The 59906-nt window shown below is 29.6% G+C and overlaps 5 protein-coding genes across 8 annotated transcripts; 2 read left to right on the top strand and 3 right to left on the bottom strand.

Annotated features, from left to right (window-relative positions):
- The first annotated feature begins 5840 nt into the window (after window positions 1-5840).
- Window positions 5841-10933, top strand: LOC100265066 (serine carboxypeptidase-like 13). The gene is made up of 14 exons (XM_010658543.3): window positions 5841-6046; window positions 6131-6276; window positions 7471-7544; window positions 7645-7767; window positions 8646-8748; window positions 8852-8895; window positions 8981-9082; window positions 9222-9308; window positions 9387-9545; window positions 9621-9692; window positions 9776-9897; window positions 10035-10148; window positions 10513-10567; window positions 10678-10933. The coding sequence occupies exons 1-14, from the start codon at window positions 5889-5891 to the stop codon at window positions 10759-10761; spliced, it is 1443 nt and encodes a 480-aa protein (XP_010656845.1). The 5' UTR covers window positions 5841-5888; the 3' UTR covers window positions 10762-10933.
- Window positions 10934-17870: 6937 nt separating this feature from the next.
- LOC100266827 (probable receptor-like serine/threonine-protein kinase At5g57670) lies at window positions 17871-21422 on the bottom strand. The gene is made up of 7 exons (XM_002269908.4): window positions 20831-21422; window positions 20475-20729; window positions 20217-20374; window positions 19884-19963; window positions 19653-19788; window positions 19346-19495; window positions 17871-18250 (listed from the first exon to the last, which is right to left on the bottom strand). The coding sequence occupies exons 1-7, from the start codon at window positions 21042-21044 to the stop codon at window positions 18083-18085; spliced, it is 1161 nt and encodes a 386-aa protein (XP_002269944.1). The 5' UTR covers window positions 21045-21422; the 3' UTR covers window positions 17871-18082.
- Window positions 21423-28684: 7262 nt separating this feature from the next.
- On the top strand, window positions 28685-33883 carry LOC100261636 (uncharacterized). The gene is made up of 2 exons (XM_002270016.4): window positions 28685-29363; window positions 33645-33883. The coding sequence occupies exon 1, from the start codon at window positions 28738-28740 to the stop codon at window positions 29344-29346; it is 609 nt and encodes a 202-aa protein (XP_002270052.1). The 5' UTR covers window positions 28685-28737; the 3' UTR covers window positions 29347-29363; window positions 33645-33883.
- Window positions 33884-33981: 98 nt separating this feature from the next.
- Window positions 33982-34981, bottom strand: LOC100256536 (ribulose bisphosphate carboxylase small subunit, chloroplastic 3). Its single transcript, XM_002270081.4, has 3 exons — window positions 34614-34981; window positions 34399-34530; window positions 33982-34312 (listed from the first exon to the last, which is right to left on the bottom strand). The coding sequence occupies exons 1-3, from the start codon at window positions 34758-34760 to the stop codon at window positions 34082-34084; spliced, it is 510 nt and encodes a 169-aa protein (XP_002270117.1). The 5' UTR covers window positions 34761-34981; the 3' UTR covers window positions 33982-34081.
- A 1806-nt stretch (window positions 34982-36787) lies between these two features.
- On the bottom strand, window positions 36788-44291 carry LOC100251391 (VIN3-like protein 2). 4 transcript variants are annotated; one of them, XM_010658541.3, is made up of 5 exons: window positions 44251-44291; window positions 43865-43946; window positions 41937-42627; window positions 38490-38809; window positions 36788-38229 (listed from the first exon to the last, which is right to left on the bottom strand). In XM_010658541.3, exons 2-5 carry the CDS (start codon window positions 43881-43883, stop codon window positions 37043-37045), a joined length of 2217 nt encoding a protein of 738 aa, XP_010656843.1. In that variant the 5' UTR covers window positions 43884-43946; window positions 44251-44291; the 3' UTR covers window positions 36788-37042. The 4 variants fall into 4 exon arrangements, with proteins under 4 accessions (XP_010656843.1, XP_002270335.1, XP_010656842.1 ...); XM_002270299.5 differs by having other exon boundaries at window positions 44108-44280; XM_010658540.3 differs by having other exon boundaries at window positions 44102-44280.
- Window positions 44292-59906: the final 15615 nt, after the last annotated feature.

The following is a 59906-nucleotide window of genomic DNA, read 5'->3' on the forward strand; positions in this document are numbered from 1 at the left end:
CCGGACTGCCTCAAGGAAGGGCAAACGACACTTATAAGCATAAACATCCGGACGGCTTTCACAATACATCCGGATGACCAACATAGGTCATCCAGATATGATTGTCCGGGTCATTGACTGAAGTAAAGCAAGTCTTACACGTTATCACAAACAGCCTGTCATGGCCCACGTTCCGCCACCTGCAGAGTGAAGGGACAAGATGAAGTGACAACAAGTCACTTCCCACGATCATTTCACATGATCACCTACCACGATCTCTAACAGCCGCATCACCTACCACGATCTCTGTCAACCGCCCGTAGGGTGATGATAACCCTGCCACCACCTAGTGTCATCATGACAACACAAAATATCTCCCCACCATTGAAGAGGGGAACAAAGCTTCTGATACTATATATACAAACTTTCACACAAAGGGGAAGGTAAGCTTACTATACCTAGAAAAAGGCCAACTGATTTATCTCTCTCTATCCATGGCTGACAAAACCATCGGAGGGTGCGTCCGGACACCCCGTCCGGACTCCTTTTGCAGGAGGAACGACTGAATCAAGAACCTATATCGATTGAGATCGTGCGTCCATCCATTTGGCAACTACGTGGATCACCAGGGACGCGAAGCCTCAACAATCGGGATCATCTAGAAGTACGTACTTATATTAAAATGGTATTATTCCTAAAGACTGACATAGTTTGTGAACTCTGGTACCCTAAAAATGATTTTAAAAAGAGGTTGATCGGAGATTGAAAATGTGAGCGCCATGTGATAAGGTAGGAGATGTGGGGCTGATGGATGGCTTTTTTTTAACTTGTACGATTATTTTAAAAAATAATTCTTATAAAATGGTAGTTTGAAAAAAAAATCTTAAAATATGGTAGTTACAAAACTATTGATAAATATACGACACTTTTTACCACTTTAGAAAGTGTTTATTGAAAAAACATCTTCCATATTTTTCATATCAATAATACATGTTAAAAAAAATTGAATTTACACTACACCTTCCATAATTCCATAAAATTGAATTTATACTAAAGAAATATCATTTCCACAATACCATAAAATCAAATTTATACTAAAGCTTTCACAATTTTCATATCAATCACACAATGAAAAAAAATTAAATTTACATTGATGGCATCTCTACAATTCCACAAAATTGAATTTATACTAAATATGTCTTTTGAAGAAATATTTTTGACAATTTTTATATTAGTCATCTATCAAAAAAATTAAATTTATACTAAAAGTGTCTATTGAAGGAAAACATCTCAATATAAATTTAATTTTATAGAATTGTGGAAGATATCTTTTGAAAAGAAACTTTTAATATAAATTCAATTATTTCAATGGATGACTGATACAAGAATTGTTGAAGGTGTCTCTTCAAGATACACCTTTAATATAAATTTAATTTTATGAAATTGTAGAAAGTGTCGACATCTTTAGTATAAATTCAATTTTTTACTATGCAGATGATATGAAAATTGTGAAAAGTGTTTCATTAAAAGACAATTCTAATATAAATTCGATTTTGTAAAATTGTAAAAAGTGTCTCGTGAAGAGACATTTTTAACGTAAATTCAAATTTGTTTAACGTGTATTATTATTATAAAATTTGTGGAAGGTGTCTCTTCAAGAGATATCTTCGATGTAAATTCAATTTTTTTAAATGTGTATCATTGATATAAAAATGATGAAATGTATGTTTTCAAGAGTTACCTTTTAAAGTGGTAAAAAGTCTTATAGATTTGGAAATATTTTTCAATGTGATGTATTTTAAAAAATTAATTTTAAATTCACCATTCAATTATATATCCAAAATAGGCTGATGGATAGTGGAGTGGAGGTGGTTGAGACCAAATAGCAAGGAAGGGATTAGCTGGAGCAGAATGTGGAGTCAACAGTTGGCTGAAATGAAGGAGAGGGGATATTTTCCAAGTAAGAAAGACAAGTAGGAAGGAAAATTGATAAAGCACCTATAGAATTAATCATGCTCAACTTGTATTATATATTCTTATTTAATGTAATACTATATATATATATGGGTACTTCAATTTTACGAATATATTATAAATATATCAGTGGATATTTTGACATAAAATATGGATGATATAAAAATTCTAAAAATATTTTTAAAAAAACTTTTAAAAAATTATATAAAAAGTAAAAATATACATTTTAAAATTATTTTTTTAAAAAATATAAATTTTATAAGTGTAAGTTTATTATTAATTACACAATATTATTTTACGATAATATGTTTAATTTTAAAATATATTTAATATTAAAATTAAGATCCATTTTAATTTAAATGTATTCAATTATATCAAATAAATAATAATATATGATTATTTTTTATATTTAATAAATATATAGATTATATAAAATAAATAAATAAAAGACATAAAATTATATTTTTATATTTATGGTAATAAATTAAATCAAATGTAAAAATAAAATAATTTGAATTAATTTATTTAATAAAATACTTTTGATTATTTTTCTATATATATTTTGATGCATATTATTTATCAAGGAGCAACTTGCACCCATGGTTGTTGCATATTTTAGAGGGTTTGACGTTGATCGAGGCAATCCACGCTGGCCAAGCGAAAAATCGACAAAAAATCCAGATACACGATGTATCGAAGATATTCCATCCATATAAATGGAAATTTACTACTATCAATCAAGCCAATACTTGAATTGAATGAGTTAGGAATCGCAAGGCATTCATATAATATTAATACTATCATTTTTTTTATTTTTTTATTTTGCTTGTTATAGTGGTGATCATGACATGTCTATTCCACATATTGGCACACAAGAATGAACAAATTCACTCAATTTGACAGTAGAAGACCCTTGGCAAGCATGGTATACCAATGGTCAAATTTTTACCTATAGCTCAAAGCTAATGCTACTATCTTATGGTCACACTGTTATTGTTTCATGAAGATAAACAGAAAGCTTTACAAAGGATGACTTTGATCTAACATTTGCAACTCTGAAGGCAAGACCAATTCTCACTTCATTCTTCTCTTCATGTTTTAATTATAGAATTTCTCAAGAGAAAAAACAAAAAGCATAGTTTTAATTGTCTAATTTCTTTGGATACATTTACAGGGTCATGTAGCTATTGAGTACAACCCCAAGGAGTCTTATGCCTTGATTGATAGGTGTTTTGCTCATTTTCCACTCTAGTTAACAGTAGTTGAGGTGAGCATCATGACAGGCCCATTTGAGGAAGAGAACAAAAAGAAAAAAAAAAGGGGGCCTCAGTTTTCTAGGTCCTATTTGAGACCAATCATTTTTAAGTAACCGAAAAGGATAAGTCAGCTTTAATATCTCGATGCTTATATTTAATTCATAAAAAAAATAAAAAAATAAAATAAATTATATGTTATTTTTTAATATTTAATATTTATTTAAAATAAAAATTATATTACATTCTAATATTTGTTATTAAAAAGGTACAAAAATTCTCTTACATCTAGTGTTGTTTAGAAGTTGTTCAACAATTTAAAATTTCTTAAATAATTTTTTATTTGTTAACAATATTTATAATTGAAATATTTAAATATCATGGTAATTTCTTTTCATTTGAAAGAAAGCACTTTGGAAGCTACAAAGTGTTTTCAACCGTCCTTCCAAAGGTGATATTGAAATATTCAAGATCAGGTTAATTAAAAAATGTTCGAAAATGAAAGAATAGATTAAGAAAGTATTTTCTCATGTTTTTAAGAAATATTCACTTAGAATAGTCATATCGTAAGGAACTCGCAATGACCCAAGAGCAACACCAAGTAAATATTAAAATTAATCATCTTTCTTAAGCATTGAATTGCATAAAGATACCACTATATATATATATATATATATATATGGATCCACCTAAATACCTTAACAGGTTCATGATGGATATTTACAACAATATCTTAAGGTCTATGAGATTGTAATAGCTTGATTTCATAAATGCTTAACCTAAAATCTTAGACTTTTAAGTGTAATAGTGAGTCAACAGTATATATCAAGTTAATATTAGCTACAATTCTTATCTCCTGGAAAAACAAGTTTTGACACCATGTCATGATGTCTTAAAAGGCTTATACTTTTAAATGGGTTAGGTAGTTTTGATAAAAGGTGAATTTAAGGTTCTATTTTATAATCATTTTCGAAAACAATTTTAAAAAATAGTTTTAAAAAACAGATTTTGAAAACTATTTTCTAATGTTTTGTAAAACAAAAATATGTTTGAAACCTAAACTATTTTCAACCTATTTTTAAATATGTTTTAAAAATAATTTTTATTTCTAATATTTTATTTTTAATCATTTTACATGTTTATATAATTATTTTTTAAAGCAATCATCAATAAACAATTAAACATAATTTAATTAAAGATGTTCTCTAAAAATACCATATTTTCTATTTTTAAAAATAAAAAACATAAATCAATTTTCTAATTGTCAAACGTGTTTTTCCTGTTTTTTTCAAGTTTCGAAAAACAAAAAACTGTTTTTAAAAACAATTGTTAAACAAACCTTAATGTATGGATCAATGAACATATTTTAAGGTCATTGCGAGAAAAATGTGCATCATATTAATTATTATATATAAGTGGATAATGCATTGCTTGCTATATATAGCATCGACATGGAATAATAATTCGTGAAAACAATTACTATTTAAAATTTTTTATTTATATGACAAATCTTAGTGAAACATTTTTTGTAATTGGCATTAAGATTTATCAAGATAAATCACAGGAATTATCGGGATTATCTAGAAGTTACTACTTCTATTAAAATGGTATTGTATCGAAACAATATAGATTTGGAACAGAGGAAAATAGTAAAAATTAAAAATTAAAAATGCTGCATGATAACTATTAGTTAATTTAATTCTAATTATATTGGTTGTAAAGATACTAAAAAGTCTACATCCTTGCACGCTAATTATTGGAGCTATTTCTTAGAAGAATAATAAGTAAATTATCAACCACCTAGAACATGTTATTATGAAGTTGTGTATAATTAATGTAATTTCTTAACACTTTCTGCATAATTAGTGTAATTTTTTTAAATTTTAAATTTTTTTTCTCGAAAACTATAACACCAAAAATAATGAGTTCAATGTAGAAATGAATTCACTTTTTCAAAAAACAATTTCAACATAAAAAATACCAACTGTATTTTGAAAATATGAGTTCAAAATAAAAGCTTTGAAGGTAACATAAAAAATTTTAAATAAATAAATAAATATAGACTTATTTTTTCAAATAACGAATTCAAGATAAAAAAATTTATACGAGTTAAGAATATTGCATTTGAGAGAGAGATTTAAGTTTCAGATCTCAATCCACATTAATCACGAGCAATTCTTTTAAAAATAATAATAATAATAATAATAATAATAAAAAGGTTGTCATATGCTGATGTGAACCTTTTCTCAAGGTCGCACAACACCCAGAGGCGGGCGGAAGGGTTCCACCGACAAACTTGGAAAAAAAAAATGTATAGGTATGTACAGGTAATATTAAAAAAATTAACATCTCGTGGCCGTCCGAAAGTCTCATGCACTTGCCAATTGCCCCCGACAACTTTAAATCCTGCTTCGGCGACCCACACCTTCCTTTTTTTTTGACAGGAAGGTATGTAGCTTGGCATAGATTTGAGACCCTCCCACAAGCCCAAGAACGGTCGCTTTCAGTATTCCATTTACTCGTTCAATCTCCAACCAACTTTCTCCATTTCCAAACCATAGAAGATCACCATGTTGACAGTGAGTTACGTTCCACACCCATCTCTTATTTATTTAACAACTTCAAAGTGCTTATTCTGCAAATTCATTAACCCCATCGTTTTTTTGTTTTTTCTTCATCGGCATGGCAGAAGCAGCAGCAGCCCAACACCAGCTTTTGTTGGCGTGCACAGGGCTGCTTCTTCTTCTTCTGGTTTCCTCATCAAGCGTCGCTACAGCACGCTCAATCATCAAAACCCTACCTGGGTTCCCCGGGGAGCTTCCTTTCTACCTAGAAACTGGGTAAATTCTTTCGTTTCCATTTTGATTTTGGGAAGAATGTTAGACAAAAAAACTGGTCTCAGAGCCAACTGTTTTTCTCTGCAGATATGTGGGTGTAGGTGAGAATGAATCAGTGCAGCTGTTCTACTACTTTGTCAAGTCCCAGAGGAACCCAGTATTGGACCCCCTTGTTCTTTGGCTCACTGGAGGCCCTGGTTGCTCCACACTCTCTGCATTCTTCTATGAAAGTGGTAGGCTTAATCTTTAATGTTCCTTACTTGATTCAATTTCTGAATCTATATGAAAATTTATACTTGAGAAGATTAGAGAATTATTTATATAGATAGTGACATGTCTCAAAATTTTGAGAAATCTATATGAATCCTATTGGGCTATGTAGTCATAAATTAAATAAAACTCATCTCTTTGCAAAAAATAATAATAATTTAAATATTAGGTTACAAAAAATGAATTTATTCAATTTTTTTAATTGATTTATTGGCTTCACATTTTTACTAGTGATAAGTTAATGTTACTTCCAAAAAAAAAAAGTAGATAATGCTAAATGCGAAGCCATTTTTATAGTAAAAGCATGATTAAAAAAATTAAATTAAAAATAAATAAATTTAAATTAAAAATAAACTTTTGATCATATAAAGTTATTATTATGGTAATTATCCACTTATTTACAAATTTTCATATTGTCTTATAGCATAATTTAACTTAAATCTATAATAATTTATAACTTTAAGTAGATAGGGATAAGAATGGGGCGGGTTCAGGATGAGTCGTTCGCATTCCAATCCCACCTCATTTATTTAAAATAATTTTTATCCTTATTCCATTTAAAAAATTAAACGAGATTGGATGGAGCGAGGCGGATGAAACAAGGCAATACGCAAACCCACTTCCAACCCGTCCTTGGTTTTAAAAAAAAAATCCATAACCCACCTCTAAACTGTTATTGAAATTTTAAACCCAATCCATCAGGAGCAGGATGGGGTGGGTTGAAAAAACCCGCCCCATTGCCATGCTTATGTATGGAAATGTAAACTTGGCTTGAAGGCACAAAACCCATCACAAGCCCACTTGAATACTATGTTCAAAACCCAACCCAACCGGGCATGTAGGTCCAGCCCAATTTCTCTAGGGCCGGACTGGGGAGAAGAATGTTTGTTGGGGCCACATGTATGTATTTTCACCTAGTTGATTACAAAGGCATACGTTTCGAGGGATAAAATGAAACTCAAAAATTATATTTATTTTATTTAATAAAAAAATAGATATTTTGTAGATAAATTTCCACCAAACAAATTCAAAAATTGAGAGAAACATAATTTTTTTTCTTTTTTAATGTGTACTAAATTACCTGTGTGAATATTCATAAAACTAATAAAAAAAAAGTAATATAATTGAAATTTTCTTACATAAAAATCTCTCCACAGGTCCAGTTTCTTTCAATTTAACTTACAATGGAGGCCTACCAACACTTGAATTGAAGGAATATACATGGACTGAGGTATAAAGTTTCTCGCCATTGTACTAATCTTTATGCATTCATTATATTCTTCTACTTCTTTAGCTTTGATATTGGAAGGTGGCTATATTGCTTTGAACAGACACTCAACATAATATATTTAGATGCACCTGTTGGAACTGGATTCTCTTACTCAACAACCCAAGAAGGTTACACTACGGACGACTACAAATCAGCAGCCCAGATCTATGAATTTCTAAAGAAGGTAAGCAAAAATATCATTAATTTGCAACATCCTATAATGGGCTGATAATATATATAGAGTTGATTTGCACCATTCAATATAAAGGTTTAACTTATTAGATAATTGCTTAAAAATGTATATTATGCCAACTTATCTCAATATAGAGCTAGCCTAAATTCATTAGTTATGAGTAGTCTTTGTTTGATAGAATAGGTAGGATGGGAATGCTAATTCATATTGGTGAGTCGCATTTATGTCGTATCAAAACTTTAGGACTCGATAATATAGGTCAACTCAAATATAATACAAATAATAACAGGGTTAAAAAATATAAATTTAAACATGTGTTAATTATTAAACAAGCAACCCGTTATGTGATTCAATAATCAAGTCGAATCAGGTGGTCTTGTTTGAATCAATAAAATTAATCTCTTAACGTGATATGTTTGTGACTTGGTTGATCTATCATTTAAAATCAGAAATTGAATAAGTTATGTATGGATTAAATAGATAATAGTTATCATCAAGTTAATTCTACACAATTATTAAATTGTTCAATTTGAATCACGTGTATGTTATACATATTGATAAAAAAAATAACTTGTTTATTAAATGAATTATACATATTAATAAAAATTGAATTTAAATACGATCGGTCTGAATCATATTTTTAATTCTTATTGAAGTTTGTCACCCATTTAATATATGGGCAATAAAGAAACTCTAAGGTTGAATCTCATGACCTTCTCCCTCCCAAAATACAGGTTTTGATATCCTACAACTACCAATTTGATTGAAAAGCTAAACTTGTTAGATTCATCAATTAATATATATATGAAATTGTGATATCAACCACCAATGTAATAAAAGAGTTGCTCATTACCCAAATATTTGTGCAGTGGCTGATACAACACCCTGAATTCCTGAAAAACAACCTCTATATCGGTGGAGATTCATACTCAGGCATACCTGTTCCAATGATAGTTCAAGACATATACTATGGTGAGTGACATCTTTCCATGGAAACCAACAGAAACCTCTCTTAATCAATCTCTTCAACTTCATCTCATTTACTTGCTTTTTTTGCTTCACTGAGGAGTTGCAGATAGTGAAAGAGGAGGATCTCCACGATTGAACTTGAACCTCCAAGTATATGATCTTTCTACTGAACTAAGTATTCAGATGATTCGATCCCTTGCGATTTTTGCTCATTTCTTTATGTACTTGTGATCAGGGCTATGTGCTTGGGAACCCAGTGACTGATGCATATATTGATAAGAATTCAAGAGTACCATTTGCACACAGGCTCACACTCATTTCAGATGGACTCTATGAGGTGACTCTACTCCTTTCCTTCCAATTTTTTCTTGTGAATTCTACCTTACGGCCTGAAAAATTAACCAATCAGACATGTAAACATGGCATTTTTGGGCATCCCCATTTGATTATTTCCCCTTCTTTTCATGATTTTCAAGTCTGCTAAAGCAAACTGCAATGGGGATTATGTTAATGCAAATGCCAGCAGCGAACAATGTGAATCAGACGTCCAAGAAATCGAAGAGGTTAGAGGCATCATTATCATTACGTCTTAAATACAAAGGAGATGTGCTAATGTGCTAATAACTAATTGGCTTCCGCAGTTGCTTAGAGACATAAACATTCAACAAATTTTGGACCCAGATTGCACCTTTTCCTCCCCGATACCAAACGAAGAAAAATCGAATCTTCAAAGGTCTCTTGCCGAGAATCCTACAGATTTTCTCTCACAACTTGGTGAAGAAACTATGTATTTTTGCCATGTAAATGCCTCTCTCCCTGCTTAGACTGAATTAATTAGTTGAATATTTTCTCATCAATTTTTGGTCTTGTTTTAGGACTATATGTATATACTCTCTGAAACATGGGCGAATAATAGAGACGTGCGAGAAGCTCTTCATGTTCGGGAGGTATGTACGATAGATTCTACAAATCAGCAATGAAATTCGAACAAATATAGAAAATGTTTCCAAATTTTATCAATGTGAATCAGGGAACAAAAGGATACTGGAAGAGGTGCAATATCAGTGGCCTGGCTTACACGGAAGATGTAATTAGTAGCGTTGCTTATCATCGAAATCTCTCCAAGACAGGCCTTCGAGCTTTAATATACAGGTGATGAAACTTTGAAACCATTACTTTTGATCCTTACTTGTATGTACACGCCTTTGTGATCTACTGGTTTAAGGAAACAAGTTCCGAAAAAAATCACATAACAGCACCGTAGTTTTTGTTTTCTTGGCGTGTTACAGCGGTGATCATGACATGTCTGTTCCGCATATTGGCACACAACAATGGATAGACTCGCTGAATTTGACGCTGGCCGATACCTGGCGGGCATGGTACACTGAAGGACAAGTTGCAGGGTAGGTTTTAGGAATCATGTTAATCACACTAAATCATTTCAGGAAGGAAGAAGACAATTGGAAAACAAAATTGTCTTTGTTAATCTTGACTGAGTTAAGAAGCATGATATGCATACAGAATCCAAATCCTACAAGCTTATGCTTTTAGGAGAATTAGTAGTTTAACATGGTTTCAGAACTTGGTTTGACAGAAAGTCTCATGTTCGAGTTTCTCTTCAATTTACATTTGTGTTAGATATGAATTCAAATTTTATCATGAGAAAATGTGCATGATGGACATCTTCCATCACCATTATTTGAGACTTATTATTATTCATTGATGACTATTTTCAGTCACCGTCCTTTTTTTTTTCTTTTTTTGCAGATATACGAAAAGGTATACTAATGATGATTTCGCTCTCACATATGCGACTGTGAAGGTAAGAGAAACCCTAGTTCACTCAACTCTTTCCCTGAGATGTTTCTAGAAACCCAAAAAAAAAAGAAAGTTTAGGGTCTTAAGTACATATTTCTTATGCTGTGTGGGCAGGGTGCTGGTCATGTAGCTCCGGAATACAAGCCTCAGCAGTGCTATGCCATGCTTAAAAGATGGTTTGCTTATTACCAGCTCTAGTACTGATAGCCAAAGCTTGAAATTTAGGAGATGAGCATTCAATCTTGTAATAATAAGCCATAGTGCTCCCTGAGATTGTTGATCAGGCATTTTAATTAAAGTTAAATGTATCATTGTGAGAAACCATGAGTTTAATTTTCCTAGTTAATTCCATGATATATTAGATTTGCCATTTCTATACGACAATATGAAGATTAAAGTCACTGCATAAAGTGACAAGACATCAAACAAGGGTTAGAATTTCATTATTCATAGAAGATAATCTAGAAATTTTTTTAAATATTGTGGGCTTCAACATGTGGTTGGTTAGGGGAGAGAGATAAAAATGGTAAAGGATTTTACCCGAAGATATACATAATCCGGATGCCTTTAAAAGTTAACAAAATTGAAAATGTAAAAAGGTTTAGTTTGAATAACTTTTCAAGAAAAATTTGGTCCAACGATTTATATATATTTAAATCAAACTAAGTTTTTAGTGGCCAAAAAGTTAAACCAAATTAAATTTATTTAAAATCAATTTAGTTCAATTTAAATAATTGTTTATACCTAAATAAATTTTGACATTAATCATAACTCAGATTTAACTTAAATGTTTATAATTCAAGTCAGTGTAAACTAACCCATGCAAGTGGAGCTATGTATTGGACTAAAATCCCTAAAATGGATAAGAGGTTAAGAGTACATTTGGTAGTAATTTTAAGAAGTGTTTTTAGTCTTTTTAACATTTATAAAAAAAAAAAAATCAAGTGTCAAAAAGACCAAAAACACTTTTTAGAATTAATAGCAAACGCACTATAAATCTAATTTTTACTTATCCTCTATTTGACCTTAACCACCTTAGATGTATAAAGACATTCAAATAAATACCTCATCTTTCTTTAGCTTCAATTAGAATATGTATAAAAACCTTTTCCAATGAAAAACTTTAATAAATTTGCAATTGAATTGGGAATCTGAAGCATTTTTTCAATCATTTTGATCAAGTTAAATTGTATTACTATTGAATTAAATTCTTTACTTAATTTTTCCATTTTATAATGTGGATAAATCTAAAATTATGTCTTTAGGTTTTTATAAGCCAATCAACAACTTCCTTTTTCTTTTGAACATAATAGCATATGACATGTTAACTATAGAAAAAATCGATAGTACCGAATTGGTACTACACTAAAGTTTAATTTTGGGTTGTTCAAAATTAGCCTAATAAGGGTACAAATGAAATAATTCAAGGTAGAAAACAGTGATATACCAAGTATAAAGTAGTAGGATTTGTGAGGACCTACAAACAATTATGTAAATATTGTCTGTTCCACACTCAAAGAAGCTCTTACATCCACCTGCATCATCATAAGATAGGATTTTAAAACATAGTATGTTAATTTCTTTTATTACAAATAATACAAAATTTTAAAGGTAATGAAAAATCAATTTATATTATCATTTTTATTATAATTAATTTCATTCATCTCCCTTAAAGTTTTGACTAAATACATTTAGCTCCCTTAGGTTTAAAATAAGTAAAATAAAAGGTGGGTGAAAATAAGAAATGAAAAGGATAAGAAAAGTATTTGATGAAATTTCAAATATATGGGAGTAGATATATTTAGCCGAAACCTTAAAGGAGGTTAATGAAATTAACCTTTCTTATTAACTAGAGATTTGATATTAAACAAAATTATAATCATTTTCCATCCATAAATTAAGTTTTTATATTGTCCTTGCAACATAATCACCTTATATTAAAAACATGATGTGAAGTTGCATTGATATTTGAAATTAGCCACCAACCTGCCCTCAAAACTATATGCAAGAAATTTCATTTTTGTTGGTAGCCCCACCAACAATCTAGCCCATAAAGCACCCCAACCCACAGCCCAAAACTCCCTTCCCCACAAACAAACGAAAACAAAAGGCCCCTCATATATATATATAATCCACATTGGAAGTGAGAAAAGAGGTATGAACTCCAATTACTTTTATAATATTCAAAGAGATTGTATATAATCCACATTGGAAGTCGGGAAAAGAGGTATGAACTCTAATTACTTCTATTTCAAGTCAAGGATATTGATTTATGAAAATAAGTGCATATATAAATATATCCTAAATAAATAAAGCACATTGGAAGTGGGTAAAGAGCTAAGAACTGATCTTATGACTTTTAAAATATTCTCAAAGAAATTGTTTATGGGTAAAATGCTAAAGAACTCTTATTATTTTTACAATATTCAAAGAGATTGTTTAAAGTCAAAGGCATTGATTTATGAAAGTAAGTAAATAAAATTTTAAAAAACTATATATACTATTAATTTAATTGTTATTGACTTAATATGAGTGAATATGTGGTTTTGCGTAAGATTTCTTTAAAAGATTATTTGATACTTCAAATTTGTTTAGGATTAAGAGTGGTCTCAAATGCAACCCCTCCAAGTGTTTATTTTTTTAATTAATTCTAAATATAACTTAAAAATTAAATGGTAATTAATAGTATTAAGAATTAAATTATTTTTTTTATATTTTATTTTTTTAAATAATAAAAAACAAAAAAAAACCAACAAGTTATTTTTATACTATATTTGATTCCCAAAAAATAATAAGAAAAGAAAAAAAATATTTAAAAAAATGATTTTCTTGAAAATAGAGAAGAAAATAAAATATAATTAAAATTAGATAAAAATTTATATATTTTTAAATTATTTAATATTAACATAAAAAAGAAAAAATAAGTGAAATGAATTTGAAGTAACATATAAAATAATTTATTAATTTTAAATCTATTTTTTATTTTTCTTTACCCTTTTTTCTTTTTCTTTTTCTTTTCTTTTTTTATTTTGTTTTGTTCGCATTTTCTATCATATTTTCCTGGAACCAAACATAGCCTTAGTATTAAAAAAAATTAAATATTTTAGTTTTTCCTATTTGATCAAAAATTTTAAAAATAAGTAATAAGTTAATAAAAAAACTATCTAAAATATGAAAATAAGTTAATTTCAGTAAAAAAAATTAAAAAAAAAAAAAAACAAATTCATTTGATCCCCAAAAAAACAATTAAATTATTAAATAATGGAGCAACCAAAATAGGGTAAAGCCCTAACCCTAGAATCAAGCTTATTTCTATAATTAATCAATTCATTATAGTAAATATGGGTGCACTACCCACCTTCAAAGTCTTGAGCCTCTAACAACTTTCCACCCAATAATCAAAACCCAATTAAGATGTCAAACAACTTTCCACCCAAGAATCAAAACCCAAGTAAGATGTCACATTAACCATCCATATATATATATATATATATATATATATAAAGCATAGATTCTCTCCTGAAAGTTGGATTTCAGGACAAGCTCAACTAACACACAATACATGGCCTCATAATATATCCTCACAATGTATATATATGTATTATAAAATTAATGTGACCAACCCCATTGTCAGAAGAAGAGCCTACCTGTTCATCGATTGCCAATTTTTCATGCTTTCATGCATAAAATTTAATGGGGTTTCAGAATATTAAACCTACATATTGAATAAATCTAACTATGGAATCCTTGTCCCCATAGAAAAAGCTATGCATATGGGCCATCTTTGTAGTGCGTTGGATGCATTAACTGTTAACATGTGTATGATAACTTCTACTTTTTTGGTTGGTTGAGAGAGTCCTGTCATCTCTCCTGAGGAGCCAGCTGTGGTTTGTCCTCAGTCTCCCACCTCCATATGAATTTGATTCTGATGAAATATTTAATGGCAACCATAGCCATAGGTTATAAAGCACTTGCTCTTATTTATGATGGGCTTTTGTTTATGGTCAATAATATTAACTTTAAAAAAAATTAAATTGAATTAATTGCTTACTCCTTTAAAGGGTTTGAATCCATGTCTTCATTTTTGTGTATAAATGATCTCCAAAGTTTTAATTGGATTTTTTTTTTTTTTTTATCATCATGATGTTTGTTGTTTTCTATTTAAAAAAAAAAATCTAAATAAGTTTAAATTTTCTGAAATTTTGAAAAAAAAAATTATTTAATATACAAGTTAAAAAATTTTACTTTTTATATTTAGATATTTTATCTAAATATAATTTTTTTTAACTTAAAAAATAAATAAATAAATAAAGGAATTTGAAAACAAAATTTAAAAAAAAAAAATCCTTAAAGATATGTTTGGTTTTTGAAAGTATTAGGAAAATAAACAAAACACTATAAAAAAAACTTATTTTTTCATATTTGGTTTTACCATGGAAAATAAAAAATAAAAATTATTAAAATTATTAAGAAATTTGTATATTTTTAGATTATTTAATCTTTATATAAAAGAGTTAAATAAATAGAAAAAAGTCTTAAGTAATATATAAAAATAATTTATTGATTTTAAATCTAATTTTTATTTTCTTTCTTTTTGTATATTTTTCTACTTTTCCTCTTGATTTTCTTTCTTTCGTATTTTCCTTCAAACTTTCCAGAAACCAAATATTGTCTAAAAGTTTCATCAATCGTATACTACTTAGAAAAAGTTTTACTTAGAACATGATTATTATCACATACTTCCACATGATTCTTGTTCTTAAATATTCTATGCCAACCACATATTCTAGAAGGCACTAGCCCTTATTTAAATGGTCTTTTATTTATAGTTAGTAATATTAGCATTAAAGAAAATCCAATTGAAGAAATTATATTGATATTTATAATAATATTCACTCACTTTGATGAATATTTTATTGTTGATTCAACTTATTATGCTTAATTATGTATGATTAAGAGAGTTTTATAGTAAAATATAGCCTTAAAAAAGAGACAAAAAAATGGACCCACTTTATAGTTAAGAAACACAAAAATCTAAAGGAGGATTATTTTAAATTTTTATTAATATTTCTAATAATATTTACTCAATGCTATAACTATTTTAACATTAATTTTAATTATTAAGAATATGTTTAATAATATTTTTAGTATTTTTAATAGAAGTGTTTTCTTTATAATTATTTAAAAAAATCATCTATTAAATGTATTTTCAATAAATAATATAAGTGATTTTTAATTTTTTTTTTTTTTATAAGTGTTCTCTAAATTTTGTCAAATATCATTTTTTTTTAAAAAAACCTAAGTCGGATTTAAAGCAAGTTCGGGTATTATCTTATTCATGTCATCCCATTACAATAATATATATAATTAAATAAAAATAATTCAATTTAATTTAATTTTTTCTTTCTTTTTTTAACCATATAAAATTAGAAAAAAAAATAATTATTTCTTATATTAATAGATTATAAAAATTTATATTATTTATTTATTTTACTTTTGATATAATTAGAAAAATAAATAAATAAGACAAGAGTGACTTAGCTTTAATTATCACTAAATGCAAATAATCAACCATTTTGATAATCTTAATGACTTGCCCCACAATTTGGTTGGACATCACTTTCTAATTAATTCCTTTTGGAGAATAATAGAAGGTTTCATGCACCTGAGGAAGGTTTTGAATAAATGTCTCCTCACCTTACATTCCTGTAATTATACTCTATCCCAAAAAAAAAAAAAAATAAATAACAACAAGAAAAAACCAAATTAATAAATCTAGAAAATAAATTAATAATTAAGTCTAAAGGCTCTAATATCATATTTAATTAATAATTTCATCAAAAAACTTAGAGTAGGTTTAACAGTAATTTTATAAAATGTTTTTAATATTTTTAATAATTGAAAAATAAAAAATTTTAAATGTTAAAAAAATTAAAAACACTTCTTAAAATCATTGTCAAACGCAATCTTAAATTACTTACACTTCCTAATATCATATTAAATTAATAATTTCATAAAAAAAAAAAAACTTAGAGTAGGTTTGACTGTGATTTTAGAAAATGTTTCTAACATTTTTAATACTTGAAAGATAAAAAAATTTAAATATTAAAAAAATTAAAAACACTTCCTAAAATCATTATCAAACACAATCTTAAATTACTTATATGATATTAATAATTTTTGTTATTTATCTAGACTTATAATTAAAAATATTAAAAATATTTTCTAAAATCATGTATTAAAATAACTAGCAAATGAAATCTAAATGTCTACGTTTCAAAAATTGTTTTTGAAAAACGTTTTCTAAACTCAAGTTTACCTTTAAGAACCCTAAAGGACCCACAAGCCTCATAACCACGTATATACTTGTGGCACGGGTGACTCCAAATAATAATTTTCCCCACCATCTCACTTGGCTTATTCATGCAATCATATGTAGCTTGCAAAACCAACCCATCAAAAAGAAGAAAAAAAATAGAAAAATAAATAAATAAAAGTTGTGATGTTATGTGGTGGTCGACATCAACAAAGTCTACTCACACATTCATAACACACTTTTTCCAATTTTGAGAACATTTAAAAGAAACCACGAACTTGGAATAAAAAATTATAACATCAAACTATATATATATATATATCTAAAAATAATTAAAATTTTATATATTTTTCGATGATAAGTACTTGATCATTTAGATAATTCATTTTAATAATATAGATACTAAATATAATCATCCCAAGTATAACCTCTATATATATCTAAAAATAATTAAAATTTTATATATTTTTTTATGATAAGTACTTGATCATTTAGATAATTCATTTTAATAATATAGATACTAAATATAATCATCCCAAGTATAACCTTTAATTGGTAATAGCATAAAATTTAAATTATTTTCAACGGTTTCTATTTTATGATTTTGTTTTCTTTTAATAAATGTGTGTAAAATTATATTTTCTTAATTTTTCCTTAGGAAGATATTGGTTAGAAATTACAATGGAGTTCTTATAACTATCGCTTTTACCCTAAAAATTAAAAAGTGTCTGATCTCTACAATAATGGCTTATAGAATTTAGGGTATAGAATTTATGATTTAGGGTTTAAGGTTTTAAATTTTGCTTTTTTTCAAAATTTTCCAACATCTCTAACTTTGCTTCACATTTTTCTAAAATGGAATTCCATTCAGTCACCTGGTCTAACCAGCAAAACCAAATCCATTAAAAAAATAAAAATAAATAAAAGTAAAAATTAAATTTAGAAAAAAAAAAAAAAAAAAGAGGTGGTATTGTGTGGTGGCCAACAGCAATGAAGTCTAATCACATCCACAAAATTTTCTCTTATAGAGACACTGATTGGAAGCCAGTGGGGTTGCTACAACAGCTGTTTCTATATTCGTTTATATGTATGCCTGCCAAGTTTACATATATATATATATATACATACGTACATACATATATATTTCAATAAAAAAACGGAGATTATCAGGCAGTCTCAAGCGCCTAATTCACCAAATGATCTTTAAGAAATACTTCGGGTTGAGATTGAGTCATGTGGGGATGTTGAGAAGGAAGAGTCACTTTCACATTCAAGATCATCAAAACCCCAGAACTCTTCCTGCTCTTCTTCTTCCTCGGGCATCTTCCACCTCTCTTCGTCAATCTCCCCTCCCAGCATCGCCTCCAATACCTGAGAATTTATCGCGAATGTATTAGAAATTACAAGAGCTTCAATGTCAGAAGGGAACATTAACATTATTGTTGTACAGAGAACCAAACAAGACAATGAGGCTAACAAGCTCAATAATTTAGATGCTTTTATGGATAACTTTTCTGGTGAGAAAATGTGGGAAAATCACAATTTTCTTGGCATATGATCATCAAAGACAACAGACATGAAGAGCCATTTCAATCATCATGGTTTAATTAATAGTGTAACAAGTCAAGAAAGGACCACTTTTCACTATTATTTTGGTGATCATGTCATAATCTTGTGATCACATGGGTGTTAGGTAGCATAGAAACATCAGATGACTCTATCTACAATTGCATGAAAAAGCCAAATTACCCCGCCACCATAGCCAGAATAGTGTAAGCCTACGTTTGCAGTCAGGACAGATGAAAGAGATGTATCAAGCCATTACAAGCAAATCCCCCCAAGTTGAGAAGAAAACAGCTAACCCAAGAGTATTATATTAAGGCATTTGAAGATTAAAATACCCGAATCCTATCCTAATACGAATACTATAATAGTCACTTAGTTGGTAAACTAAAAAGGTTTTGTTGGATTCATGAACACGGCATGCTACAAAAGTTAAATAGGGACAAAAGCATATATTTGAAACTGTGGTCCTCAACTAGCCTAAACCAAAAGACAATAGCTCAAATGGCTTGTGTCATGTGAACTAGCATGAAAGGTCTTGGATTTTAATGCTTGTGACCAATTTTTTATGGTACATTACCCGAAAAAAGGGCGAAAACAGAAGAAAAATGAGACCCCATTTGAGTGTAAACTAGTAACAGAGAAAGACAGTGGACCCTCTCAACCATATCATAATTTATCAAAGGAATTATCTCATTTGAGCCCTTTTAGAAACATATGAAAGTAGGTATATCAAGCAGATATCACAGGGTTTAAACATTCCATAATGCATTCCCCCCTTTAGTTAGTCACTTACTCCAATATGCTATGAGCAAGAAGATAGATTAATTGTCAGTTTCTTCATGGAATACTATCAGCAACAACTGGTGATATCTAGTTGAAGTATGCATAGCAGTTATCTACCTCACTCATGGTCGGGCGCCAGATGGATGATGACCTAATGCAAAGAGACGACGCAAAGGTGAGTCGCTTCAGCTGGGCAACATCATAGATCCCTCCAAGCCTTGGGTCCACAACCTTCTCAATTTCCCCTTGGTTTAGGATAGGTCTGGCCTGTTGAAAAGAAAATCCACCATTAAAGAAAGATAACTTTCACCATAAACTACCAAGTCTTAGTCGCCTAAATCTTGAAGAAATCCAAATGGGGATTCCCAAATGAAGAAGGATTGCAATTAATTACTAGAATCAAAGTCAAGGGCTGTCTCATTACCCAGCTATGCAAGCTTTGGTGAGACCCATCAACCGGTTTTCGGCCAGAAATGATCTCCAGGAGGAAGACTCCAAAGGCAAAGACATCGGTCTTCTCATCAACAATCCCATGCATGAAGTATTCGGGTGCTAAATGGCTACAAAAGAACACAGAGTCATTTTTTCGATCATGTAAAGTGCCAAAAACACAATTCATTTCTTTTGGATTGAAGGAGTATGAAGAGTTGAATACCCAAATGTTCCTTCTATTGGAACAATTGAATGATGAGTCCATTGCGATGGAAGCCATTTCGCTAACCCGAAATCTGATATCTGCAAACAGTGAAAGCGAACAAATACCAATAAAAAAGGGGAAAAGAGATCATATTTCCACAAGCTTTGTTTGGTTGCTGAGAAAGTTGTGGGGGAAGAAAATTAAAGATCAAACACTGGGTTTTACATATTTTCATTGTTTGCTCCACCCCATTGATCAAGAAATCCTAAAGATCATCTCAACTGAGCCTTATGTTCTTGGGAATCCAAACAAAACACAAAATAGGATTCAAAATTCTGTTTTCCCTGTTACCTGTGGCTCATAATCTGCAGTCAATAGAACGTTGGAGGCCTTGATGTCTCGGTGAATTATCCTCCTCTGGCAGCCTTTATGCAGATAATGGAGGCCCCGGGCTGTCCCAACTGCAATCTTATACCTTATTTTCCAATCCAATGACAGAGAATTCTCATCTACAGGAAGAAACCCAGATAGAAAACAATGATTATGGCCTAATTGATCAAAGTAATCAGAAAAATATACTTCCATTTGATAAAATTCTGAGTGATTTACCATGAAGAACAGAAGAAACAGAGCCTCTTGAAAAGAACTGGAAGATGAGATAGAGCCCATTGTCTATACAACAGCCCAAGAGTGAGGAGACATTCGGATGGCATACATGACCAATTGTTCCAATCTCTGTGAGAAACTCCTTCTCTTTTCTCTCATCAGTGGAAGCTTTTGTCAGCCTTTTCACAGCAACAGCCTCACCATCTTCCAGGGTTCCTCTGTACACCTCTGCATACCCTCCTTTTCCAACCAAATTATCTGACACCCAAATGAGAAAACAGAAGAATCCACACCAAAATCAGACAAAAATAACTGAAAAAAACAAACAAACCAAATCTTCTATGAAATGGGATCAAAACCTGAGCTGAACCCACTGGTGGCATGAAAAATCTCCTCATAGGAGAAGCATTTCCAGGTGGGTTTCTGCGGGTGCTTTGTTTCATTCCCACCAACCCCGAAGGCCTCATTGCCGTCATCATGAGCACAGCCACCTGGGGTCTGGCTTTCCTCCTCAAAACTGCGCCTCTTAGCCGAGAAGAGCCTCTTGAAGCTGCCAGACCTTATGTATCTCATTGCAGGGACTTCCAAATCATGAAAGACCACACAAAAACGGTACCCAGAAAGTGAAGAAAAGGTGGGAAAATTGGAAGAAGAAGAAGAGAAACAAGGAAAAGGGTGTGTCCAAATTAATGGGGTTATAGGTGCATGTGAATATAGACAGCTGAGGCGGAGGGAGGAGTAGGAGTAGGAGTAGGAGGATGTGTGAGTCGGTCTTAAATGAGTTGTCTGATATATTTCTAGGAGAAGCTGTCTCTGTTACAATTTATGGGTTTTCACTCAATAAACAAACACCCTGGGACTGGAAGTTGAGCCTTAAAGAACCAGGATGATTATTTTTGGATGATAAGTTATTGGGTTGGAGTTGGTTTGAATTCTGGCCGTCCTCCCACCTTGCCAATATGTTTTCTTTTCCAAAAGAGAAAATACTAAAATGATTTGATTTCGCCAAATCATCCAGGCATTCTAGATGAGTATCACTTACAAGAGTCAAAAATTTATATCTTATCATCTTTAAAACCGTCATCATAGAGTTCATTACGATGCATTATTCTATTTAAATATTGTCTATTTTGAGTTTATTAATCCTCACAATTTTAAAACACATCTTTCCTACAAAATCAACAACATCCACACTTAAAATAATATGAGATTTCGTATTTATAAATATTTTCACAAATATTTTTAGGCCGAAAATATACGCTTTTTTACTATAGTAATATTGTTAAGTTATACTTTGCATCTTGTCTCGATGATAAGTTTCAATAATGAACAAAGATTTCAAGTCTTTTGTCTAATAAAGACATAAGACCATCATGGATATAAAGATAACCCGTGACGAATAAAGTGTCATCTCTTTGATATATGACCTAATTGATTCCAAAATTTGCTCTCTCAATCAAAACATGTACAAGTATGTATCCCAACAATAATTTTTTTTTCTTACTAATTGTAAGTCGACCTAGTATTATACAAAGCAAAGAAGAAAAAAATACCAAAAAAATAAAAATAAAATTCATCAAGGAGCATGGTAGTTGAACAACTAAATTAATGTAGTTGAATTAGGTTTGGGATTTAAATTCAATTATGTTTAACTCAAGTACACATACATGATACATACATGATTGTGTGAGTCTCTACAACACTCCCTGTGGTCACCTATTAGGTTAGCAATCAAGCTTTTCTTTAGTTGAAACTCAACCTCATTGTTGGCTCCTTATCCTTTCAAGTCTAGGGCCCCAATGTTCACTTTTTGTCTCTGCAACACCTCCATGTTCAAGGGTTGAGCTCCTCTCCACTACTTTCATTTAAATTTTCTCATTTCCTACCACATGTTTCTCTTACAATTTTTGCGTAATATACAAGGAAAAGGGTATTGAAAATAACCCTTTTTTTCAACAAAAAAAAAAAAAAGAAAAATATTTGAGAATAACTTTATGTTAGAGTTGATTAATTTATATAAGTTCAATCATTGAGCAAGCTTTGTTGGGCTTGTTCAAAATTTTGGCCTTTGCTCTTCACTTCTTTGTCTTTCTTTTGGCTTCTCTTTTATCTCTTTTCCTTCTTTTAGCATGTGTTTTGTTTTGTTCAAAACTTCATGGGAAGAGTACTATTTGGCTTTTCTATATAAAGTAAATCTTTCAATCTTTTTCTACTCATATCTTTGATCCCAAAAATTTGAGGCCAAAAAAATAAATTATTAATATGTCGTTTGGATTCACTTATTGTTTTTTATTTTTTAAATTGAAAATTATAAATTTTACCTTAAAAAGATAATAATTTTTAAAAATTGGTTAAAACTTTTTGATAACTCATATATTTTATTTTTTATTTTTTATTTTTTTAGAATTAATTGGTTAAAGGGGATGAAATAATCCTCACATTTACGAAATTTATCCCTTTCAGGTTTTTTTTTAAAGAGTAACTCATTTTTAATATAAATGTTTTTAATTATTTTAAGTATTTATATATATGTTTTTTTTAAAAATGGTTATTTTCATAAGAAAAAATAAGGGTATTTTTATCAAAATAAGATCAAAAATAGATTGAGGGGTAGATTTTCAAATTTTGGTTTTCAATAACTCTTTTAATCAAATAACATTTTTTTTTACCATCCAAGACCTATGAAAATCCCTTGTCCAACGAAACTCTAACTAATATCTTAATCTTTGGACCTCAATCTTTGAAGAATGGCTCCCATTTTTGGTTATGATCTAATTATTGCAATTTAAAACTAATTTCAATGCCTTTCCAATTTGTTTTTTAATAGCAAAAGCGTAGTCCATGTCTCACTAACATCTTTATTTTAGTATTTATGGTAGCAACTTCTAACTCTACATCTTTCATTCAAATAATAATAATAATCATTTTCAAATTTGAGCTAAAATGTATGGAAATAATTTGGGAATCACTTAAAATTAATATTTATTAAAATAAATAAATAAAAACCTACAATTACTATCTCTATTAGTGCTAAAAATGCACCCAAAAAAAGGAAAATTTTAAAATTAAATAAAAAGAATTGGGTTTGGTACTTGGTAAGACAGATGCTTTGTCCAATCCATTTGTCATTTTATTGGCCAGCATGCCACATGTTATGGGACATTGATACCCTTGGTGGACATCCCATTTATTTAAATTTTGAATAAATAAATAAATAAATAAATAAATATAAATTTTCTATCAAAATATTCAACTTAAGAAAAACAAAAAGGTAAATTACTAAACCAACCTTATGCTTCAATTCATGGCAAAGACATGGACACTACATATGGTCTAAGTTCCATATACCATAATGTAATCTTTCTGGGTTTTTTTATAAAAAAAAATATCTATTTATGATGAAAATTCTAAAAAATAAAAGAGTTGTTACATTTGAGCATAATTTAGGATTACGTTACTTTAAAATAAATAAATAAATAAAATAAAGAAAGAAAATGTTAGGTTGGTAAAAAAAATGATTTTAATTAATTGGCGTATAGATGGTAATGGGAAGGATTTTTTTAAGCATTCACTGGGTCTCAACTCCTACTAATAGGACATAATTGGATAAATATGTTTGGAAAATTTTTGTTGAAAACTTAGATCGGATTTGAAGCAGGTTCAAGCACACCTTTATCTTGCTTCACCCTAATTATATATAATATTAAATACAAATAGTTTTAATTGATTTTTTTTTATTTTCACTTTTTTACATGTATAAAATAAAATTTTCTGCTTTTCATAAAATTAAATTATAAAAATATATTTTATTTATTTATTTATAAATTATATTTATTTTAATATAATTTAAATATTTAAATATTTTAAAATTTTAAAAATAATAATAATAGATGATGCCTAGTAGAGTGGGTATGAGAATTTTCTATACCTCTTGTCTTGTTTAAAAAAAAAATGGGCGATAATAGAAAAAGATATAAATAAATGGGGTAGGGTCGAGATGATCCATCTCAAACTCACCATACTGTCATCCTTGAATAAACCACCTCTCAAATTTCATTAAATTTTGTCTTAAACTTGTTTATAACGTTGCAATCTTACAATATATTTTACTACCAACCTATTTGGGAGTCATTCTAATTAAAACATTTTTAGTCTATAACGTTCTCATTAGAAACATTTTCATCAAAAACATTCTTAAGAAAATAAAAAGAAATACTTTAATAGTATTTTTCATAATACATTGTATAACAAAAAGATGACTTTTTAAGAATTACCACCAAGTGATTCTCTAATAATTATGTTATTTTTTTTTTTTCATATTTTAAAAAATAACTTTCATGTTTATCAAATACTAAATATATGTAAGAAGCACTTTTAACTTTTTCAAAATTACTCACAAATAATAATTTAATTTCTAATTATTTAAGTTTTTTAAAATAAATAATAGTTTAATATGAACATTAAAAGAGAGGAACAGCCTCTATTTGGACATCTAGTACAAGGTGATAACTCCAAGGATGCTCCAAGTCAATCTTTGATTCAAGGGACTAAGAGTACGTTTAACAATGATTATGAGAAATGTTTTTAGTTTTGCTTTAAAAAATTTTATTTTTTAAGTATTAAAAATACTAAAAACATTTATCAAAATCAACGTCAAATGGACTCTAAGAACTCATCCAAGAGTGATGCTAAAAGAGAGTTAAAAGTGTTTTCTAAAGTGTGAAAGTGTTTTCTTATGAAAAATATGTTTAGTAAATTTTTGAAAGTCACTTTAAAAAATATCAAGAATCAATTAAAATGATTTATGTATAATTAATCACATGATATATTATCATTTCAAAAATTACTTTTTTATTATATAATTGTTGGGCCTCACCAAAGCCTGAACTATTTTTGCATAGATCAATTCCATAAATTTCATTTTCGGACAAGACTCACTTTTTATTTATGAAAAATAATTTTTTTTTAAATATTTTAGAGTTACTATTTATATTTATTTATTTTTTAAAAGGAAAAACAATAATATATTACTCAAAATACTATCAAAACATTTTTTTTAGTTTATATTCAAATATTAAGGATTTGTTTGAAAATATTTTCAAAAATAATACTAAAAAGACAATATTTGAAAATAGTTTTCAAAGAGTTTAATGTTTTCTAGAACCAAAATTTATTTGGAACTTCAAATGTTTTTATCTTGTTTTTTATGTTTTCAAATATTTTTTTAAAATAAATTTTATATGTAGTATTTTATTTTTAATTATTTTTCATATTTGTTTTATTATTTTGTATGATAACTCCAAAAAATAACTAAAAATAACTAAAATATATTTTAAAAAATGCTTCATTTTCTATTTCTAATATAAAATCGAGTTTGAAAATAGACAATATGTAAACCCTAAGCGATTATTTTTAAAATTATTTTTAATAAAAGTGCTACAAATAAAATTACTTTAGCAAGAATCATTTTCAAATAGACTATAAATTAGTACCATAAGTATTCCAACTCCAATACTCATCCCATAATCCAAGAATGTTGAACCAAACACTATAATTTTTTCAGTGAAGGACCTAATTTTGTTTCAAACAAAAATTTAGAGTAAGTTCGATGATGTTTTTTCCCGAACAATAATCAATGAAAGTGTGTTTAAGAGAATCACCTATCAAGCATTTCTTTATAAAATATTATAATTAATTTTTTTTTTATTATAAGTAATTTTTTTTAATTTTTAAAAATGTTTCTTAAATTTTACTAAATATTTTTCTAAAAACACTTTTTTGAATAAAAATGCTTCGAAAAATCACTATAGAAGGCACTTTTATTTTACAAATGAAAAGGGTTTTTAGATGGTATCATTTTAATTCAATCGTTGCCTTTCATGGACTCCATTTATATTTTAAGGTATTTTCCTAATATTTGATAACGACATGCCACAAACGAACTTTTGTTTGTGGTGAACAATTCAAGCCTCCAATGACACGTGAACTTGAAATCGACTTTTATATATATATAAATAAGAGAAAAGAGAAGGTTACTATCAATCCATCATGAGATAGATGGGCGTTGTAGAGTAGACATAAATATAATATAAAGTTTGCCGACATTTCAATTGTGATGCCTTATTAGGGCACTACCTAGTTTACTACTTACCATTAAATTAAGGTGAGGATTGAGGATTTATTATTTAATCTTTTAAAATATGTATATTTAAATTTTTATTTTTAGGGTATGTTGGTATATATAGATATAATGAATATTTATAATTTTTTTTCTTATTTGATTATTCATAAAAATTTGAGAAAAACTAAATTAAATTGTTGAGAAATGTTTTCTTTTACTCATTATCTATCTCATAATCATTTGATTGAGTATCAATACAAATTAGGTCATCTTATTCCTCCGTTAGTCCTTGTTTCACATGAATCATCTTATATAAACCGTCTCTCATCCGGTTGGAAATGTGACTTTTCTCAATAGTACCCTGTAGCGACATGCCTAGCTCATTCTTATAAGTAACGAGAATGACTGTCACTTAAATAAATTTTTCTATCAAAACAATATGAAAACACACCATTTCAGGTGAGGGAAAGTCATTCTTCAAATCAAACATGATCTTATATATGATAAACACCAACACAACCTAACTATCCTTCATATTTCAAAAAGAAAAAAAAAGCTTTTTTCCCCGATGTTTGATTCTTAGAAATTTTTGAGAAAAAGAAAATTAAAAAAATAGAGGAAAAGAAAAAATTGAATGAAAATGTCAAATAGATTTAAAGGTGAAATATTATTTTTACATGTTTGAATAAATGGATTTCACTTTATTTATTTATTTTGTATTTTTTTTATAGTAAACTAAATATGAAAAATAATAAATTATTTTCCTAGTTTTTTTCCCCTTTTTTTTTAGTATTTTCTTATAACCAAACATGAATTTAGTTTTTTTTTTCTCAGATTTTTCCATAAAAAACACTATTTTTCTCAACTTTTTTTCCCCCTTTCCGCGATACTTTCTAGAAACCAAGAGCTTATTAAATCCGCCCAGCCCAAAAACACCAGGCCCAATCCGACTCAGCCCAACCCATTAGGAATTGAAAACTCGAAAAAATAAATCCACAAAATAATGACTGTTGGATGGAGGCATCCAACGATCCAAAAGGAAGTTCTAGATTCATCCAACGGTTATGAATTATTTTAAATGCTCCATTTTTGGAACCTCCCAATAATAGCAAGAGCGAATATAAAATAAAATAAAAGATTTTATAATAAACTTTTTAATCATATTTTAAATGTAGGCAAAACTTCACGAAAAACTTTAGAAAATATTAATTTAGATATTGTATAATAAATGTAATTAGAGAAAATAATGAATGAATTTAATAACATTCTTAATTGAAAATTTTATTCAATATTATTAAAATTTGACGGTTTTAATAACATTTTTTTTTTGGAAAATTATGAAAAATTAACATTTGGTCCATATAACTTTCATAATTGATAGAAATGATATAAGATGTTAAAATACCAATATATCTTTCAAATTTCTATATATTACCTTTTAAGGATATAAAATAGTGATCGACTAAAATACCTAATGACCTTTCACATAAACTTTTGTTGTCTTTATTACACCACTATTCATGCAACCATAATAATTCTATTTTAACAATTTAGATTTTTCATTGTTTTTTAAAAAAAATTTATAAATAAATGAAAATTAACATTATTTTCTATTTTAAATTATAAATAAAGAAAAATTATATTCAAAAACTATTTTAAAAAATACTTTCTAAAAAAATGGTACTATGATTTTTATATTTTTATTTTTTTTAAAAACATTTAATTAAAAAATGAAAACTATTTTTAAAAATAAATATTGAAAACCTTATTTAGTACTATTTTTTATATGAAAATAATAAAAAGAATTAAATTTTATTCATTGATTATCCGTTTTTATTTTTTTCCATTAGTTATTTTAATAATAAAAACAAAAATATAGTATATTTACGATTAAATAAAGAAATTGATCAATTATATGTTTTTTGTGGGACTATCTTTTACATGAAAAATAATTAATTTTTGGATCCAGTTGGGCACAAAACACAATTCTCCCTCTTTTTTTTATCACAATGGTTATTAATTTAATAAGATTTTTTTTTTCTTCAGCACAAATTGAATTTAAATATTTGAGAGGGCCAACTTGCAATAAAAAATAATTCTTTTATCCCTTCCGCCTAAACTCAGAGAAACTCGAGCCAGTGTCCCATGGCCGACCGAGACAGAGGCCGTGACCGTGACCGAGACCGAGAGATCCGAGAAAAGGATCGGAGACGAGACAAAGAAGAACGTGACCGTGACCGCGATCGCAGCGTTAAAGACCGCGACCGCAGCAAGAGGTCCCGTACGCCGGACCGCATCAGGTCGCGGCACGCGCGCTCCCGCACTCGCTCTCCGGACACTCACCGCTCGCGGTCCCGCTCCGCGGACAGGTCGCGACGGCGGCACCGCAGCCACCGCACGCCCTCGCCTTCCCCGCCGCGGAAGCGCCACAGGCGGGGGGAGGACGAGGAGAAGGAGCGGCAGCGGGCCGCGGTGGTCTCCGACTTTGTTGACGGCATCGCGAAGGAGCAGCAGAAGCAGCGGGGCACATCGGAGGGCGGCGACGTCGGCGGCGGAGATGCGGAGATGGATGCGGATGAGATCGAGTTGATGAAGAAGATGGGGATTCCGTGCACGTTCGATTCGACGAAGGGGAAGCCGGTTCCGGGGGCGGATGTGAGCGGAGTGAGGTCGGTGACGAAGCGGCTGCCGAGGCAGTATATGAACCGGAGGGGTGGGTTCAATCGGCCATTGCCGGCAGAACGGAACCGCTAGATTTAGGTTTTATAAAGGTTAGGGTTTCAATTTCTCTGATTATGATAAATCTGGTATGAGACCTAGGCTAGTTCAATTACACTACTGAATTTTGCCTCTTCTTGTGTTTGGAGTTGTATGCTTATGAGAATGGATAAAATAGAATTGCTTCTGTTGTCATTTTTCATGGTGGAAGTAAAATCCGAAGTGTAGGGTAGATGATTGGTTACTTTAACTATGCAAATCTGCTTGAAGTTATAAAGCTTTTCTATATATTTGAGTGTTAAGCATGAATTCGTCTATTGATTAACATCGAGCGAAGTATATCAATGATTTTTGTTGTGGCTTATAGCATTCGGTCTCAAATTTGTGTTTCTTTGTCAGTACTAAACACTGGTGTTTACTATCAAAGCTTCTTTGTTTGTTTGTTTGTTTTCTGTTTTGAGTTTCATATATGTTTCCTTAATTGTCCCATTTAGATTGAGTAATTTTTAGGAGCATAACCATGAGAATGAAAATGAGGTAGCTGTGGGTAATGAAGGCAGTTCTAGGTGAACATGTGATGATGAGAAGTTCATGTTCGTCATGGGAGAAGGTGTCATTATGGGAAATTGTAGAAATGAGGAGTTGTTTTTTGTTATATTTCTCTTTTTGGCTTGCCCACTTGGTGCTATTGGGATACATCGAGTATCCTCTTGTACACCCTAGAGTACACGCCCTTTTTAGATGCTTTTAATACATATTTTTGTTTTGCCTAGCAACGAAAGAAAAAAAAAATTGTCCATAGAATCTGCATGATATTGTATTCGCAAAAAATCTAAAAGTCAAAGTTGAGAAAAGAAATTCAAAGACTTTAACGAGCTGGAGCATGGTGAAAAGGAGTTTGAGAGGTTGAAAAAGACTGAAATTGAGTTAAAATTGCTGATTGAAATTGTGATTATAATTTATAACTGATATTGTGTAGAATAATTTAGTCAGGTAAAATCTTATCCTTGAAAGGCTAACACTCATTGTTTTCCTTCAATTCAACTTATTGATGATGGGTTCAGATGGATAATAGATTTGATATAGGAATATAAGTTTTCAGAAAGATTTTAAAGGTAGGTTATTTATTCTATAAGAAGCTATAATATGCCATCTTTGGGGATGCTACAGCCACTAGTGCAGATACTCATCCATCTGCATAGAGTTGTTTGAATAATAATGATGGGGAAGACACTGCTGACGTAAACACTGAACTGAATTAAGGGCCTAGCCTGGATGGATTGTGCATCAATCCCAGAGCTGGTCTGGCTACCTCCCCTGCTATCTTTGTGAAAGAATGGCTACTTGTTTATTGTCTTCAACTTCTACACTGTTGTCATATAGAGAAGCTCCTATGAGGATAATGGAAAGGATCTAACTTTCCTTTTGTCTTTTTCGACCTCTCATATTATCGAAAAACAAAAAACAACCAAGATATTCTAGCATTACTAGACATTGCTTATTTGGCACATAATGATTTGACAAGTCAAAGGCAATAAAAGAAAAGGAAAGTTAGATCCTTGTCATTCATACCAAGGTTCCTAGGTATGATTAGGTAATCACACTTAGGCAAAAGGCAATCATACCCTCAAAGAAGCATATAATATATGTTAAAAGCTTTTATTAAAATTATAGTTCTCTGTTTTTAAAGATGACATGGGTATATATAGACTCTTATGACTCTCTTCCTTAATAGGGTAATTTTCCTAATTCCTTATCTTCCCTTGCAAGAATAGGAAAGGAATATTATTTAGAAACTGAAAGAAATTTTGGAAAAAAAAAAAAAAAAATCCTAATGCTAATAAAAAGACTCAAAGGAGTAGAAATTTGAGAAGAAGTCAATTACTATCTAAAATAAAATATAAAATAAATAAATAAATAAAACCTAAGAAAAATTGAACAACTGAAAAATCAATCCTACTATAATAATAATAGTAATAATAATAACTCTAAATGGGACAAGGAAGCCAAACCACCCTTGTCCTTTTTTTTTCCTTTTTTCTTTTTTGTGAATAAACCCTAGGGGTTTATTCCTCATCAGATTGGGTACTGATGCTAAGTGATCACTAGTGCATTATGTTACTGTGATTTCCTGTTTTGCCTTACAGTGTGTCAAGTTGTAGTAGGCATTTATGTTTATAGTTAGGGCTTTTGCATAACTGTATGGATTGTAAAAGTCTATGCATGTTTATTATGACATTGCATCATGCTTTTGTTGGGTTAAGCCTATGTTTTATTATGGATGCTAATACTCACTGGGTTATATCTATGAGTTGTAGTGCTCTATGCTTCAACAATTGTAATATATTGACATGACTCAGGTGATGATTTTGACGAGTTCTTATATGACTTTGGCTTATGATGAATAATCTGGGACCTATTTGTCTGAGCCAACATTTAGGACCTCTAGGCTTATAGGTATGAACAACTCATTCAAGTGTTGAGCTGCCATGGGAATAAAAATGTTGGGATTGCTTTAGGATGAAAATAACATGTTCATTATAATGTACTAAACTGGAAATAAGTGTTAAGGATTCATGATATGTTTCTGTAGACAAACAAGTGGTCATTTTCTTGCACAACCAAACTCTATAATTGCCAAGCAACTGCATCGTGCAAGAAAAACAATGTGTCATCTCTTTAAGAAGGTGCCATAAGTAATAAGTAGAAAGAAATTCCCCTGTGCTGCTTCAACACAATGTCAGAAGCTTGGTACTTTTTCGAACTAATCTTCTTTAACTAGTTATAGTTTCCCATATCTAGCTCCTAAGGCTTGCTCAAATGGCAAGAGATCGGGGTAGGGACAAAGGTTGGAGTTTGATTCAAGTCAAAAGAAGAAACAACAAAAGCAAAAACAGAATACTAAAAATAAAAAACAAGGGTTACATATCAAAGCACAAGGTATACAGTTTTTCATATCCACATTCATGTATCCTTCTAATAATACCTTTTGGCTATATTTAGTTGGTTGGATACAACATGAGATACGATAAGATAGGGGATAACATTTTTATCCCATGTTTGGTTGATGATGGAATAGAATAAGTTATCTAATCACTTATCCTATCAAGTGTTCAACCAAACATGATATAGGATAAGTGATAGAATATATATCCGCCCTTTTTTTTATATCCCTTTTACATAGGATGTGTTAACTCTAAGCTAAGATATAGAATATACATATTCCATGTATTATAAATTCATTTTTTTTATATTACTTATTTTGCAAAATAATTTTTTTTATTATTATAAGATCAAATTTGTAGTTAAAAAATAAGAAGTAAAAAAATATTTATAAAATAATATTAATATATGTATTATATATTTATTATTTATAAAGTTCAAATATTTTAATCACAATTATTATTAAATGTAAGATAAATTTTATTTTTTAAAATAGAAAATATTGAAATGCAATATAATTTTTATTTTAAATAAAAAATAATATATATATATATATATATATATATATATATATATATATTCAATTTTATTTTTTTTATTCATTTTACAAATTAAATATAACATAACATATCTTATTGAATATGCTGTCTTAGGTATCATGTGCATTAGATTTAATATCCAATAATATCATATTCCATTAGAAATAATATTCTAGGATACACATTTCCTATCTCTTAAGATATACATACCATATCATATCTTATCCCGTCAATCAAACGTAACCTTTATAATTAATAAAAAATTTCTTCATCCATGGAGGATATACCCATATTAATACACTCGATCGAACTAATGAGTAGATAACATGTGGTGTGAAAGATAGAAGCCACTTGAAACAGAAGGTCTGCATCTCTTCATTTGATTTGTGACTCCAACATGTCATGGCTGGGTGAGAGAGAACTGCAATGTGACTGATACAGAAAATTTATTTTCTGAACTCCTTCATGCTGACTTTATTCAAAATTTAGAGTGTTCTTTTGGGTTATCATGCATAAAATGATTTGTCTGCCAGTTCACAACTTGTGGATGAATATCAGTAGAGGGCCTTACAGGTGGTGGATAAGTTGCTGCTGTTCCTTTGAAAATGGCATGTTGTGTGTTTAGGTGGGTGTTATACCAACAATCAAACCCTTCTCTTTCATGGTAGATGTGTTTTACAAAAGTCAGTGCTTAGCATCTTAAATTCAAGCATGTTGAAGATATAGGCTTGTCTGTTCCATGAACAAGCAAATAACAAAAAGAACTGAAAAATCTGGCAATAGAATACATGATGTGTAATGTCATTTTCATTGGATGACATGTATTCTCATCGATGTTTGCACTCTTTACAGATGCTGGAGGGTCTGCTGGCATGAATTGGATCAAGTGGAAAATTTGGATTCTCGAAAGCCATGTCTAGTATTCAAATGAAGAGGATAACATGTAAAACTACGTTACTTTTACCATTGATGATAAATTTTTGCTCTCTCTAACTCAGCTCTTGCCATCACATTGTAATTCATGCAATGGTGTATTTTGTCTGATCTTACTAAATGCTAATTGCACCTTGATCAGGATGGTGGTTTTATAATTCTTGCCAATGGACTTTGGGCATCACACAGTTTTTTGTATCGTATAAATTATTATTTTAGCTTAGCAGCATTGCATCTCCTTGGAATAAACCACATATAGTTCAACGACCTTATTCATACCATAGTAAGTTCAAAAACAAGAAAAGTTGAGCTGATCGTCAAACGCCACTTTCTGAAGGAAAACTAACTGAAAAGCCTTAGCTGCAGGTGGGTTTTTGAATGACAAAGGCCATGCACTGACCCTGGTGCTCATTGTCAAATGCCAAGCAGCGGATATAAGCATTTGGGTACGTTTTCTTGCACTCATGAATCTCATTCAGGACTTGAGAGGCATCATTGCACCCGAACATTGGCAGCTTCCACAATGTCCAATACCTCCCGTCGTAGTAGCCTGGAATCTGGCTGTTCTTCCTAAATACATATCCCACCTGACATGGAAACAGGAGAAACTGGGCTTATGGTATGTTTTGGAAGCAATTCTAATCTGTCAAACTATGATGAAAGGGGTGCTCACTTCGTCAAATTCAAGGCAAGGGATCCAACCCTTTTTGAGCATGTAGTCTATCTCCTTTGCAATCGAGTCATCAGAGAGAGGAGGAAGATAAGAGAGCGTCTCAAACTTCTTGTTATTGATTGGATTCCATGTCTGTAGAATTAGAGAAAACAGAACTATAGATAGAGCCTGATAGATTTTGACTGGTTTTGGGTTCAGAATTTAGAATACATTACCTTCATGCAATGAGTTTTAGAACCATTTGACACAGTTTTCCGGCTCCATGCAACCGAATCCTTTGCCGGAAACAGCTTGGGCTGGTGGGGCTTCAACCCAACATAGCCGAAACTTGTGACCGGACCTGAGAGGATTCCAGCTGCCATCTTCCTCTAGCCTAAAAAGAGAGCGAAACAGAGGGGACAGGAGAGCACAGAAAGTGGCAGTTCAAGTGATTAATAGTTTATTAGTTGAAAGTGACAGAAATGGTTGGAGAAAGAGACAAAAGCAGACGGCAGGAGCGTTGTGAGGTAAGATTAGGTGAGTCCGTTAGGGTGAGGAGTGCTGAGAAGGCGATGAAGTCGAAGTTATGGAGAGTTTGTTTAGGCCACTTGGCTTTGGGTTTATCACCATCTCCAGGCTTTCACCTCCTTCCTCTGGCCGTGACACACTTGGCGTGAAGACGAAGGCTTTAGGAGTTAGTAGGACCCACCAAGTAATGGTGCCAGGGAGGAGTTTCTGCTGCCAACCCTGACACCAGACCCCCATCACAAGCTCAGACGACGAATGTCTTCCGAATGGAAATACATGGGAATGGAAATATAGGAGAACTAATATCAATGTTAAAAATAGGAATCAAGGTTCTGGCAAGTGGGATTCAGTTTCCATAAGAGTCGACTTTACAAAATAATGAATGGGAAATGAAATGGATTTCTCATTCCATTCTCTATTTCAGTGTTTTTGTAAAAGAGGGAAGTCACAAATTATACAGTCAACTCTTGAGGTGCATTTGGCACAGTAAAACTTCGTTTATTAATAGTCTCATTTAAATACTTTTTTTTTTTTTTTAAATCTCAACTCGGTCAATGCACTAAATTAATAATTTCCCTAAATGCATAAGATAATGATTTTAGAAATCTTATGAGTTTAAGGAAATATAAATTAATAATTGATAAAATACATAGAAAATAACAAACAAAAATTTATGATATGTTCTTCCTAATATACGAAGCTTCTTTATTTTTTCAAATATTAAGGGCTTATTTGTTAATTATTTTTGAAAATAATTCTGAAAAATAGTTTTTAAAAATGGTTTTCAAAAATTATTTTTTGATTTTTGTAGAATAAAAGATTGTTTGGAAACCTAAAATATTTTTAACCTATCTTTAAATATATTTTAAAAATATTTTTTATATCTAATGTTTTATTTTTAATTATTTTATATGTTTGTATAATTATTTCTTAAAATAATCCTTAAAAATCAAATGAAAATAATAGAAGACAACTAAATAATGTTATCTAAAGACACTTTGTTTTTTTGTTTTGGAGAACAAAAAAATGTTTTAAAAAACAATTCTCAAATAAGCTCCAAGTTTTGATATCATATCTTCCTTTTAAGAGTTTTTTTTTATCTTTCACATTTAAAAATTATTTATTCTTTTTTAAAATCTTATAAGCTTCTATGTATTAATTTTGTAATATAACACTCTATAAATTAATAAATATTTATTTAAGATAAATTATTAAATTATTCATTTACAATAAATTAATAACCTTGACAATAATTTCTCTTGATACTAAGAGTATTATTTTATAGAGGTTAAGTAGGAAAGTAAGACGAGAATAAAGATTAATCATACTATCATCTAAAAAAGAAATCAAAATCGTAATCAAAGTGAGATTTGGTTTTCATAGCAACAAACTTTTATTCTTAGACTAAAATGTCAAATAATTCCTATTTAAGAAAATGACCTTGCCTTTTTCAAAACAAGAAGAATAATGTTTTTAAACAAAAATACTTTTTATCAAACATTTTTTTATAAAATAACATAAGAGGATTTTTTTTTTTTATCCATATGAGATTATATTTATGATTTTAAAAAGATCAAGATTATTTTCAAGTAGTGAATATTTCCACTTTTGGCCCAAATGTCTCTTTAAAAAGCAATTCAAAAAAAATAATTAATGAAAATGAAACAAGAGTGGGAGATTGGACATCCCCCATCCATAGAAGAGAAAAAGGAACAAATTAAAGATCAAAAGAAACAAGACATCTGAAAAGTAATCAATAGAACAAAGCAAACAAACCCTTGGGCCTTGGTCGAAATATTTCACCTGCATTGAATGGATTATGATATAGAATAGTTTTTAGAGCTAAAAGATTATCCCAAAAATACAAAAAAATAACATCAAATTCATAAAACAGAATGGTATTATCTTTGAATGAGACAGCCAACTGCTCTATAAAATAGAATTAGCTCTAAAGATTCTTACATCAAAATAAAAATGGCAAAGGACAATGATCAATATAAATAATGATAAGTCTAAATGAAGAAATGTTAGAAAACATTTTCTGGGGATCCAAAGAATCACAACTACTACACAAACCCTGCTTGGATTTGTGCTTAAAAATCATTGAATGCAATTGCAGGACCCAATTCTGAACCTGTCAATGCCACAGCTTCATACAGAAGCCGGCAGGCACGACAGATGATCTCTTGCTTGAGATGGTCTCCGAGAAGGTATCGATGAGCTGCTCTGCAAGTGATGCTGGATCTTCGATGAGAGTATCAACAAACACCTTCACAATTCTGACCTCCTGTGGAGTTGCTCTCAAGCTGTACCAGGTCAAGAACTTCTGCCTGAAGTTCTTCTCGACGTGACCCTCGCATTCCAACCATCTGATCACCTTGACGTAGTACTCAAAGTCCCTGTCAGAAGGTCCATTCGCCGCACATTCCTCATCCTGTCTTTCTGCGCTTCGTTTCTTTGATGAGCTGCCAGCTTGGGGCTCGTCTCCCTTTCCAGACCCATCGTCCAGATCCATGGTGCTGGGTTTAGGCCTCCCATTCCTCCCCAGACCGTCCTTGAAGATTTCCAGCTTGCAGGGAGTAATGGGCAGGCCAGCTTCCGAGCTACCCACGAAGGGCACGCATTCCATGCCAGTCCGAACAGGAGTATTTGCCTCCTTATCAGTGCTCATCTCCTCTATGATCTGGCATTCGAGTGAGGTCTTGTTGTCAGGTTTGAGGACTTTAGGCATTGAGACAACAACCCTCAGATCGCGTTCATCATCTGACACAAAAACTGAATCTGCTGGGTTTCCTTCTTGATCAGTGCCAGTGCAGTTCGTTGCTTCATTAGACAGATTTGTAGAAACAGTTTTGTCAGTGCCCTTGCAGTAACCCGGATAATTGTCCTCCCTATTCTCATTCTGGTCATGGTAGGGAGTAACGTTATTAGTTTCGTCTTCCACAGAGGAAGGATTGGATAGGCTGCTACAGTTGGTGGCGGGGCTTTGACTCCTCTCTGCTACCAAACTCTTTGGGATGTCATCTCCACTGCTGCTTGTCGAGAACTGAACTTCACCCATGCCTAACTCTCTTGTGTCCTGGAAGGAAACGACCTTGAAAACATACTCTGTGGATGGAGTTAAATCAGAGAATGTAAACCTCTTGTTGGGTGCCAACATAGTACAAGCAGGTTCGGCAGGATACTCCAAATCGTTAGACTTGCGATGCCATAATTTGTAACTGATCACATTGTCTGTCGATGAATCTTCTGAACCCAAAATCACAGTGAGAGATGTTGAGCAGACATCTTCAAATCTGATGCTTGGAGCTACCAAACCGGCATCTGCAATATTGAATGGCATAAAATGGTTATTATCACCATTTAATAGGAACCAATATAAAGATAAAAGCAGTTCATCCATATGAGGAAAATTTTCCATGAACATGAATGATGAGGAAATGGATAACTTGCAAGTCAGGGTTTTCACTGACTAAGTAACAAAATAAAAATTAAAAAAAAAAAAAGTAAATAAAAGACTGGAAGGTCACTGCTTTCTCTGATGATGGGATGGTTCTGGTATCACATTGCTAAGAGAAAATTACCTTGGATCTTAGGGCCGGGTGCTGGACGCGGGTGAGAGTTTGAGAGCACGGAATCCAGTGACTCCAATGCAAGGGCACACAGCCTCTGAACCTCTGGGCCAGAAGAAAGCCTATTAACGATGCCCCGTGCTGTTTTTACAGGTAGACCAGTTAAAGGACCCACTTCTGCTTCAAGCTTCTTGACAGCTTCCTCAACAATTTCGTAAAGCTTCTGGTACTTTTTTGTTCCATTCAGAAGCTTTTGGCTCAAGGAGACTCGGTAACATAGTATGTCCACTCTTCTGGTTTCTTTTGCCATCATCAATTGTTTTCTCCAGCATCTGCATAAGAGAATGAATCCAAATCAGATAGTTTCAACTTCTCCGGGGTACTTGAAAAAGAAAAAGTGCCAAATTTCCAATATTGCACTTCATGGGAACCCCAATTAGGACTCAAGTCTAAACCTACTTTGAAAAAAAAATAATAATAGAAAAACCTGCAACCCAGAGATAGTCAATAACAACATGGAAGGTTTTCACCACCATCTGGATTTTTTTTCCAACCCAACAGCAAGACAGCTACCCCAATTGCCAGCACCACCATCTGACAGTATCCATCAAATACCAAAACCATTTTAACATGGTTTCTTAGGATGTTCAAAACAACAGGCATCCGCAATGTTAACAAACTTAATTAAATCACCTCATATAAACTGAAAAGTAAAAATCAAAAATCAAAAATGGGTAGGGTGTTTAATTATTAGAATAAAGAAAAAATGGACTACCAAAAGGCTTAACAATTGTCCTGCAATGTCACCAGAAATTGGGAAGGATGGACATTGACAATGTCCAGCAAATTTGGATTGCCTCTAGGATTGGGATAGGTTACCTATAATATAAAAATAAAAGCACTGAGAGAACTGCCCAGGGTTTGCTCAACAATCTGTTTACTTTCCAAAGACGAGAAAATCACCAGCCAAACAAGGGAGAAAGAGAAAGAGGGGGAGGAAAGAAAACAGAGCCTTTTTAACTAGGGAGAATTCAGTACAAAAATAGTTATGATAAATAGAGAAAGAAAAAGAATTCCAACATTGATGATTTTACCTGGGGTGAACAAGATGCAATTCACCATTTTTTACATTTAATGGGAAACCCACAAGGCACACTCCATAGGACTACCATGGATACAGTATATCCACTACTAGGAAAACTAATGCGTACATAATCAAGGGCAGCTTAAAAAACCAGAAACCTACCAAGTGGATTTCATCCTAGTCTCTGGTGACAAATGCCAATACTGAAATCTTGCACCTAGACTCTTCATAAGTAGCTTTTGAGATTCTCAAGGCAAAACCTACCAATGCTGTCCCTGAGGATACTTGGGGTGGAAGAGATGAAGAACAAATACAGCCGGTTATCATGTCAAAAACATATAGCAGGTTTTCCAAAGGCTGTACCATGTTAATTCCCTCTTCTCCATCAGCAAGAATAGTGATGTCTCATATGATATCTATGTCAAAGAAAGACAGAACCATTTCTGAAGGTTGCAATTCTTTGTGGCAACACTAGCCAACACATGAGATAAAGGCAAGTTATGGTGCAGGCCAAGTCAAACTAAACTCAAGGCAACTATTGGATAATATTGATTTTTGACCAGAGTCAATCATGGTCTTTTTAGAGAAAATTACATATTACAGTTTACCCCAAATAAGAAAGAAAAAATGAATGTAAGGTGATAGCGGATCTTCTATGATACAAAAAGCTGATAATGGAACAATAATAATAGATAAATGAAAACCAATAGGAATGCCAAAGGGATACAGAAAATTGGAACAGCTCCCAAGCGTAGGTACCCAAAGCACCCAACTTACATTATCAAGATGAAAATAAATGTCATTCTAACAACTTGTTTGGCTAAAAGTAAATAGTATCCTATGAGACTTATAGCAGGACTGAAAGCTCATGTAGGAAATTGAGATAAGCAAGAAAAGAGGTGAGCTCTGATTCTCAAGTAACACAATCAGTCTAGCTCAACCATTTCTTGAAATGTTGTAAAAACTTCTCCAGAAAACTCCAAACGAAGCTCCATAAAATGCATAGAACCTTAACTCTATAGGGCTTTCCAATGGTATTTAATTGACATAGTCACTCTACCAGATTAATACCCTTTTTCCCCTAAAAGTGCCTTGGGAACTAATTCTCTCTTTCCCCTGAATCTTGGGAAATTAATTTAAAAAATTGATAAGCTACTGTCTCAGAAAGAGATAGATAGATAGAGCAATATTACACAGAATGAACCACAATGATAAGATAAATTTCCTTCAAATATAAAACTTGAATAAAATCAAAATGCCTATAAATTTCAGGTAAGAATTGGAAATAACAGGCAATGCATGCACAGAAAGGTGAAAGTGGCTAGGTCTACGGAATCTCCTATTCCTCTGTCATATGTGCTTTCACACATGAGCACCCACACAAGACCTTGTGCAACTGGATCCTTCATGTCTGTGCATACAAGCATGTGCAATGTAAAAGCTTATGACTGGATCCAAGGATGAGCTGAAAATTTTCTTTTAAGGCATAGGGATAAGCAATATGTGGCACAATACCGCATTGCACACTATCATGTTAGAAAGTACCTATATAAAATTATAAAATAGATAGCACAAAGCAAATATGTAATATGCCACCTGCTAAAGGTAAATTGCACTAAAGTGTTAAATGTTTGGCTGTCACCTATGAGTAGATTGGAAATGAACCTTATGAAAAGCAAAGATATATTCAATTTGATTAAAGCTGACCTCAGGGCACCGAAAACCATCCATTGAACATAACCAGATCCTACAGTTGATCTAGGAAACAATATCAAGTGCTTCACCATAAATTATGTTCGACCACAAAAATAACATATATTTTGACTTGATGCTGAAACTCAATCACATGCACTGTTAAATCCAGCTGACAAGATAAACTAGAAATTTTATTTTACAAAAATTATTAAATAGTAAACTAAATTACAAAAAAAAGAAGAGAGGGAGAAAGAGTTTATATTTATGAAGTTATTTCTCATGCAAGCCAAAATAAATATTTGTTTTGGTAGACAAATAAAAAATAATGAGCCTCCCTTACACCTTATCGGCAGCACAGGATATCAATAAAATTGGCAAAAGACATTCTTTCATTCCCTACGGATCTACTGGACAACACCTAGCAGAGTGGATTTAAACATGTGTGCCCAAAAAAGGAGCTAATGATAGATTCACAACATAAAACACAGGCAGTGAAGTTGCAAACTTCAAAATGAAAACCAACATGCTTTTGACATATGAACAAGTAAGGACAATTAAGAGCAAGCAATATTTCAAAACCATATGAAAATGTTATGATACAAACTATATAAGAAAATCCTAATTAAAGCAAATTTTATTCAATATACTAGAAATAGAAGATTTGTGCAGAAGAAATTTACCCGAGCATATCATTCACTTTCCCACAAGATACACAATAAAAGCTCCCATCTAGTCTCACATGCCGCCCATCCTTTGCAATGCCAGATTTTTCATGTTTAAAAGCACATTCAAGATGACATGACATGCCACAGGAAACACCTTGAAAGGGAGGATCCGAGCTGCAAGTTAACCACAAGCTAGGATCCTTGTTGTCATCGTATTGATGACAAATGCAGCATGAACACCTCTTGCAAAATTCATATTCTCGACTTAAGTTAGCTCTGCAAGCTAAGTTTTTGCAGTATATAGCATTGCCTAAATCACCATCACCATTACTGATTGAATGATTGTTTGCCGCAACAGGTAATCGAGAAGGGTGATCAGCTTTCCGTTGCCTCTTGGAAGTTCTTTGGTTAGTTGCAGCTGAAGGCTGTGATTCATGATTTATTTCATGGTTTGTAACCACCTCTTGCTCCACTGAATTCTTTTCAGAAACAACTCTTAGAAGGTGTTCTATAATTTTCAACTTTGTCAAGCCGGTATATTTCCTTTCTTTTCCCATCTCTGCACACAGGATCTGTAAAATCTCCTGACGGCTCCATGACTGTAGCATTTCAGGGCCACCACGTGACCACTTTGAGACTGCATAGACAAGTTCTCTCTTTTCCTCCATACTCAACTTATTGATTTTTGATGGATCATACACAATGCCTGAAGTAATAAGGAAAAAAAATTATAGAATCAAACTGATCAAAAAAGCAATTTTTTTCCAAAAATAAACACCCATAAAATCTCCCAAAAAAAAATAAATTAAAGAGAAAATTTCATGACATAATTATCAAAATCCTCAAATGTCTTTTTCCCAATTATGAAAATCTGTTCTGATACATTTCTATGTCTCATGTCAAAAAGAAGAAAACCAGAAATAGAATAAGAAAATAAGCCAGAACTCTTGGAGAAAAACAAACCAATATTGAATCCAAATCACCATCATATCCATCTCCATTTCTAGCCATGAGATACAAATTTCAGATCTTATTTTATTGTCATTAAAAAATCATGAATCAATCAAAATAATAACTGTTTGTGTACTAAAATATGGTTGTCTTGCATTAACAATGACTTGGATTAACAGCGACACCCCAACTACATTGAGTGGCAATTTTGCACGACACTCCCACAACACTGAATGAAGATTCCATTGTGGAATCACTCTTCCGATAGGATTTCTATTAAAATAAAGAATTATAGGCTGATCTTCATTTGACTTTGAAATGCTTGTGCCTCTGCACTTCTCCTAAAGGGTGCCACATGGGTTCATTGATGTGGTGGCATCTCCGCAGAATACAACCCGCTCAAATGATGAAAAGCTTACTTCTTCCGCATAAAGTAAGTACCCACTCCACATAATGAAGGGATATAATAATAAGAAGAGAAACCACTGCCATTTTTATTGGCAGATTCATGGCAGCCTACCAACTCATAAAGTTACTTCAAAAATGAAAACAAAAATCTAAAAATTCAGCACCCACTAACAATAATATCAAGAAAAATAATCACAAAATGTTGGATGCCATCGAAGGCAAGATGAACCCCAAACCTCAATCAATAAAAGAAAATCACCGCCATAAAAAAAAAAAAAAAAAAAAAAAAAAAAAAAAAAAAAAAATCAATAAAAGGGTAGCAACAAGTACCAATTTTTCCCCAATACCCTTCAAGACCCAGAAACAATAATCAAAACCAAGACATCAGAATCACAAAAACCACAACATTCATCAAAATCTAACCATCATGGAGATTACAAATCCATCAAGAGATTCAACTTTTATTAACCCTTCAACACAGGAAAAAACACATCAACCAATCAGTGGCCAACCCAATACCAGCCTCCAAAATAAAAATCAATACAAACCCAGAAACAAATTGAAAGAAAGAGGAAGAGGGTTACCCTCAGAAGAAGAATCCATAGCCGTAGAACACCACCACACTCAGCCCACCACATTACCACCAAGACCCCAACTTTTGTGAACCTGCAAGAGATAAATCCTGAGAACCACCACACATATACAAAAAAATAATAATAATAATTAAAAAATTCACAAAAATTAAATCAAATCAAAGAAAAGAAAAAACAAAACAAAAGGGGGTGATGAAAGATAGAGAAGCCGAAGAAGAAAAGGCATACAAATACCAAGATGGAATCCATGAAAAAAAAATGGGTCCTGATGATGGGGTTTTCAGGACCCGAAGCAGCAAAGGGAGATTCGAAGAGGCCTAGAGAGAGAAGAAGCTTAGGTTAGAGAGAGAAAAGTTGCAAATAAATATGAAGGGTACCATGAGAGAGAGAACCAAAGCCGCTGTTGCATGTCATCTTCTTTTTCACTATCTATTTATATTTTATTTCTTTTTTATTTATTTTATTTTATTTCTTTTTATTTTTTATTTTGGGGGGATTTTTTATTCTGTAGTGGAGTCTTTAATCTTTTCCATGGACCTCACTCTTCCTCGATCAATAAATCATTTTGATAAACTTTTGTTTTTATTTGAAATTTTGTACAAAATTCAGAAAAATGGTAAAGCACAATTAAATATGATAAAAGGGTGATGAAAAAGACAAAATATTATAAATTATGAGCTTTATTTAAAAAGTCGTTAATAATAATTTAGGTAAAAGCGCCTATTATAAATTAAATATTTGAAAAATAGCTAACCAATTAACGGTCAAGATCTTGATAAGGGACCCACCTAAATGGGTATTTAGCCAAAGGGTTATAATTAATTTTATTTTTAAAAGAAAGAAAATCATTTTAAATTTAATTATTAAAAATACAAAAAAAAAACCTTTTCTTATTTTTTATTTATTTTTCAAAATTTTATTTTTTAAATAAAAGAAATTTATGAAAAAATATTAAAAAAAATAATTAACCCAAGAGAAATGATGAAGAGACAAGAGGTCCACATCAATAAGGGCCCACCCATTTGGGTACAAGGGTGTCAAGGATAATAAAAACTAATATAAAGGACTAATAATATCCCTTTCTAATAATAAATATATTCCTACTAAGAAATATTATATATAAAGAAAACAATTTTTTTAGGAAAATATTTTTTTTTTTAAGGTGATTTGAGGACTGAGCAAAAGGGAAAATTTTATTTGGGATAAAGTAAGGAGGCAACTATGAGATTAGGCTAATTTTATAGGAGGAAAATGAAAAAGGGTTGAGGAAAAAGAGGTAGTGGGGAGAGGAGGGTGTAGGCACAAGCAAGAACTTGCCAAAAGGGGAAAAAGTAGGGTTTTGAATGATTTTCTTAAAGGTGGTTGCTCACTTATTTCTCTAATTATAATGCTTCCCATGCCTTCCCATTCTCATATGACTGGTTTTTTACTTATCATCTCAATGGACAACTCACACAAGCCATCACACACTCTCTCTCTCTCTCTCTCTCGCTCTCTCTATTTTTCTTGTTTTACAAGAAAATAAAAATTTTCATTATTATTATATAAATACTTATTACCTTTTTAATGTACTATATTAATAATTTTTTAATATTACAAATATTTATAGATTAAGATTATATTCGACTATATTAGACTAAAAACAGACTTAAAATTATTTTTTATTTTTTATTTTTGCGTTTGATAGCGGATCTATGTATGTGGATTTTTTATTTTTTGTATTTTAAGCTATTATTTAACTCTCTTTTGTTTTTCATTTAAAAAAAAAAATCATTCAAATGTTACTCACCAATTCAATTTAGAATGTTGATAAGGAAATGAAAAAAAAAAAATGGACACCATTCAATAGTTGAAATTTTGAAGGGTAGATGGGGAAAAAGGAAGGATGGTGGTTTCTTATAATTGAATTTTTTTATTTGTCTTTTTGCTAATCTATTTTTAAATTAAGGGCTATATTTTAAATGGTGGGAGACCCACAAAAAATTTAAAAGAGAGAATGAAACAAGAATTAAGCTTCTATAAATATATAATAAAATATTTATGGAAATAAACCACCCCAATAATGTTTTCCATACTAATCTATCATAGATGCCTTTTCAAAAGGCCCCTTAGAAGGGCATACTAGTAATTTTACAAGGTTCATAATATTAAACCTTTTAATATATTTTAAAATTTTATATAATATTTTAAACACGCATATTGTTAAACTACAAAAATTTAATATCTATTGTAAAATCATAAATCACAAGCCACAAACTTAAGATTTATATAATATAAATTTAGATTAATTTCATGCAATATTTAGAACATATATACTAATAAACTAACGAGTAACAATAAATAAAATCACGTACCACATTGTTTTTTACATGCATATTATTAGATTTGAGTAACTCAAAAACATAAGGTTTGTCTTATAATTGTTTTTTAAAATAATTTTTTTTCTAAAACAAAAAAATAGGAAAACATGTTTAATAACTAAAAAATGTTTTATATTTTTTGTTCATAAAATATAAAATATGCAATTTTATAAGAATATATTTTAATTATTTATAATTATTTTCACTTGTTTTTTTAGGGTTGATTTAAAAAATAAATATATAAACATATAAAATAATTAAAAATAAAACATTAAATATAAATATAATATATATATATATATATATTTAAAAATATTAAAAACATTTTAAATTTCAAATAGGTTTTGTTTCACAAAACATTAAAAAATAATTTTCAAATATTATTCTCAAAAATTATTTTTTAGAATTATTTTTTAACTACAATTACGAGACATGATCTTAATCTTTATCATGAAGTACAAATCATGAGTTAAAGAGACTCAAACTTGAATCAAACTCAAAACCCTAATATGATATTAAACTAAGAATGTAACTCAAAAGATAAACCTAGCAACTAGATAATAAACCCACAAGGAGAATAAAACCAGCACACACATAATAATATCTAATAATGGGGCTAAAGAAAAGGGTTGTCTTTTTGTAAAATTGAATAAGACATGTAAAGGCTTATCCTCAACAAAAACGGTAGGCTTGTAGTATTCATGGAAAAGGAGTAGTTGGGTCAGTGGGTGACCTCCACACTCAGTACTTCTTGTCCCATTTCTAATGTGTGGTCAAGCTTGTTGGGACATTGAATATCTATTGACACTTCATATGAATATATATATTTTTACATGCAGCTAGCACCCATGTTTAATGCTCTTCACAAGCTGTCTCTGCCACTCAGTCTATATGTATGGCAGTTCTCCATGCTGGTTTCTTTCTATGGTTGAGAATAAGATTCTATTATCTTTTATTTTACTTTATTTTTTGTGGTGGATGGATGAGTAAAAAATGTTTCATGTACCTGTTTGAGAAGGAATAGACATCCATGGTTTGGAATGGTGTTATCGTTTTTCTGGTCTGGTTTTTACAAGGGTTAACCTAGGTTTTAACCATCATATAAAAAAATGGAGAATATTGTATGGATGTTTAGTGTTTACTATAAAACAAGATGGTAGATGCCAAAGTTTGTCTGGATATATTTAATGTTGTTTATTTTTTAAAAATAGAAACTTTTGTAAATAATATAAACTTATTTTATTTTTATAACAATTCACACTAATTAATCAAATCATATGGATATTGTCTCTGTTGGGTCTAAAAGGGTCCTTATGACTTTAAAATGTGTTTACAAAGTTCCCTATTCAATGTGAAATCGTTGTCTCCCACTAAATTATGGGGCCAAACAGATAGATGTCATTCTTTATTTTATTTTTATAACAATTCGCACCAATCAAATCATATGGATATTGTCTTTGTTGAGTCTAAAAGGGTCCTTATGACTTAAAAATGTGTTTACAAAGTTCCCTATTCAATGTGGTTACAAAGTTCCCTATTCGATGTGGAATCGTTGTCTCCCACTAAATTATGGGGCCAAACAGATAGATATCCTTCTTTGAGTCAAATAAACCTCAACACTGGAATCATTTGTAATGATTCACTACCAACTTTGTAGATATTATCCGTTTTCAACTAAAAAAAAGTTTTCATAACTTTAAAACAAATTTACAAATTTAAGAGGAACTCATATTTATACAATATTATAATTTTTCTTCTATCTCTAATGTGGGATGTGGGACATCACAATTTCTTTAAAAAGTATTTTCAAAATTTTTTAAATTTGTGATAGTAAAAAAAAATTTAATTGGTCATTTTTTTAAATTTAGTTTTTAAAAATTGTTATATTTTCAATGCAATTTTTTAAAAAGTTTTCATATTTTATATAAAAATTACTATTATTTTTTATTTTTAAAATAGAAATAGAAAATCTATCCAAATGGATACTAAATTTGTTGGGAATGTCTTTGTTATTAAGTTCGAGCATGAGGTTTTATGAAATAAATTATTTCTTTGTATTGCCACTGTTAGTTTAATTTAGAATACTTAAAAAATTATTGTTAACTAAGTTTCTATTATTATAAACATATTTTGAGAGAAGATAAGATATTACAACTGTAGTTTATGCTTATTTTTTTTTGTATAAAAGTAAAGTTTTATTAGATTTATACAAATATTTGGGCACATCTTTAAACCATTAATATGTGATAGATAAAATATGTTCATCTTTAAAATGTTGGAATAAGAAATGAAAAGGAGAAATGAATGAATTTTTTATTAATTATTGCATAAAACAAGAGTAAAATATTTATCTTTCAAAAAAAAAATCTTACATTTATAAGAATTTTAATTCTTTTTAATAGAAGATTTTATACCATGACTCCATTCATTTTCACTCTCATACTCCTGAATATCATATTAAGGTATTAGTTATTTTTTTAACTTTTTGCTTAAAGCAATTTCTCTTAGATTTAAAATAGTTTTTTTTTTCACTTTTTGCTGATATGTTATTTATTTTTTAAAAAAATTAATTGAATAAAAATATCAAAATATTTTATTTTTTAAATATTAAAAATAATATATTTATTTTTTTATTTTTTAATATTTAATAAAAATAAAATATTATAAAAAACAACTTAATACTTAATACTCAAAAGGATTAAGTTAAAAAGATAAACAACTCCAAATTCTTTAAACACAATTAAATTTGATATGATATTTTGTACAATAATATTGACCCTACACATTTATTTATTTAAAGTGTCATTCAAATGATTAGAGGGCATAATTGCTTACCCAATGGGCTTACAAAATGCCACAAACTGCCCTCCAACCCACCTACAAAGATACCAACCAATAAAATCCAAACTATAATACATAGGGGGGGGAAAAGGAAAAAAGAATTCAAACAAGAAAGTTAAATCTAGGTTTTAACAACCCAATTAGATATCAGCACATACCACAAAACTCCAATACTTGTGGCACTCCCATGTTACTCTCGATGCACTAAACATTATAATATAGACAAAGAAAGTGACAAATGCCTAACAACTCATGAAGGAAAGAGAATAGAGAGAGATAAGGAGCTTGTAATTGGAGAGGTAGACGGACCATAATTTTGATTTGTCAAAAGGGGTGGTTTTTGAAATGAGTAGATGGAGAATAGGAAGGATAGGTACAGAAGTTTAGGTTTTTGTTTTGATGTGTTGGGAGTGACAACAACATCATTTTGTAATTTGGATTTCATGACATGTGGATTTGTGATCCAATGGAGCATAAGGGGTTTCTTTATCTTTTCATTTTTTTATATATATATATATATATTTTTTTTTTTTTTTATTTGGGGTTGATTGGGACTCTCATATGAGTCAATGGGTGGCTTAAAAAGGACAATTTGGTGCCATGATTTTGCGAAATGTGTCAAATGCATGGCTTGAATAAGGTCAAGATTGAGCCCCTTCAAATGGGTTTGGCTCACTTTTTATGAAGATATTTTTTCTAAATTTAGCATTTTAAGAGTAAAAGGCCTTTTGTAATAGTTTTCCGGTCAAGAGCTAAATTAATATTAATAATATAAAAATTATGTTAAACATAGATAGCTTCTAACATAAGTCAAAATAGGGACTTGTCTTTTAATTTGTATATTAAATTCTTTGATTAAAAGTATTTCGATTATTATATTAAACTCATTTTTAAATCATAAACTCTTTTAATAAAATTATTATGTTTTTTATATTAAACTCTTTTTAAAATTATAAACTCTTTCAACAAAAATTAATTAACCAGATATAAGAATTTAATTTTTTTCTAAAAAAAAACCAATTCATTGTATTAAGAGTCAATCCAAATATAATCCAGATATCTTGCATTCAAGTAGAAGATAAGAATGTTGAAGTAGATATAATTCAAAAAAAATTAATTATCTAATTTCTTCTTATTTAAAAAATAATAATATACCCCTTAAGGATTTGGCCTTTTTTTTATTTTGGAAATGCAAATAAAGTAGAGAATTTATTCTATTTTTATTTTCTATTTAAATTACGTAAATATACATTATTTTTTAAAAAAAAATTTAAAGATTAGAATAAAATTTTATCAAAATTTTTATATTATTAAGTTTACCCAAATATTAAAACGAAAATCTTATATCCATTTCATTCCTAGAATTAATTATAGAAAACATGATATTTGTTTCTAAATCTAGATGTAGACAAGCCATATGGGATTGGTTTTATTAATATATTTAAGAGAATTTAAAAATTCAAAGATCTATGTATTTACTTAATATATTTAATTAACAAAAAATTATTATTTCCTACATTTTAAGAAAATTTAACACTTAAAAATTTTAGCACTAAAATTTCAATTTTAGAAAATATTCTCAATTTGTTTTTTGGATGTGTTTTGATGATTTGATTTCAAGAGACAAAATATCCATGCATGAAAAGCCTGAACATCAGCTAAAATACAAACAAAATTAAAATTAAAATCAAACTTGTCCAAAGGATGGGGTTGAGGTAACTTCCTTGAAAAGTCATATGAAAAGAATCCAAGATATTATGCATAAAAAAATTTTAAAATTAAAAATTAAAAACTAAAACATTATATTAAGACCTTTTGCCACATATTTGTATTTATTTAATTTAATAAATATTTATTGAATTACAATTATTTTTAATAATCATAAGACGTGATTTCATTTTTTTCCATAGGTCTCGATAAAAATCCTAGATCTTGAAAGATTATGATAAGAAAGTATCATTGATTTCTTGATGCTATATTTGAATTTAAAGTATCATTTCTAGCAATGATGACGTCTTCGTTAACACTAAAAGAAAGTAGAAGCATTAATATTTAATTACATTTTATTTTGTGAAAATTTTCTCTCCATAAAGTAATGGTCATTCCAATATAAAAGTAATAATGTGACCAAATGATTTAGACTTAAGTGATGTGACCTAACTAATCAAAGTTATCTTGTCTATAAGATTTTGAGCATCTTCCTTGCTCCTTCCATTCTAAACAAAATCTTCTTCACTTTTATCTTTAGACCGAAGATTTTTCTCATTACAATCTTCATAGTATGCTCTATTTCTTCTCTTCTTTTTTCTTTTTTTCTTTTTTTTTTTTATTAAATAAATTAAAACTTTTCACTATGATTATAATTTGTAAAATTGTTTGTTGATTTTATATGATTTGTAATATTATGCATGAATTGAAAATCTTATCAGACATGAGGAAAAGATATTTTATAAAGTTATTATGTTATTATCTTTAATCTTATACCAATCTTATATATTTATTATGATGAATGGAATATAAAAAATTTACATTCATATTTTTAATGTGAAGGGAGTTAGATTTCTTATTTTCATTTACAATTATTATTCTAAATCAAAATTTAGGGCTACTTGAATTGAATAATTAAACTTGATATTTTTAGTCTACTTACAGATCTATGTTGGACATCGTAAATTATCTTGCAAAATATTTTTTTATCCCCTTCTCCAATATATTTAGTGTATAATAAATTTTCTATCTTAGTGATATGACGCTGTAAAGATTGTAAGTAAAAATTGGTATTATTATGTTGTTGGATAATAAAATTTATGCTTTCTAGCCTTATGCTTTATAAGGAGACACTTTTAGTTCTCTATTAATCTCCACAATCCTTCTTGGAGAGTGAATAATGTAAACACTCTTTCTTGAAGTCATCTTATATAGCTCGAAAGTATTTTCTATTACATTGATGATACTAATAATCTACATTACAACTTATTAGTTCTTTTTTGTAATAATCCTTAAACTAGAAAAAAAAAACTCAAAATGTATCTTATTTTCCTTAAATGCTTATAATATCTTTCATGGATCCATTTTCTTGCATTTTGAGAAAAAAAAATTCAAAAAAATGAAAAACAAAAAAAACCATCTTCGTAACCACTTCAATTAAATGAGGTAAATTTATTTTTATTCTACCATCAAAGAATTGTTCAATACTTTTGAACACTCCTTATTTTCTATGGGTTTTTGTGGTTTGTGAGATTCTAATTCTCGTAAACGTGATGGAGGAGATTAATCCCACTTAATAAACATTAAAACACGTAGCTTAGACTGATAAATATCACATGAAATAATCTAGTTTGTCCATCTAGTCTATTTCATTGAGTGTGTTCTTACTCATTCACCTATCTTAAGATACTATTTTCTAAAAAATTCTCATAAAAAGCAAGAGAATGGATTTAGGAAAAATATTATGATAAGCACACAAGGGAAAATAAGATTCACATTTGTTGGTGCATGGAGGATGCGAGTCCTTTCGGATAGGATCCTAGACGGTTATCTCTACTTCATCTTGCACAAAGGTATGTCCAAATGGGAATCCGAGCATGTCTGTTCGAAGATTAAGTCAAAGAGTTGATTTGAGCAAGAGAAGAATTTTTCTAGAAAGAAAGCAGAATACATTTCTTAGGATTATGCATAGCTATGTATTCTTGCTCATGCGTAACATCTATGTGGATGTTTAATGGTGTCTTAACTACGATTGATTACACGTTAATTATGACAATAATTGATGGCTTATAATGGCTATTTCGCCTTAACCACTAATGTTTTCCCCAATAACTACTTTTTGGCACTTAATCAGTACTTGGAGGTAACTCACGAGCCACTCTTAGGATCCAACTATTGGGATTATCCGTCTACAGTCTTAACCCCCAAACGAACTAGACATTCGCCTTCATGTTTTCATCCAGGCAAAGGAGTCATGGAAGCAAACGGCAATGGACATAGACGGTTAAAGGGTACGAAACCTATAACATTAAGTTTTCTCCTAGTTTTAGGATTACTATTAAAAAAAACCAAATAAAATATTGAAGATAATATCATCAATGTAATAAAGAGCACCTTCCAAAAATACAAGACGACTTCAAGAAAGTATGTTCATGGTATTCACCCTCAAGAAGGAATTATGGAGGCTAGTAAAGGAGAAAAAACCTTCTCCTTATGAAGTAGAAGGGTTAAGGATGGAGCAACCAACCACTCTAGAAAGCATAAATCATATTATTCCGTAACAACTAGGATAAAAAATTTATTAGCCAAAAGGAATTATTTTCTTCCTTGTTACGTTTTAAAGCTTTTCCTACTCTAATAAAAGATAACTACAAAAATTAAGATATTAGTTTCTCACTTTTGATATGGACAATTTTAATTTTTCTTTTCTTTTCTTTCTAATTCACATAAATATTATTATCTTTTTCCAAAGGTTCCTTTACTTGAAATTCTAGTTTTCTTTGTATTTCAATTCACAAAATTACTATTTTATTTTTTTTTTAGAAAATTTTTATTTACATGAAAAATCTCATTTTCCTTTTAAACTTTTTTTTTTTAAAAAAAAAAATCTTATCTTTGAATATTTTTATTTTTTAAAGAGAATAATATTCATATGTAAAATAAGTATTGGTAATTTTATGGACTTTGTTTTGACCTCTAATTTTTTTTCTTTATTTTTTTTTTCAACTTTCTATTCATTCATGGACTTGTAAGGGTCCTAAGATTTGCAAGTTAGTACATGGGAAGTTAAAATGTCTTCCTTTTGGGGCAGGATAGGTATGAGGATGTCATGATAGCTTTAAAAATAGACCTAAATTTAAAAACTTTTCAAAAAGGTAAGAAATTTGGGAAAGGTTTGAGTTTAACTTTATCTAGTCTCATCCAAATTATATATAATATTAAATAAAAATATTTTAATTGAACTTGTTTCATTTTTTAACCTTTTTAACATATATAAAAAATTTCTTTTCATAATAATAAATTATTAATATTTATTAATTTATAAATTATATTTATTTTTAACACAATTTAAGAGGTGGATTGTGTATAGGAATTTTCTATGTCGGTCCTACTTTATAATTTATTTTTTGTTTGGTAGAATGGCAATAAATATATAAGTAAATAGAACGGCATCGTTAAGATGGATTGACCCATCTCGAATCAGACTCCCTTTTTAGATGAAGATGAGAATAGATATAAATGGAAGTGATAAATTGGGATGGGTGCCCATCCCAAACCAATAGCCTCCTCCCTTTTTTTTTTGTTTTCTTTTTTCTATTTTTTTTTTAATTCAAGTTACTTCTTGATAATCACATAATTATGTGAGATAGCAAAATTTCCATACCACAAGATTTTTTCTTTTATTTGATTCTTTAATAAAACTATTATTCCTCCATAGGTATTACGTTTTTCACGTCAAAGTTTCCAGCTTAAGAAAGAAAAACAAAGTAGAAAGAAACAAATTTTTGAACCACATATGCAACTTTTTAACAATTACATCATTTCATTTGAATTTAATTTTAGTCTAAATTACTTTTTTCGGATCTTGATTTCTTGTATAGGATTGGATTGTAAATATCCATGAATAACCTAAAATCCAATGCAAGTTGTAAAATAAATTTTATAATATATATTTTTATTTTTAACCCTAGATTCCTTCGTATATATATTTTTTTCCTCTCTTTTCCCACTACTTACATTCAAAATCTTATAACCCTTCTATTAGTTAAAATAGTTTTAGGGTTCTAATTAAACTTATCTTTACTCGCATGAGGACATTAAAAATGAGTATTCATTACAAAATTTCTCTTTTCATTTTTGTTGTATGACCAAGTGGTCCATGGTACCCCATCATTAATAATTAGATTTTTTTTTTAAGATTCTTTTAATACTTATTAATATGATGTTTATTTTTTTATTGAATAAAAAATATCAAAATATCTGACTTTTTTTCATTCAATTAAAGGTAATTGATTGATATCAACCAATATAATTAAAGTGAATTTATTATTAATATTTAGTTTAGTTATGTTGATTAATATCAATGGATTACTTTTAGTTAAATAGAAAATGTCAAAATGTTTAATTTTTTTTATTCAACTAAAAAATAAATGTGATCTTAATTTTTCAAAACAATATTTTATATGGTGTAACATTTAATTGAAATATTAGTTTGATATAGCCAAAATACAATTTGGCTTTCTGTAGGACATGAGAGTCCATGCCCTTTCTTCATTAAACTTTATACTCAAAAAACCTTCTTTATTCCAAAAATAGTGGTGAATTTCTTCTTTTCTTTTGAATATTGCAACTTGGATGAATAAAAAATATCCTCTTTTAATTTTTATGTAACTTTGTTCCACAAATTGCTTTTTTTATTCCAAAAATAGTGGTGAATCTCTTTTTTTTTTCTTTTGAATATTGCAACTTGCAATAATATATAGCTTTCTTTATTCTAAAAAATAGCAATAAATCTTCTTCTTTTTCTTATATTGCAACTTGGATGAATAAAAAAAGCCATCTTTTCATTTAATAATAATTATTATTATTGTTGTTGTTGTTACCATATGAGATTATTATTTAACTCAAACATCTAGTAATAGTACTCAAGCTAGTCTCAAATATTTATAGTCTTCCAAGGTATTAAAAAAAATTTAAAAAGAAAAAAAATCAAGGTTTTATTTTATTTATGGAAATGGGAAAAAATTCTAGGAAAATATATTTATATCTTCTTTCTATGAAGAAATTTTTTTTTAAAAAAAAATTGTCAATCTAATGTATAGCATAGCTACTATTCATAAAATAGCTTGTGCTCATACCTAACAAAGAAAAAAAATTTATTAAATAATTAATTCATTAAAATTTATAAATAAAAAAAATAAAAAAAAAAAAGGCATATGAGCATTTGCCACTTGCTATTGAAGGAAATGATTCCATGTTCCCCAAGGGCTTTTGTCAAGCTTCAATATTTCCATGTCACTTCATAACAATCCCAAGGAAAGCTTTTGAAGTTGAGAATGCAATCATGCACTTGCTTTGTGCCTTTCATCCACTTTCATTTTGAGTGTATTTCATGATGGTGTAATGAGTGTCAATCCATATCAAATTAATGAACTTTCAATCCCCTCAAAATTAAACAAATTAGTGATTTTTATTTTATGCTTTCTATTTTTAGAAATATTTTTTTGAATATTTGTAAAAATATATTTTTTATTTTTTAAAGAATAAAAATTTGAAAAAAAAATATTGAAATAAGAATTGAAAAAGCACTAGGTACCAAATACAAAGAGGTCTATTATATGTATGAATATTTGGATGGATTATAATAGAGTGAAGGGAGTTGTTCTTTCCCAAGACACATGCTTCTCAAAATAAAATATACTTAGGAAAAAAATGCCGACTTAAAATATTTTGTATTATATTTGAACTAAAATTTTATATGGGCCATGTGGGAAGCTCCCACATGTAGATATGGCAGATATAAAATAGAATTTGTACATAAAGTAAAGGAAAATAAAATATTAAAATGCTAGCTGTCTCTTTGTTGTCAATTTTTTTTCTTTAAAGATTAAAGATATGTAAGTTGTTGACCTAAATAAGGCTTGCCCATTTGTATTACTTAATGAAAATAAATGCTTTAAGTTGGCAAGGAAGACCAAGGGTTGTTTGGAAATTGTTCTTATTGAAGAATAAAAAAAATTAAATTTAAAAAACATGTTTGATAATTTTTTTATAAAAAAAAACATTTTTTTAGAATTTATTCTAGATGCAATGATTTGTACCCAATTGAGCTCTCATGGCTTTAAAACGTGTTTATAAGGCTAAGTACTTACATAGTGTTAAAAGTGTTTTCTCTTATCCAATATAGGATATCACAATTACTTACATGTAAATACAATGTCCTCATAAATTGAAAATTTGTTTTATATCATTTGTAACGATTCACACTCAATTGTGTAGATATTATCCGTTCTGCACTCAAAAGTCACCATGTGATAGCCATTGGGATACCGTAATCCGCATTCTTCGATATATCAAAGGTACACCAGGCCAATGTGTGTTGTACGAGAATAGAGGTCATACTCAGGTTGTTGGTTACACAGATGCAGATTGGGCTGGCTCACCCACAGATAGACGTTCCACTTCAGGGTACTGTGTTTTTATTGGAGGTAATCTAATATCTTGGAAGAGTAAGAAACAAGATATAGTGGCCAGATCTAGTGCTGAAGCTGAGTATCGAGCTATGGCTTTGGCAACATGTGAACTCATATGGTTGAGACATCTTCTTCGAGAGTTGAGATTTGGAAAGGATGAACAGATGAAACTCATCTGTGATAACTAGGCCGCATTACATATTGCATGCAATCCAGTCTTTCATGAAAGGACTAAACATATTGAAGTTGACTGTCATTTCATTAGAGAGAAGATCGCATCAGGATGTGTTACTACAAGTTTTGTTAATTCAAATGATCAACTAGCAGACATCTTCACTAAATCTCTCAGAGGTCCTAGGATTAAATACATTTGTAACAAGCTTGGTGCATATAACGTATATGCTCCAACTTGAGGGGGAGTGTTGAATATAATAAATTTATAGTGTACAATCTTTCCTTTTTTTAATATAGGTCACATGTATGGTAGTTAGGACTCCTAGCCTTGTATATATATATATATATATATATATATATATATATATATATATATATTCTCAATTGTAAGTAGACACTACATGAATGAGAATTAAGGTTTTCTTCTCTCTCTCTTAACGGGAACCATCATGGTTTTAAAACATGTTTATATAGTTAAAAGGAGTTTATACTTATGTAGTCTTATAAACTTTTTTCTTTATACAATGTGAGACCTCACAATAATACAAGTTCACCTTAACCCTATAGATTTTTTTTAAAGTCATGAATTTCCCTTTAAACTCAATGTGGATAATATTTACATGATTGGATGTGAATCATTACACTAAAAATACACTATTTTTACAAGAAATTTGAAGTATTTTCAATTGTTTTTTATGGAGTATTTAATAATTGTAAAGATGAAAAATATTTTATAAAGGGTTATATTGTATTATATGTAAGTGGTCAGTAGCTTAATGAAAAAAAAGATTTGTTTGGAAATTATTTTTTAAAATAATTTTCTATTCTCCAAAAGCAAACAGATAAAAAAAAAAACACTTTTGAAAAAAAAAGGTTTTTTGTTCTTAAAAATAAAAAATATAGTGTTTTTAGATAACATTTTTAAAATTATTTTTATTATTTTTTTCATGATTATTTTTAAAAAGTAATTATAAAAATAAAAATAAAAAATTGTTTAAAATAAAATATTACATATAAAAGTTATTTTAAAAACATATAAAATGGGTTAATAAGGTTCTCCAACAAAATTTTATTCTATAAAACAGGTTTCAAAAACTATTTTATAAAACTATTTTTTATAATACTTCTCAAATAGAGCCTAAGTATAAAAAACCATTTTTTATATTTAAGTTTTCAAATAAAACTTTGTTCTAAAAAAAATTGAAAACTATTTTTAAGAATCATTTTTTTTTTAAATAACTTATCACTTTTTCCAAGGCAATTTTGTAATAATTTTTTGAACTTTTATAATGATGAAGGGATTTTTCTCTTTTCAACGTACATTTGAATAATCTCATTTCTCATGCAAAATAAAATCAAATTTATTTTTGAAACCTTAAGTAATTCTTGACTTAAAAACAAATCAAACTACCTTCATACAATTTTGGATGAAAAATAAATTTATTATAAATTAACAAAGTTTTCAAATTTTTTGAAATAGTTTTATTTTGTCCATTTTCTCTTTATCTCTCAACAAAATTTTGATGTAAAATTTTCTTTTGAATTGTTTAAAATAAATCTAAAAAATTCTTAAACCAAAACAGGAATTCAACCACATGCAATCACTATTTTTGCATCATATTATAAAATAAAACAACACTAAAATCCTAAAATTTAATTAAAAATAAATTTACTATAACTTTTCATAATTCCAACTCTTGTAATACAACAAAACCAAAATAAACTAACTATTATTACTTGCAAGTTTGCAACCAATTTTATTCAATTAAATAGCTAAATCATAATTCATAATCTAAATATCCACTAGAATCAATAATTTTTATTAGTTTTAAAAAATAAAAGTTTAGGATTTGATGTTATTTTCAAAATTAAGAATCTAAAAATTAATAAATTAATCCAAATAATTGAACACAAATTCCAATCATAAATCAATAAATTGGAAAATACCCTATATAAAAACTAGTAACGAATCAATGAAACTTACATAAAAAAATATAAAAAATATAAAAAATCTATTTTTTTTAGCAACCAAATATAATTAGGAGCTCTAATTATTACCCAATTGCCAATTTATTAATTAATTAAAAATTAATCATTATAGAAATTTTATTATTGTAATAAAATTTTCTATTTTAGGATATTTGGAAATAAGTTAAATCAATTATTAATTTTTAAGTATTTTTTATCTTAATTATATAAAATAAGAAAAATATATAAATAAGAATTAATTTCACAAATGTTTTTAATATATAAAAACACATAGATTTAATATCACAAATGTTTATGATTTTTTTATTAGTGGAAATGGCATTTTGGTGTAATTGACATAGGAGCTATGATTTATATTTTGAAAAATGCCATAACAAAAGGGATTTGCCAAACCAAATCAATTTGGACTTGGACAGGTCAAATATAGCCTTTGAAATTGGATTTTATCTTACTCCATTTAATAGAATCTTTGATTCAAGTCAAACCCAA

Source organism: Vitis vinifera, chromosome 11 (genome assembly GCF_030704535.1).
Source record: "Vitis vinifera cultivar Pinot Noir 40024 chromosome 11, ASM3070453v1".
Taxonomy (NCBI): Eukaryota; Viridiplantae; Streptophyta; class Magnoliopsida; order Vitales; family Vitaceae; genus Vitis; species Vitis vinifera.

Bases quoted from the DNA above. Each gene is read 5' to 3' on its own strand.
- LOC100265066 (XM_010658543.3), top strand. From the start codon at position 5,889: ATGGCAGAAGCAGCAGCAGCCCAACACCAGCTTTTGTTGGCGTGCACA. The intron at 9,693-9,775 runs GTATGTACGATA...AATGTGAATCAG, and splicing joins AAGCTCTTCATGTTCGGGAG to GGAACAAAAGGATACTGGAA. The intron at 10,149-10,512 runs GTAGGTTTTAGG...CTTTTTTTGCAG, and splicing joins ACTGAAGGACAAGTTGCAGG to ATATACGAAAAGGTATACTA.
- LOC100266827 (XM_002269908.4), bottom strand. From the start codon at position 21,044: ATGAGATACATAAGGTCTGGCAGCTTCAAGAGGCTCTTCTCGGCTAAG. The intron at 19,964-20,216 runs GTAACAGGGAAA...CACTGTTTGCAG, and splicing joins CTGCAGATTATGAGCCACAG to ATATCAGATTTCGGGTTAGC. The intron at 19,496-19,652 runs GTAATGAGACAG...TCTTTTCAACAG, and splicing joins ACCAAAGCTTGCATAGCTGG to GCCAGACCTATCCTAAACCA.
- LOC100261636 (XM_002270016.4), top strand. From the start codon at position 28,738: ATGGCCGACCGAGACAGAGGCCGTGACCGTGACCGAGACCGAGAGATC.
- LOC100256536 (XM_002270081.4), bottom strand. From the start codon at position 34,760: ATGGCAGCTGGAATCCTCTCAGGTCCGGTCACAAGTTTCGGCTATGTT. The intron at 34,531-34,613 runs GTAATGTATTCT...CTAATTCTACAG, and splicing joins CTAAAACTCATTGCATGAAG to ACATGGAATCCAATCAATAA. The intron at 34,313-34,398 runs GTGAGCACCCCT...TTTCCATGTCAG, and splicing joins CTTGCCTTGAATTTGACGAA to GTGGGATATGTATTTAGGAA.
- LOC100251391 (XM_010658541.3), bottom strand. The intron at 38,810-41,936 runs GTAAATTTCTTC...TCTCTTATGCAG, and splicing joins AAAGTGAATGATATGCTCGG to ATGCTGGAGAAAACAATTGA. The intron at 38,230-38,489 runs GTAATTTTCTCT...TCAATATTGCAG, and splicing joins ACCCGGCCCTAAGATCCAAG to ATGCCGGTTTGGTAGCTCCA.